The following is a 70,419-nucleotide window of genomic DNA, read 5'->3' as shown; positions in this document are numbered from 1 at the left end:
CATACTGGGGCAAATGTCTGAGTCAGAGGAGAAATATTTAAGGCTGAGAGTGAAGAGGAAAAGTTAAATTTTTACCTCCTTCTGTCTCTGTAACTCAGCTTGCTCCTTGCAAAGTCTAGATCACATAGGTCTCAGAAAGTGGGGACTCAACAATACTAGGAACTGGAGCTTATCTCACTCACCCTTGTCTTGCTCTTTGCAATCACCCTAGCCCCTGCAAACCCACAAACTCAGTTAATCATGCCTGTCCATGTATAAGAACCCTGTAACCCCTTTGTTTGGGTCTCAGAGCTTGGAGTGTTAACTCCTCTGGGCCCGCGGGCATAATAAACCTGAGTTCTCCAACTCTCCGAGTGTGGGGCTTTTTTTCTCGAGTACTGGTTTCTGCAACATTTCTGGAGGCCCCAGCGAGATTCCAACCATGCCGGCCCCTTGAGCCGCCTGACTGGTGGCTTGGCCGGGTTGGAGCAGGGGAGCCCTGAGACGAACGTGGAGGTGCGCCACCTGATGGTATTCCGGGTTCTCTTTCAGACTGCCATTCCACTCTGGACAGCCAAGCTCCGACCAGATTCACTGGAAGGATGGACCAACTCACCAGGAACGGCCACAGGATAAGGTAAGGCCCTGGGGCCAGTCCCCAGTCAGGAACTCCTACCCCAATAGGTAGAAGAGGAGGCTGATCACCTCATTGGAGCTCCCAGGAAGGGAGCATCAGATAGGGAGACCTGGGGACTTGGGAAAAGGGAGGTGCTGTGATGACCTCTGAGTGACTGTGTATGCATGATTGCTGATTGAAGGAAGTAAAAGTGAGCTCCACAGTCCTTGGACGATGGAGCCTGAGAGGGTCCAAAACCTGTGGTTCTGTGACGACCTCATAAGGTTGAAAGGTGGTGCCAGTCTCTGGGGGGTTTGATCCCTCCCTGCAAGGCTGGTCTGGGTCACGGGTTTATACTGACCTGCAATGCTAAGAGGTGTCTTAAATCTCTCTCGGGAGAGCAGCCAGGCGGACGAAAAATGAATGTGAATGAGTGTGCAGCCTGATTCACTTGCACTTCAGGCTCGATTGTGTGGCTTCACGGCCTTTGTGGCTACCGAATCTGAGTGGGCCCTACCTTGTGGTTCCGTGGTGACCTCATATGGCTCAAGGCAGTGTCTGCCTCTGGGGACCCAGTCCCTCCCTGCAAGACAGATCCAGGTCAGGGGTTTATACTGATCCGCCAATGCTAAGAGGCACCTAAGTTCCCCATGGGGACACAGACAAGCGGGCATCTGATTGGTCTCCTCTTTTGAGGGGGCACCCAACCTTGTTTGTTTTTGCACCATCGACTCAGGGCAGGATACACAGGGAGGGAGAAATTATCGGTTACCAGGTTTGTTTGTTTTTTTTGGTCGACTGACTTCTTGAGCCAACATCTAAGAGATTAGGTTTTCCTCAGAATCCTGCAAGGTAGATTACATTTGTCAACATGAGGGGAAGTTCCTCTAAGAAAACAGTTTCAGATTGCATGATAAAGAACTTTAAGTAGGGCTTTGTAGGAGATCACAGAGTCAAGGTGACCCCCAGGAACCTTTGTAAATTATGTGAGCTCGATTGGCCAGACTTTGACGTTAGATGGCCGCCAGAGGGCACTCTCGACCTGCGCACTGTCCAAGCAGCACACCAGGTCGTCACTGGGACTCCAGGACATCCAGATCAGTTTCCACGCGTAGACTCCTGGCTTCTAATAGCATAGACCCTGCCCCCATGGGCAGGATTTTGCATGAATGGACAGAGACAGAGTAGGGTATTTGTGGCCCAACCACTCAGGAAAAAAAATGTAACAGAGAGCAGCCCTGCTAGCAGTAGCATCGAGGAGCTCAGATCCAGTGAAAAAGACCATTCCCTTGTGGAAAGGGGAAACCAGGAAGAGACCACCACTCCGCTGCGACCAGTGTACCCATTGCAAATGACCGGACACTGGAGGAACAAGTGCACGTGCTGCAGAGGGACATCTAAAGGGTCGAAGAAGTTCAGTCAACCAACAGAGAGGCATCAGCCTGAGCCGCTTGTCCAAAACCTAATCGGTCTGGCGGGAGCGGAATCAGGTTAGGGAAGACTGGGCTCCCTGATCCTGGGCCCCCGGGGGTCCACGGTCACAGTGAAAGTAGGGGGCCAATTAATGACTTTTATGGTGGATACCAGAGCTGAACACTCCGTGGTAACCACACCTGTGGCTCCCCTTACAGGCTGAACAGCAACTATTGTTGGGGCCTCAGGGGATATGGCAGCCCACTCATTTTACAAGGCTCGTTCATGTCAGCTAGGGGGCCATCTGGTGACTCATGAGTTTCTGTATTTCCTGGAATGCCCCATTCCCCTGCTGGGTAGAGACTTACGACAAGAATGGGGGCACAAATCACCTTTGCCCCCAGAAAGCTGGGAGCCTCACCTTGGGGAGCCAATTGGCTTTGATGATGGCTGTGCCCATGCCCAGGGAAGATGAATGGCATCTCTGTTCCTCATGGAGGGAACAAATAAATCCCCCCAGACTGCTAAAAGAATTCCCTGATGTCTGGTCAGAGAAGGGGCCCCCAGGTTTAGCCAAAACCCATGCCCCCATTGTAGTGGGCCTGAGGCCAGAAGCCACTCCTGTTAGACAAAAGGAGTATCCAGTACCACAGGAGGCACACCTGGGAATTCGGGACCACATCCAGCGCCTACGGGATGCTGAGATCCTAATCGAATGTCAGTCTCCCTGGAACACTCTGCTCTTGTCAGTCAAAAAGTCTGGAGGGAATGACTATCGCCCTGTCCAGGACCTCTGCGCCGTCAACAGTGCACAGTGGTCACCGTCCATCAGTGGCCCCAAATCCCTACACTCTCCTGAGTGTCTTACCCACTCAGGCAAGTTGGTTCACCTGCCTCGATCTCAAGGACGCATTCTGCTGCCTCTGGCTGTTACCAGCCAGCCCTTGTTTGTCTTTGAATGGGAAGACCCACACACCGGGAGAAAGACACAGCTGACTTGGACTCGACTGCCACAAGACTTCAAAAACTCACCTATGCTGTTTGGTGAAGCCCTGGCTGTGGACCTTGCTGCCTTTCCCAGAGAAACTTTAAACTGCACCCTACTCCAGTACGTGGATGACCTGTTGCTAGTCAGTCCCACCCAAGGGAACTGCTGGAGAGGCACCAAGGCCCTCTTGGCTCTACTACCAACACAGGGTACAAAGTGTAATGGAAAAAGGCTCATATCTGCAGATAGGAGGTCAAGTACCTGGGGTCTGTCATCTCAAAAGGGACATCAGGCGCTCGGACACGAGAGAAAGCAAGCCATCTGTTCAATACCTTGGCTGAACACCGAAAAAGAAGTCCATGGGTTCCTCGGGGTTGCTGGATTCTGCCGAATCTGGATACCGGCTTTCTTTGAAATTGCCAAGCTTTGTTTAAAGCCACAGCAGGGTCTGATAAGGACCCCCTAGAGTGCAGACCTGAATAGGAAAAGGCCTTCGAGGAGATAAAGAGACTCTTGACCAGTGCTCCAGCATTAGGGCTGCCGGATGTGACAAGGGACTTTAACCTCTTTGTACATGAGAAAAATCCCGCTGCACTGGGGGTCCTCACACAAACAATTGGGCCATGGCAGTGCCCAGTTGCATACCTGTCCAAATGACTGGATCCAGCGATTGCGGGATTGCCACCATGCCTCCAGGCATTAGCTGCCACTGTGGTTTTGGTCAGAGAAGCAGATAAGCTTACTCTAGGACAAAATATAAATGTAAAGGTTCCCCATGCTATTACTGCTGTGATGAACAGCCGGGGCATAAGCGGCTGACCAAGTCCAGGATGACTCACCATCAAAGACTGCTTTGCGAAAACCCACGGGTCCAGCTCGAGACCGTGCAGACCCTGAACCCAGCCACCTTTTTACCTATGGAAGCGGAAAACCCTGATCATAACTAAGAGGAGGTCGTAGATGAAATTTACTCGAGCAGGCCAGTCCTGACAGACACTCCCCTCCAGGACCCAGAACTGGAACTGTTCACTGATGGAAGCAGTTTCACCCAAGATGGGCAGCACAAAGCAGGCTCTGCCATAACAACCACTGATGGGACAGTGAAGGCTGAGGCCTTGCCACAAGGGTGGTCGGCACAGTGGGCTGAGCTATGGGCACTCACCCAGGCGCTAAGGCATGCTGAAGGGAAACGAGTCAATATCTATACTGACCCAAGGTATACCTTTGCTACTTTACATGTACATGGAGCCATTTTCTTTATGAAAGAAAAGAAGGGCTGGGGGAAGCTCCCAGACCAAAGACACTTGGTCCGCAGCAATATAGCAATCCAGCTGGTAAAACAACATCATGAGACAACTCATTTAGGAAAAACTGTGCTGGAGGGTTTACTGAGCCACTACTATTTCATTCCTAAGCTCTCAGCCCTGTGTGCCCAGATCAGGGCTAGATGTATGCACAAAACAATGCCAGCCGAGGACCAAGACCCAACCCAGGGGTGCAGACAGTTGGGACACTGCCCTCTGAAGATCTAGAAGTGGACTTTACTGAAGTCAAGCCCTACAGGGGCTTTAGGTATTTACTTGTGGTAGTCTGCACCTACTTGGGATGGGCTGAAGCCTACCCCACACGCACTGAACAGGCACGAGAAGCGGCCAAGGCCTTACTAAGAGACATAATCCTGAGATATGGGCCGCCTCTCTCCACAGCATCTGACAGTGGGCCAGCTTTTGTGTCTGAGATAATCCAAACTTTATGCAGGACACTGGGAATCAAATGGAAGCTTCACACTGTTTACAGGCCACAGGGCTCAGGGAAAGTTACTACATTAGCTAAACTCTGCCAGGAGACCCAGTTATCTTGGGTCGATATGTTACCCCTAGCCTTACTCCGAGCCTGATGCACCCCGAGGTCCTCAGGCTATTCTCCCTTCGAGGTCTTATATGGGAGAAGGCACCTGGTGGTAGGAAAACTCAAGGGAAACCCCCAACAACTAGCTGAGCTGGAGATGTTCCAACACCTCCAGGCCCTGGGAAGAGTCTTCTACCATATTGCCTGAGAAACCTTAGAAAAGACACCCATTCCTTTGGGCAATTGGCTTCATCCCTATCAGCCAGGAGATGAGGTATTGTTTAAAGATGGGAGAAAAGAACCACTTCAGCCAGTTTGGACAGGCCCTCACATGGTCGTCCTGGCAACCCCTACCACTGTTAAAGTTGTAGGCATCATCCCTTAGATCTACCACACCAGAGTCAAGAAGGCAGCGGCATGGACTAGTCAGCTTCTGGAGTGACTGGAGCAGGGCTCAGCGTCTTTCATGGGTGAGGGCCATTGTTTTTGGAACCAGACCTTGAGGGGATTTTCGGGGGTCCCGAACTGTTTTCCAGGTGTCCTTATTACAGGAAGCCACTGCCTTCTTGTTTCAGTCACACCCCAGGACTGGGATTTGGGTCAGAAGCTGCGGTTAGCTGTCTGTTATCTCATCAGAGTGGGAAGCCTCATTCTTATTGGATGTCCTTTATGAGCGATTGTCCCTACTAACTAAACTGCTCACAGTATAGCTGACACTCCTTCACATTAGGCTCAGTTGCTGTAGCCATGACAACCCAAAGATGGGGGAACCTTTTGCTAGTGTTCAGTTATCTGTTATGTGCAGGCTGCTTTGCAGCCCTTTGCTGTCCCTTGCTGCGACATGGTGCCGTTCCGTATCCATCATGTACTTGTCAACATTACGGTCAACCCTTGGAAAATGGCTTACTCAACCAACAGCTAGAACAACGTATAGATAGCCAATCCTATAGGCCGATCACCCACTGCCTCCATGACCATGCACTGTATGTCCAGGGGCCTGGGTGCCGGAAATGTTTCCAGTCACGCCCCCCACTGCCACTGCCTTACCCCCATCAGAGGATCCAAAACCCGGGCGGCATCCCAACACCATGGCATCGCCACCATGCCCCTGTGCCTCCATCTACCCCCAAATGCCATGCAGATGTTACAACCCAGAACAGGTGTCTGTCTGCCAACTGGAAGAACCTCCTGGCAGGGACAATAATGCAGACAAACGAAATCACGGACCAACTTTGCCCTAAAGTCAGGCTCTGCTGCGGGCAGCAGGACCAGGTCACAGAGTTCACCCCCCAGACCCCTGTCTGTACTGGGTTCGCAACGCATCTCATCGGCTTGTTAATGACACCAGCCCCAGCTGGCTGGGGACTGCTGCTGGCTTTGCTCATCCTTAGGCACTCCACGGTACTTAGCTACACCAGTACCATTGAATAACGCAACAGCCATGGGGACTCCTGTAGATCCACCCTTACAAGGGCCAGTCTTAAGGGCAATTGTGTTAACTCAAAAGGCTCCAGAATGCTTTACGAATGATGGAGGAACTGAACCTGTAGGCCATTTAGCCAGGGACCAATGCAATCAAACTTTATTTATTTATTTTTAATTAATTAATTTTACTTGGAGGCTAATTACTTTACAATATTGTAATGGTTTTTGCCATACATCAACATGAATCAACCACAGGCACACATGTGTTCCCCATCCAGAACCCCCCTCCCACCTCCCTCGCCATCCCATCCCCCAGGATCATCCCAGTGCACCAGCCCTGAGCACCCTGTCTCATGCATCGAACCTGGTCCGGCGATCCGCTTCATATGTGATAACATACACTTTTCAACGCTACCCTCTCAAATCATCCTACCCTCGCCTTCTCCCACAGAGTCCAAAAGACTATTCTATATATCTGTGTCTCTTTTGCTGTCTCGTATATAGGGTCATCATTACCATCTTTCTAAATTCCATATATATGTGTTAGTATTGGCATTTTTCTTTTTAAAAAATTAATTTATTTTAATTGGAGGCTAATTATTTTACAATATTGTGGTGGTTTTGCCACACATTGACATGGATCAGCCATGGGTGTACATGTGGGTCGTCCACTGAGGTTTCCTCCCGGGGCTGCCCTGGAGGGCTTGGGTTTGCCCCTGTGAGGGCCAGGTGTGGAGGTGGTGCAGCTGCTTGGGGTGCAGGGGTTCTGGCAGCACCAGGTACTCAGGGGAGTTGGCTGCTAGGGCAGCAGGAAATACAGTGCTCTAGAAGGGTATGGCAACCAGTATTGGCCAGTATGCTCCAGGATTCTTGTCTGGAGAACCCCCAGCCCTGACAAACAAGTCTGGCAGGCTACAGTCTACAGGGTTGCAAAGAGTCAGACATGAACAAAGCGAACCTGCATGCATAGACACAAGACTTTTTTTCCTGTGGCAGCTCTGCCCCAGAGAGAGTTGAGCATGGAGTCGGCACAGCTGCTTGACTTGCAGGGATCCCAGAGGTGACAAATGTTCAGGGACATGGACTGCCTGCACTGCAGGAGTTAAGGCCCTCAATTCAGTCAGTTCAGTTGCTCAGATGTATCTGACTCTTTGAGACCCCATGGACTGCAGCATTCGAGGCTTCCCTGTCCATCACCAACTGCCAGAGTTTACTCAAACTCATGTCCATTGAGTCGGTGATGCGATCCAACCATCTCATCCTCTGTTGTCCCCTTCTCCTCCCGCCTTCAATCTTTCCCAGCATCAGAGTCTTTTCAAATGAGTCAGTTCTTCGCATCAGGTGGCCAGTGTATTGGAGTTTCAGCTTCAGCATCAGTCCTGGCAATGAATATTCAGGACTGATTTCCTTTAGGATTGCCTGGTTGGATCTTCTTGCAGTCTAAGTCCAAGGGACTCTCAAGAGTCTTCTCCAACACCACAGTTCAAAAGCATCAATTCTTTGGCACTCAGCTTTCTTTGTAGTCCAACTCTCACATCCATACACGACTACTGGAAAAACCATAGCTTTGACTAGATGGACCTTTGTTGGCAAAGTAATGTTTCTGCTTTTTAATATGCTATCTAGGTTGGTCATAACTTTTCTTCCAAGGAGCAAGTGTCTTTTAATTTTATGGCTGCAGTCACCATCTGCAGTGATTTTGGAGCCCAAGAAAATAAAGTCTGTCACTGTTTCCACTGTTTCCCCATCTATTTGCCATGAAGTGATGGGACCAGATGCCATGATCTTAGTTTTCTGAATGTTGAGTTTTAAGCCAGCCTTTCACTCTCCTGTTTTACTTTCATCAAGAGGCTCTTTAGTTCTTCTTCGCTTTCTGCCATAAGTGTGGTGTCATCTGCATATCTGAGGTTATTGATATTTCTCCCGGCAATCTTGATTCCAGCTTGTGTTTCTTCCAGTCCAGCGTTTCTCATGATGTACTCTGCATATAAGTTAAATAAAAAGGGTGACAATGTATAGCCTTGATGTACTCCTTTCCTGATTTGGAACCAGTCTGTAGTTCCATGTCCAGTTCTAACTGTTGCTTCCTGACCTGCATACAGATTTCTCAAGAGGCAGGTCAGGTGGTCTGGTACTCTGATCTCTTTAACAATTTTCCACAGTCTGCAGTGATCCACACAGTCAAAGGCTTTGGCATAGTCAATAAAGTAGAAGTTTTTCCGGAACTCTCTTGCTTTTTTGATAATCCAGTGGATGTAGGCAATTTGATCTCTGGTTCCTCTGGCTTTTCTAAATCCAGCTTGAACATCTGGAAGTTCACAGTTCATGTACTATTGAAGCCTGGCTTGGAGAATTTTGAGCATTACTTTACTAGCGTGTGAGATATGGCCCTATCAGAGTCTTTTTTCAAGCCTCTTGTAGCTGGCGATCAGAAGGCCTCTTTGGCTAGTCTTTTTCCATAGCTCTGCCTATTCAGGCGCTTAGAGGTCGCCCTTGCTTGGGGTCCTTCTCTGTTGTTCCAAGCATCAGGCACATAGAGGTGCCCCCCTGGTTGGGGTCCTTCCCTGTAGTTCTTTGTGTCTGGCATTTGATGGGCCAGCCTCTCTATTGTTCAGCTGCCGATTCTGGTGAGTGGGGAGAGGCTATGGTGATGGCTCCACCCATCCACATGACTCAGCAGTATTGCCTTCCTTCCATGGCTGCCTGGCTTTCCTCCACCAGCATTTCCCACCGATCTCCTCCCTCACATCCCCTCAATCCGTCTCTCTGCAGTCAACAGCAGCCCATGCCCTGGGATTGCTCCACAATCCCTAAACTCCAGCTCCCAGCCTCTGCGCCTTCCAGGGGACCAGCATTCCTGTCCCAGGTATGTACGGCTGTGGCAAGGACTGTCTGATTCTCATTCCATTTAGGCTGCCACAGATCAGCTGTTTCACTCTTATTGCAGAAACCAGGATTGGAGAAACCAAGCAGCATACTCAGAGAGTTGGAGAACTCAGTTTATTACACTGGCGAGCCCACAGGAGTTAACACTCCAAGCTCTGAGCCCTAAACAAAGGAGTTACAGAATTTTTATACATGGACAAGCATGATTAAGTGGGTTTGCACGTTTGCAGGGATCAGGACAAAGAGCAGGACAAAGGTGAGTGAGATAAGCTCCAGTTCCTAGTATTGTGAGCCCCCACTTTTTGAGATGCATGATCTAGACTTTGCAAGGAGCAAGCTGAGTTACAGAGGCAGAAGGAGAAAGAGGTAAAGTTTTAACTTTTCCTCTTCAGTCCCCCCTCTTGATGCTTCCATCACTCGTTTTGGTAGGACATTCAGAGTTCCCCATCGTTTAGTGGGCTATATTTAGCTATTACCATTTGTAACTTTATGGATTCAATCCAAGAGGTTATGATCTGGGTAACTGCAATACAAGGGTCAGAGAAGAGCGGCACAAAGAACATGAAGAGAGGGCCGGTTAAAGGGAGAAGCCACGATGGCCAGCTCCAGATATTGTTCCAGTTACCCCAGGAATTTGCTAGTTCCTCTCTCCTTTTTATGATTCATTCCCTTAGCTGTTGGGCCATGTTCCTGACTATTTCTGATTAGTTTATATAAAATCAACGTTCTTCATTTAAGAAGAGGCAGAGTCCTCCCTTTTCGGCTATCAGTAGGTCTGCTGCTGCTGCTGCTGCTAAGTCACTTCAGTCGTGTCCGACTCTATGTGACCCCATAGACGGCAGCCCACCAGGCTCCCCCATCCCTGGGATTCTCCAGGCAAGAACACCGGAGTGGGTTGCCTTTTCCTTCTCCAATGCATGAAAGTGAAAAGTGAAGGGAAATCGCTCAGTTGTGCCTGACTCTCTGCGACCCCATGGACTGCAACCCACCAGGCTCCTCAGTCCATGGGATTTGCCAGGCAAGAGTACTGGAGTGGGGTGCCATTGCCTTCTCCAGGCAGTAGGTCTAGCCCTCTCCTATTCTGTAAAACCACCTCAGCCAGGGAGTCTAGTTTGCCTGTAAGGCCACTAAAGATTTGGCCACTCTCTCAATGTCGTCTGTGAAGTCCTTGGATAGCATATGGTAGAAGGTGGTTGATGAAGCAATTCCTCCTATTCCCATACCTGTCCCAGCCGTGATTCCCAGACCAGCTAGTAGGGGTATAAACTGGATGGCTCTTTTTGATCATGTATGTGCTGCCAGAAGTACAGTGAGAATCTGGTTGTTAGGGACAATATTCATCTGGGGAGTGAGGAAAGCTGAGGTGCAGATACCCATCCAATTGACAGGTAGACATAAGTAAGCATCTGTCCCATGAAGAAAAGGGGAGGCGGCCCTAAGATGGTGGAGGAATGGGGAGACCACTTTCTCCCACACAAATTCATCTAAAGAAAACATTTGAACGCTGAGCAAATTCCCCAAAACAACTTCTGAACGCTGGCAGAGGACATCAGGCACCCAGAAAAGCAGCCCATTGCCTTCAAAAGGAGGTAGGACAAAAGATAAGACATAAAAAGAGAGACAAAAGAGTTAGGGATGGAGATCCATCCCAGGAAGGGAGTCTTAAAAGAGGAGAAGTTTCCAAACACCAGGAAACCTTCTCACCGGTGGGTCTGTGGGGAGTTTTGGAATCTCGGGGGGCAACATAACCAGGAGGAAAAATAAATAAATAAATAAAGCCCACAGATTACGTGCCTAATGGCAAGTCCCAGCAGAGAAGTACCCCAGATGCTCACATCCACCACCACCAAGTGGGGGCTGAACACGGAGGAGTGGGCTGCATTGCTTAGGGTAAGGACCGGGCCTGAATGCCTTGAGGGCAATCTGAGGGAGTTAACGTGATATGACCTAAACTGTTATAGCCAGAGAGAGAGAGGGAAAAAAGAGAGAGAGAACTTTCCTGCGAAAAGCCCTAATCTAAAGCACTGCCGGGTCCGCTCACAGAACCAAGGACTGAGCAAATACCAGAGGAGAGACAGCAGGCTGCTATCATATGGTTTTTATCTTTCAATTGGTTAATATGGTGCTTCACATTGATTGATTTCCATATATTGAAGAATCCTTGCATCCCTGGAATGAACCCAAACTGATCATGGTGTATAAGCTTTTTGATGTATTGCTGAATTCTATTTGTTAAAAATTTTTTGAGGATTTTTGCATCTGTGTTCATCGTTGATATTGGCCTGTAGTTTTCTTTTTTTGTGTTATCTTTGTCTGGTTTTGGTATCAGGGTGATGGTGGCCTTTAGAATGAGTTTGGAAGTGTTCCTCCCTCTGCAATTTTTTGAAAGAGTTTTAGAAGGATAGGCATTAACTCTTCTCTAAATGTTTGATAGAATTCTCCTGTGAGGCCATCTAGTCCTGGACTTTTGTTTTATGGGAGATTTTTTAAATCACAGCTTCAATTTCAGTGCTTGTAACTGGGATGTTCATAATTTCTACTTCTCCTGGTTCCGTCTTGAAAGATTGAACTTTTCTAAGAATTTGTCCATTTCTTCCAGGTTATCTATTTTGTTGCCATATAGTTGTTCATAACAGTCTCTTATAATCTTTTGCATTTCTCCATTGTCTGTTGTAACCTTTTCTTTTTCATTTCTAATTTTGTTGATTTGATTCTTATCTCTTTTTTTCTGGATGAGTCTGGCTAAGGGTTTGTCAATTTTGTTTATCTTCTCAAAGAACTAGCTTTTAGTTTTATTAATCTTTACTATTGTTTCTTTCATTTCTTTTTCATTTATTTCTGCTTGGATCTTTATGATTTCTTTCCTTCTACTAACTTTGGGTTTTTTTCTTCTTCTTTTCCCAGTTGCTTTAGGTGTAAAGTTAGATTGTCTATTCAATGTTTTTCTTGTTTCTTGAGGTAGGATTGTATTGCTCTAAGCCTCCCTCTTAGAACAGCTTTTGCTGCATCCCATAGGTTTTGAGTTGTCATGTTTCCATTGTCATTTGTTTCTAGAAATTTTTTGATTTCTCTTTTGATTTCTTCAGTAACCTGTTGGTTGTCTAGAAATGTGTTGTTTAATCTCCATGTGTTTGTTTTTCTTACAGTTTTTTTCTTGTAATTGGTATCTAGTCTCATAGCATTGTGATCAGAGAAGATGCTTAATACAATTTCAGTTTTCTTAAATTTACTGAGGTTTGATTTGTGACCCTAGCTGTGGTCTATCCTGGAGAATGTTCCATGTGCACTTGAAAAGAAAGTGTATTTGTCTGCATTTGGATGGAATGTCCTGAAGTTATCAATGAGGTCCATCTCATCTAATGTATCATTTAAGATTGTCTGTCTTGATGATCTGTCCATTGGTGTGAGTGGGGTGTTGAAGTCTCCTACTATTATTGTGTTACTGTCAATTTCTCCTTTTATGTCTGTTAGTGTTTGTCTTATGTATTGCAGTGCTTCTATGTTGGGTGCATAGATATTTACAACTGTTTGTCCTCCTCCTGGATTGATCCCTTGATCATTATGTGGTGTCCTTCCTTTTCTCTTGTAATCTTCTTTAAGTTTTATTTTGTCTGATATGAGGGTTGCTACTCCAGCTTTCTGTTGTTTCCCATTTGCATGGAATATATTTTTCTATCCTCTCACTTTAAGTCTATATGTGTCTTGAGGTCTGAAGTGAGTTTCTTGTAGACGGCATATATATGGGTCTTGCTTTTGTATCCATTCAGCCAGTCTGTGTCTTTTGGTTGGAGCATTTAATCTATTTACATTTAAAGTAATTATTGATATATATGTTCCTATTGTCATTTTCTAATTGTTTGGGGTTGATTTGTAGGTCTTTTTTCTTCTGTTGTATTTCTTGACTATATAAGTCTGTTTAACATTTGTTGTAAAGCTGGTTTGGTGGTACTGAATTCTCTTAACTTTTGCTTGTCTGAAAAGCTTTTTATTTCTCCATCAATTTTGAATGAGATCCTTTCTGGGTACAGTAATCTTGGTTGTAGATTTTTCCCTTTCAGTACTTTAAATATATCCTGCCATTCCCTCCTGGCCTGCAGAGTTTCTTTTGAAAGATCAGCTGTTAAGTATATGGGATTTCCCTTGTATGTTACTTGTTGCTTCTCCCTTGCTGCTTTTAATATTCTTTCTTTGCATTTAGTTTTTGTTAATTTGATTAGTATGTGTCCTAGCATGTTTCTCTTTGGGTTTATCCTGTATGGGACTCTTTGTGCCTCTTGGACTTGATTGACTATTTCCTTTTCCATGTTGGGGAAATTTTCAACTATAATCTCTTCAAAAATTTTCTCATACCCTTTCTTTTTCTCTTCTTCTTCTGGGACCCCTATAATTCGAATGTTGGTGCTTTTCATATGGTCCTAGAGGTCTCTGAGACAGTCCTCAACTCTTTTCATTCTTTTTACTTTACACTGCTCTTCAGAAGTTATTTCCACCACTTTATCTTCCAGCTTGCTGATTCGTTCTTCTGCTTCAGATATTCTGCCGTTGATTCCTTCCAGAGTATTTTTAATTTCAGTAATTGTGTTCAGTAATTTTTCTAGGTCTTTGTTAATTGATTCTTGCATTTTCTCCATTTTGTTTTCAAGGTTTTTTATCATCTTTACTATCATTATTCTGAATTCTTTTCCAGGTAATTTTCCTATTTCCTCTTCATTTATTTGGACTTCTCTGCTTCTAGTTTGTTCCTTCATTTGTGCAGTATTTTCCTGCCTTTTCATTAAAAAAATTTTTTTTTTTAAAGTTACTGTGTTTGAGGTCTCCTTTTCCAAGGCTTCAAGGAAAGTTGAATTCTTTCCTTGAAGACGGTTGAATTCTTTCTTCCTTTTGGTTTCTGCCCTTCTAAGGTTGGTCCAGTGGTTTGTGTGAGCTTTGTATAGGGTGATATTTGTGCTGAGTTTTTGTTTGTTTGTTTGTTTTTCCTCTGATGGGCAAGGCTGAGTGAGGTGGTACTCCTGTCTGCTGATGATTTTGTTTGTATTTTTTTTTGTTTGTTTTTAAGTTGAGGCATCCTGTACAGGGTGCTACTGGTGGTTGGGTGATGTCAGATCTTCTATTCAAGTGGATTCCTTTGTGTGAATTCTCATTTTAGATACTCCCTATGGTTAGTTCTTTTGTAGTACAGGGTCTTGGAGTCAGTGTTCCCACTCCACAGGCTCAGGGTTTGATCTCTGGTCAGGAACGAAAACTCCACAAGTGGTTTGTTATGGCATTAAAGGAGAGCAAAACAAATATCCAAAAATGAGAAACCAAAGATGAACCCCAGACAAATGGCAGTTACAAAGTCAGGAAAATAATAATTGAAATAATGGAATATACATATATATACATATACACCCATGAGCAAAGTGAAAACGGTTCAACAAAAATAAAGTACAGTATATTGATCCTGGGAACAAAGGAAATAAAAAATTATATTTACCAGTTAAGAACCAAACTAACCTAAGCACAAACTGGAAAAAAAAAAAAAAAAAAACAACTAAAGCAAGATGCTAAGTGGGGAATAAAGCAATGAAAACAAAACTAACAAATCTGTTGAGAGGAAAGGAAAGAAAGGAAAGAAAGAATAGATATGCAAAGTTAAATAGAGGTAGATGAAGAAGATTTATATACATTAAAGAGTAACTGCAAGGGGAAATAGAGAAGGCAATGGCACCCCACTCCAGTACTCTTGCCTGGAAAATCCCATGGACGGAGGAGCCTGGTAGGCTGCAGACCATGGGGTCGCAAAGAGTCAGACACGACTAAGCGACTTCACTTTCACTTTTCCCTTTCATGCATTGGAGAAGGAAATGGCAACCCACTCCAGTGTTCTTGCCTGGAGAATCCCAGGGACGGGGGAGCCTGATGGGCTGCTGTCTATGGGGTCGCACAGAGTCGGACATGACTGGAGCGACTTAGCAGCAGCAGCATAGGTACTTCTGCTCTCTTTTGGTTTCTACTTTCATAGAATATCTTTTTCCATCCCTTGACTTTAAAGATATGTAGCCTTAAACCTGGAGAAGGCAATGGCACCCCACTCCAGTACTCTTGCCTGGCAAACCCCATGGACGAAGGAGCCTGGTAGGCTGCAGTCCATGGGGTTGCTAAGAGTCGGACACGACTGAGCGACTTCACTTTCACTTTTCCCTTTCATGCATTGGAGAAGGAAATGGCAACCCACTCCAGTGTTCTTGCCTGGAGAATCCCAGGGACGGGGGAACCTGATGGGCTGCTGTCTATGGGGTCGCACAGAGTCGGACATGACTGGAGCGACTTAGCAGGAGCAGCAGCAGCAGCAAGGGGAAAAGAACAATAGGAAAGGCATACAAAGGAATAAATGTAGAAAAAATACAATAGGTTTAAAAAAATTAAAATTAAAAAAAGAGAAAAGAAAAAAAAGAGGAAAACTTCAAGGAACTGTAAAAGCCCAACATAGAGGCAGAGGTTTATGACAACAATAAAAAATGTGACTGAGGGAAAAGAGTGAAAAAAAATCTCAAAAGCTTAATTGGATTTCTCAGTGCCAATAAAGTTGACACCTACAACCGGAGCAGGGGGGAGTGGGGCGAGGGGAGGAAAAAAAGAAAAAATCCAAAAGAATCTACAGACAAAGTAAAAAAATAAGAATAATAAATGTTCTTCTTGAGTCACTGCTATCAGAGTCCTTTCCCATGCTGGGAATCACAGTCTACCTTACCTCCCTAGGATGCCCTCCAACAGTGTACTGATCTCTGGACCTGCTGTGGTGGCTGCTCGGATTCTAATCTGGTCCTAATCCTGTGTGTTCTTGTATAGTTGTGGCAGGAGGCTTCTGTTTAATTGCAATGTGTGGAAATGCTCCTCTCAAGTGGCAATGTTCAGGGGACTGCTCTCTAGTTGCCGTGTGGGTTCTACTCACTAATTGTGGTGAGGTTGCTCCTCTCTGATGGTGGTAGGGAGATCAACTCGACTTGCAGCAGGGGGCTCATCTCTATTTGCAGTGGAGGGGATCCTCTCTAAGTGTGATGTCCGGGGTCTCTTGTCTAGTTGTGGTGGGGGGACACTCTCCACTTTTGACAGATGGGCTCTTCTCTCATTGTGGCCATCGGCTTCTCTTGAGTTGTGGCATAGGCTTCCACTCAAGTTCAGGAGGGGATTTGGGGCTCCTCTCTAGTTGCAGTGGTGCCTCCTCTGGGGGTTCTCTGTGGGGAGGGTGTTCTCTCTACTTGTGGCTTTGGGGGCTCCTCACTAGTTTTTACAGGGTTGCTCCATTCTAGTTATGAGGAGCTCCTCTCGAGTTACTTCAGGGGCCTCATCTCTGTTTACAGCAGAGTGGCTGCTCCCTAGGCACAGTGTACTGTAGGGCTCCTCTGTAGTTTTGTCAGGGGAATCCTGTCCAGTTTTAGTGGGGGCTCCTCTGTCGATGGCATAGGGCTCCTGTCGAGTTGTGGTGGGGGACTTGGGGTTCTTCTCAAGTTTCGACAGGTGACTTGGTTTTCCTTTAGAGTTGTGGTGGGGCCTCCTCTCGAGCTGTGTGGGGCAGCTCCTCTCTGTTAGCAATTAGCAGGCTGGCTCCTGTCTAGTTGTGAATCATTAGGCTACCATATAGTTAGGGCATGGGGATAAACTCTAGTTGCAGTGGTGGTCAACTGAAGCTTTTGTTTCAGCTCCTTACTAGTTGTGGTTTGCAGACTCCTCTTTTGTTGTGGTTTGGGGGTTCCTCTCTAGTTGCGATAGAGCACTCCTCTCGAATTGTGGAGGTGGCTCCTCTCTGCTTGTGATGTGAAGGGGTGCTTTTCGAGTTGCAGTGGGAAGGAGGATACTCTTTGTGGAAGGGGGCGCCCTCTTGAGTTGTGGTATGTTGGGCTTCTCGCTACTCATGGCAGGGGGCTTATGTTTAATTGTGATGTGTGGCTGTGCTCCTCACTAGTGGCGATGTTCAGTGGGGCTCATGTCTAGTTGCAGCGTGGGTTCTCCCCTCTCGTTGCGGTGCGCGGCTCCTCTCTTATCACGATCTGAGTGTGAGCTCCTCTCTAGTTGTGCGGGCCTTTTTTTTAGTTGTGATGTGCAGGCTCCTCTCTTGTTGTGGACGGTGGCTTCTCCCGAGTTGCATTGGAGGATTCCTCTAGAGTTGCTGCAGGGTACTTGGGCCTCCTTTTGAGTTGTGGTTGTGCTTCCTTTTGCGTTTATCATGTGGGGGCTCCACGGTGAGGGGCCTTCTCTACTTTTAGCACTAGGGCTTCCCTACTAATTTTGGTGGGGTTGACCCTCTCTAATTGTGAGGGGTGGTCAACTCTCTAGCTGTGGTGGGGAGCTCCTCTCTAGTCGTGTAGGGAGGGGCTTTTCCTCAATACTTGTGGTGTATGGGGCTCTTCTCCACATGAGGAATGCAGGCTCCTCTGGAGTTGGGGCGGGAGGCTTGCCTTTTGTTGTTCCTGTGGGCTCCTCTCAGTCAATTTCCAGGGGCTCCTGTCTAGTTGTGGGGGGCTTTTCTCTAGTTGTGATGTGCGGACACCTCTCTAGTTATGTCAGGGTGCAATTTTCTTGTTGTGGCAGGGGACTCCAAGTTAGTTGTGTTCATGAGGCTCTCGAGTTGTGGGGGCATCTCTGAACTTGCAGTGGTGGGCTCCTCTCAATTTATCTCAGGAGGCACAGATGAATTTGCTTTGGGGGCTCGGGGATCCTCTAAAAGGAGGCAGTGGATCCTGTTGAGATGAAGCAGGGTGCTCCTCTTGAGTTTCTTTGGGGGGCTCCTCTCTAATTGTGGCTTGGGACCCCTATCTACCTGTGGCATGGGCGTTTGTTTCTAGTTGCAGTGTGCTGGTGAGCTCCTCTAGAGCATCAGTGGGGGCCCCTCTCTAATCGTAGGGGGATTATCTCTAGCTGTGTTGTGCCTGCTCCTTTCTAGTTGTGGGCTGGTGAGCTTCTCGTTGTGGTGTGCAGGCTCCTTTCTAGTTATGGTGAGGAGCTTTTAAGTCACAATATCTGAGGGGAGTTCTCTCTCATTGCAATGTGCAGGGTCCTCCTTTCTTGTTTTGGTGGGGGACTCATCTATATTTGCCGCAGAGTGACTCCTCTCTAGGTATGATGTCTGGGGGCATCCTCTCGCATCGTGGCTGGTCCTCCTCTTGAGTTGTGGCAGTGGACTCAGGGCTCCTCTCGAGTTTCAGCAGTCCCTGTTCTTATTTTGTGATGGGGGGCTCTGCAGGGGGCGGTCCTCTCTTCTTTTGGCACCAGGTGTTCCTCACAAATTTTAGCATGATTTCTCCTCTGTACTTCTGAGGGCCTCCTCTCGAGTTACTTCAGGGATCTCATCTCCATTTGCGGCAGACAGTCTCGTCTCTATGTGTGATGTCTTGGTGGACTCCTCTCTACTTGTGGCGGGGGAAACCTCTCCAGTTTTTGTGTGGGGCTCTCTGTCATTGTGGCCAGTGGCTCCCATTGTTTTTAAGCAAAGGACTCGGTGGTTCCTCTCTAGTGCTGGGCAGTGGAGATCCTTAATCATTGTGGTGTGCAGGGGACCCTTCTCCAGATGTGTGTGGCTTCCTCTCTAGTTGTGGTGAGCTGCACTTCTTTAATTGTGCCATGGGTTTTCCTCTCTTGTAGGGAGGTGTGCCTGGGCTCCTCTCTTATGGTGGCGTGGTACTCCTCTCTAGTTGTGCTGAGGTCTTAGCTTAATTTGCCATGGGAGCTCCTCTTGAATTGAGACAGGGACTGAGAGCTCCTCTCGAGTTCTGGTGGTTCCTCCTCTTGAGTTGCAACAGGGGGCTTGGGTTCTTTTCGATTTGCCACAGGGGACTCAGGGTACCTCTCGAGTTGAAGCAGTAGACTCGGGGCTCCTTTTGAGTTGCAGCGAGTACTCGGTGTTCCTCTCGAGTACAGTGCACAACGCAGAGTTCCTCTTGAGTCACTGTGGAAGGCTCCTCTCGAGTTGTGGGGATAGGGGGTTCCTCTCAGGTTGTGGCAGGGAACTCGGGATTCCCTTCGAGTTGCAACAGGGGACTTGGGGCTCCACTTGAGTGTGGGTGGGAACTCAGAGTTCCTCTCGAGTTGTGGTGGGAAACTCAGGGTTCCTTTCGAGTTTTAGGAGGGAATTCAGAGCTCCTCTCCAATTGCGGCGGGAACTCAGGCTTCCTCTCGAGTTGCAGCATGGGACTTAGGGTTCTAGTCCAGCTGCAGTGGGGAACTCAGGGCTCCTCTCGAGTTGGGGGGAACTCAGGGCTCCTCTTGAGTTGTGGTGGGGCCTCCTCTCGAGTTGTCTTAGGGTGACTTGTCCCTAGCATGGATGTGCAGGTTGGCCCCTGTCTTATTGCAATGTGCAGGTGGTTACTCACTAACTTTGCCGTGGGTCTTTTTTCTAGTTGTGGTCTGGGTCAACTCTTGGTTGTGGTGGACTCAATTCTCTCTAGTTTTGGTGTGCAAGCTCCTCTCTAGTTGTGGTGTGAGGTTCATCTCTGTTAGCAGCAGATGGGCTCCTCTCTATGTGTGATGTCCAGTGGGCTCCTCTCGAGTTGTGGTGGTGGGCTCCTCTTGTGTTGCGGGGCTGTGTCCTCTATGGCTGGGGTGTGGGTGTCTCCAAGGGGGAGGTCCTGTCTACTTTTAGTGCTAGGGGTTCCTCACTAATATTACTGGGGGGTTGTTTCCCTCTAGTTGTGAGGGACTCCACTCAACTTACTTTAGGGAGCTTGTCTCTTTTTGCAGCAGAGGGGCTTCTCTCTAGGGGTGATGTCCTGGGGGACTTCACTCTAGTTGTGCCAGGGGAATGCGCTTCAATTTTTTCAGGGGAGCTCCTCTGTCATTGTGTCCAGAGGCTCCTTTCTTGTTACAGCATAGGGCTCCTGTCAAATTACAGCAGGGAACTCGGGGTTCCTGTTGAGTTGCAGCAGGTAACTCGGGTTTCCTTTAGAGTTGTGGTGGAGCCTTCTGTCAAGCTGCAGTGGGGCAGATCCTCTCTAGTAGTGATGTGCAGGCTGGCTCCTGTCTAGTTGCAATATGTGGGAGGCTACTCTAGTTGCATTGGGCAGGGGTTGTCCTCAATAGTTTCAATGTGCGGTGGGGCTCTTTTCCAGTTGTGGTGTGTGGGTTCCTCTCTAGTTGTGGGGAATTTCACTTCTCTGATTGTGCTCTGGGTTCTCCTCTCATGTAGTGATGTGTGCCTGGGCTCCTTTCTTGTGGTTGCACCTCTCTAATTGTGCTGAGGTCATATCTTGATTTGCCATGAGAGCTCCTCTTGAGTTGAGACAGTGGACTCAGAGCTCCTTTTGAGTTCTGGTGGTGCCTCCTCTCGAGTTGAAGCAGCGGACTTGGGGCTCCTCTCGAGTTGTGACGGTTAGTCGGTGTTCCTCCCAAGTACAGCACGCAACTCGGAGTTCCTCTCAAGTTGTCATGGAAGAGTCCTCTTAAGTTGAGGCAGGGGACTCAGAACTCCTCTCAAGTTGTGGTAATGCCTCCTCTCAAGTTGTGGTGAGTTGTCTCCGAGGGGTGGTGAGTTCTCTCTAATTTTGGCACTGGAGTCTCCTGACTAGTTTTTTTGCAGGATTTCTCCTCTCTAAATTTGAAGATCTCTTGAGTTATTTCAGTGGGCTCATCTCTGTATGTGGCAGAATGACTCCTTTTTTGGTGCGATGTCCTGGGGTCTGCTATGTAGTTGTGGTGAGGGGTTCATTTCCAGCTCTGGTGAGGGAGTGCCTCTGTCTTTATTGCCAGGGGCTCCCTTGTGATGTGGAATAGGGATCCTCTTGAACTGAGGTAGATCTTCACAGTTCCTCTTGAGTTATGGTGGGGGTCTTGGTAATCCTCTCAGGTTGCATCAGGGGGCTTTGGGCTCATCTTGAGTTGCGATGGGGAACTTGGAGTTCCTCTCGAGTTGCAGCAGGACAATCGGGGCTTCTCTTGAGTTGAGGCAGGGAATTCGGGGTTCCTCTCGAGGTGCAGCAGGGAACTCGGGGTTCTTCTTGAGTTGAAACAGGGGACTTGGGGCTCCACTCGAGTTGTGGCTGGGAATGCAGGTTATCTCTCGAGTTGTGGAGGGAATCTTAGGGTTGCTCTTGATTTGCAGCAGGGAACTCGGCAGGGGGTGTTCCTCTCAAGTTGCAACAGGGGATTTGGGGCTCCACCCGAGTTGTGTCTGGGAACTCGGGGTTCCTCTCATGTTGCAGCAGTGAAGTCAGGGCTCCTCTCGAGTTGTGGTGAGTACTCGTGTTCCTCTCGAGTACAGTGCGCAACTCGGATTTCCTCTCATGTTGCCGAGGAAGGCTCCTCTTGAGTTGAGGCAGGATACTCAGAGCTTCTCTCGAGCTGCAGTGATGCCTCCTCTGGAGTTGTGGTGGGTGGTCTCCATGGGTTGGAGCTTCTTCTCTACTTTTGGCACTGGGATCTCCTCACTAGTTTTTCATGGGATCGCTCCTCTCTAATTTTGAGGGGCTCCTCTCGAGTTACTTCAGTGGGCTCATCTCTATTTGTGGCAGAGTGACTCCTTTTTAGGTGTGATGTCCTGAGGGCTCCTCTCTATCTGGTGAGGGGATCCTCTCCAGCTCTGGCGTGGGAGTGCCTGTCTTTGTTAATGGCATCTCTCCTCGTAATGTGGAATAGGGCTCCTCTTGAATGGAGGCAGGTTCTCACAGTTCCTGTGGAGTTGCAGTGGGGTCTTGGGAGTCCTCTTGAGTTGCATCAGGGGGCTTGAGGCTCGTCTCAAGTTGGAATGGGAACTCAGGGTTCCTTTTGAGTTTCAGCAGGAGAGTCAGGCCTCCTTTCGAGTTGAGGCAGGGAATTCAGACTTTCTCTTGAGTTTAAGTGGGTAACACGGGGTTCCTCTTGAGTTGCAACAGGACACTTGGGGCTCCACTTAATTTGCAGCTGGAAACTCAAGGTTCCTCTAGATTTACGTGTGGAACTCAGGGTTCCACTCGAGCCATGGTGGGAAACTTGGGGTCCCTCTTGAGTTGCAGTGGGATCCCCTCTCAAGTTTTCTTGGGGGGACTCGTCTCTAGCAGGGACGTGCAGGGTGGCGCCTGCCTTGTGGCAATGTGCGGGTTAGGCACATTAGTTAGGCATGGGTCTTTACTCTAGTTGTGGTTGGGTTCAACTCTGTAGTTGTGGTGGGTTTGATTCTCTCTAGTTGTGGTTGTTGGGTGTGAGGTTGTTGTGGTGTGAGGTTCATCTCTATTAGCAGCAGTGGGGCTCGTCTCTATGTGTGATGTCCAGCGGGCTTCTCTTGAGTAGTGGTGGAGGGCTCCTCTCGAGTTGTGGGGCTGTGTCCTCTCTGGTTGGGGTATGGGTGGCTCCACAGTGGAGGTCCTCTCTACCTTTGGTGCTAGGGGTCCCTCAGTAGTTTTGATGAGGTTGACCCTCCCTAGTTGGGACAGGTGGTCAGCTCTTTAGTTGTGGTGAGGGAGTTCCTCTCTAGTTGCGTTGGGTGGGGCTTTTCCTCAATACTTGATATGTGCATGGAGCTTTTCTTCAGATGAGGAATGCAGGCTCCTCTGGAGTTGTCTATTGTGTGCCGGCGGGCTCCTCTCTGTCGATTTCCAGGGACTCCTGTCTAGCTGTGGGGGGCTTTTCTCTAGTTATGATGTGCAGTCTCCTCTCTAGTTGTTGCAAGGTGCTACTTGCTTGTTGTGGCAGGGGACTCAAAACTTGTTGCAGTGTTCATGGGGCTCTCGAGTTGTGGTGGGGGCATCTCTGTGCTTGCAGTGGTGGACTCCTCTCTATTTGTCTCAGGAGGCACATTTCAATTTGCTGTGAGGGCTCGGATCTCCTCTAAAAGGAGGCAGCGGATCCCGTCAAGATGAAGCTGGGGGCTCCTCTCTAGTTTCGGTGGGGGTCTCCTCTCTAGTTGTGGTTGGGGACTCCTTTCTGCCTGTGGCATGGGAGTTTCTTCCTAGTTGTGATGTCCTGGTGAGCTTCTCTCGAGTATCAGTGGGGGCTCCTCTCTCGTTGTGGTGGGGGATCATCTCTAGCTGTGGTGTGGCCGCTCATTTCTAGTTGTGGTGTACTGGTGGACTACTCTCCAGTTGCGGTGTGCGGACTCTGTTCTAGTTATGGCGAGGGGTTCTTTAGTTGCAATATCTGAGGGATGTCCTCTCTCATTGCAAGGTGCAGGGCCCTCCTTTCTTGTGGTGGTGGGGAGGCTCATCTGTATTTACTGAAGAGTGACTACTCTTTAGGTATGATGTCTGGGAGGATGCTTGTGGCCGGTGGCTTCTCTCGAGTAGCGGAGTCCTCCTCTTGAGCTGTGGCAGTGGACTCGGGGCTCCTCTCGAGTTGTATGGTCCCTCCTCTTAGGTTGTGATGGGGGCTCTGCAGGGGGTCCTCTCTTCTTTCGGCACTAGGTGTTCCTCACAAATTTTAGCGTGGTTGCTCCTTTCTACTTGTGAGGGCCTCCTCTCGAGTTGCTTCAGAGGGCTCATCTCTATGTGTGATATCTTGGTGGACCTCTCTCTACCTGTGGTGGCAGTAACCACTCCTGTTTTTGTGGGGGCCTCTTCTATCATTGTGGCCAGTGGCTCCTCCTGTGTTGCAGCAAAGGACTTGGTGGTTCCTCTCTAGTTGTGTTGGGCAGTGGTGTTCCTTAATCATTGGGGTATGTGGGGGACTCGTATCCAGATATGGTGTGCAGGCTCCTCTCTCATTGTGGCCCATGGTCAACACAGTAGTTGTAGCCAAGGGCTCTGTCTAGTTGCACTATACTAGGGGTTTATCTCTAGTTGTGATGTGGTGGCTCCTTTGAGTTGTTGCAGTTGTTACTCTAGTTGCTATGAGTAAGGGGCTAATCTATAGTTGTGGTGAGGTTTCCGATACAGTTTTATCCAGAAGCCTCCTCTCTTGTTGCAGTGGGGGTATCTCTCTAGTTTTGGTGGATGCCCAAGTCTTTAGTTGTTGTGGGGGTCTCCTCTTGTTGCATTGGGCAGGGGTTTTCCCCAATAGTTGCAATGTGTGGTGGGGCTCTTCTCAAGATGTGGTGTGTGGGCTCATCTCTAGTGGCAATCTGCACTTCTCTAATTGTGTCGTGGGTGCTCCTCTCTTGTAGTGATGTGTGCCTGGGCTCCTCTGTTGTGGTGCTGTGGTGTTACTCTCTCTATGGTGTTGAGGTCTTATCTCAATTTGCCATGATAGCTCCTCTTGAGTTCAGGCAGGAGACTCAGAGCTCCATTTGAGTTCTGATTGTGCCTTCTCTTGAGCTGCAGCAGAGGGCTTGGGGTCCTCCCAAGTTATGGTGGCAAACTTGGGGTTCCTCTGGATTTGCAGCAGTTTACTCGGGGCTCCTCTCAAGTTGTGCTGGGTACTTGGTGTTCCTCTCAAGTACAGCGCTGAACTCGGGGTTCCTCCCTGGGTGCCACTGAGGCTCCACTTGTGTTGAGGCAGGGAATTCAGAGCTCCTCTCCAGTTGCGGTGTTGCCTCCCCTCGAGTTGTGCTGGGTTGTATCCATGGGGTGGGGAGTCCTCTCTACTTTTGGCACTGGGATCTCCTCACTAGTTTTTTGCAGGATTGCTTCTCTAATTTTGAGGGGCTCCTCTCGAGTTTCCTCAGTGGGCTCATCTCTATTTGCATCAAAATGACTCCTTTTTAAGTGTGATGTCCTGTGAGCTCTCTCTAGTTGTGGTGAGGGGATCCTCTCCAACTCTGCTGGAGGAGTGCCACTGTCTTGTTGCTGGGGTCTCCCCTTATGATGTGGAATAGGGTTTCTCTTGAATTGAGGTGGATTCTCACGGTTCCTCTTGAGTTGCAGTGGGGGTCTTGGGAATCCTTTCGATTTGCATTAGGGGGATTGGGGCTCATCTTGAGTAATGATGGGAACTCGGGGTTCCTTTGGAGTTGCAGCAGGAGTGTCTGTTCTCTCAATTTGAGGTGGGAACTTGGGGTTCCTCTCAAGTTGCAGTGGGAAACTCGGTGTTCCTCTCGAGTTAAAACAGGGGACTTGGGCCTCCTCTCAAGTTGAGGCGGGGAACTCAGGGTTCCTCTTGAGTTGCAACAGAGGACTTGGGGCTTCGCTCGAGTTGTGGCTGGGACTCAGGGTTCCTCTCAAGTAGCAGCATGGGACTTAGGGTTCCAATCGGGCCATGGCTGGGAACACGGGGTTCCTCTCAAGTTGGAGGGTACTCAGGGTTCCTTTCGAGTTGCAGCGGGACCTCCTCTTGAGTTGTCTTGGGGAGACTAGTCTCTAGGAGGGACATGCAGGGTGACTCCTTTCTTGTAATGTGCGGATGGCTACTCACTAGTTTTCTTAATGAAATATTAAGTGCTCAGTTAGCGGAGCTTGTGGCTCTGACCTGAGCTCTAGAGTTAAGCAAAGGGCAGTGGGTAAATATCTATACTGAATCTAAGTATGCTTATTTGACTTTATATGCTCATGCTGCAATATGGAAAGAAAAACAGTTTAAAACAGCAACAGGAGAACCTATTAAACATTTCAGACAGATTGAGAGACTTTTAACTGCTATATATTGTCCTAAAGAAGTAGCTGTCATGCATTGCAAAGGACACAACAGAGATGGGAGTAAAGTAGTCGAAGGTGATCAGCTGGCTGGCTGTCAAGCCAGAAAAGCGGCACTTTATGAAACCCCTCCGCTTCAGATGCCTTTGATCTGGACAGGTCCTGTGGAACAGGAAAAACCACAATATACTGAGGAAGAATTAGAAAGATATGAGAAAAGAGGAGCAAAGATTACTGATAGAGGATGGTTGCAGTCTGAGGATGGATGATTAATAATTCCTGAAAGTGCTCAATGGAAAATTCTTAAGGGTTTACACCAGACTTTTCATTTGGGTGCAGAGAGTACTTACCAGATGGCTTCTCGTTTGTTTAAAGGTAAACAAACAAACAAACAAAAAAACACTTTAAAGAATATTATCAAAAGATGTGAGGTTTGTCAGAAAAATAACCCAAAGACTGAAAAGCTAGAAAAATCTGGATTACAATGACGTGGAAGTTATCCTGGAGAGGACTGGGAAATTGGTTTTACTCATATGCCAAAAGCTAATGGGTATTCTTGCTTACAAGTTTGGGTGGATACTTTTACTGGATGGATTGAGGCTTTTCCTTGTCATAGTGAACAGGCTAAGGAGGTTATAAAGATTTTAATCCATGAAATTATCCCCAGGTTTGGGCTGCCACAGAGCCTTCAGAGTGACAATGGCTCTGCCTAAGCTGCTGTAACTCAAAGGGTATCTAAAACTCTAGGAATAGAATATCACTTACCCTGTTCCTGGAGACCCCAATCCTCAGGAAAGGTTGAAAAAGCTAATGACTGCCGGGGACCAGCCCCGGCTGATCCAGGGTATTCGAAGGAGAGATGGCCTAGGCGAAGATCAGGAGACAATTGCTTAATTAAATGTTAATTAAGGATATAAAGAGTAATAGAATGAGGATAGCTCAGTGAAGAAATTCAGTGGAGAAAAGAGGCTGAAATAAGGATAGCTCAGTGAGGAAATTCAGTGGAGAAAAGAGGCTGAATAATTCAGCCAGAAGGTAAGAGAAAGAACGACATGGGGAGACCAAGTTTCGGTGAACAAGGCCCGTACTTTATTTTCCAAAGTAGTTTTTATACCTTAAGTTATGCATAGAGGATAATGGGGGAAGGGGTAGAGTCAGGCAGCAAGCCAGGCTTTCTTCCTGCAAACTTAGCATATGCAAAAGTTAGGTGATTTGCATCATCTTCTGGCCCGGAGGCCTGTTAACAATTTAAGACCCTTTCTTCAGAAAACTTATTTTTCTCTAAAGGTGATTGGTCAGGAGCCACCCTCCAAAAGCATTAGATAAAGTTGCATTCCTACAGAGCAAAGGTGTGGTGGACTATAACAAGAAAAAGAATTAACTCAAGGGTCCCAGGTTACAAACATTAAAGCTACTACTTACACCAATTATATTAATCAATACACTGCCAGGGACACAGCAGGTAAGGGATATGGAAACTTAGCAGCAAACATTGGCTCAACAAGTGAAAATCCCTTCACCAATACAATTTCTAATCAATCTTTTAACTACTCAAAAGAATCTGTGTTTAGACAGTTTAGAACATCTCCTGCCTCTCACAGTTGGGAGGCTCTGAACAATCACATGTGGCCGGAAAAACCTATTCAGGCAGGCTAGAGGATTTCCAAAGGAGTTTGTAGGTTAAACACTGTCACACCCAGGAATTATTAACTGGAGCTGTAAGCTAACTCTTTTTTCAGAGAGAGGTAGTGGGGGACAGCCCCCCGTAAAGTCAGAGGTGTAGGTGAAAGCACAAAGCAGAAAGTAGGCAGACTCTGGTTTTGGGGGTAGATTGCTCGAGAATTTCCAGGGAGACTCCTGAGGCTTGATCCCGCCTTTGCGTATGCCAAGCCTCCTTCCTCATGACCTTTGCCAGAGGCGGAGCTCGCTCCCCGCAAATGATATTATCAAAAGACATCTGCGCACATTAACTCAAGAGACGCAGGAAAATTGGGTTAAAGTCCTACCCGTAGCTTTAATGAGGGCTCGAACTGCCCCCCAAAGGAAGGGACTGTCCCCCTTTGAATGTATTTATGGAAGGTCTTTCTTACTCACAGACATTGTTATAGACCCTGAAGCCTTGGAATTAACTAGTTATGTAACTCAGCTCTCAGCTTTTCAACAGGCATTAACAGAACTCTGGGAGATGACTCCTGACCCAGCCTCTGAGTCAAGCAAGCCTCTATTTGAGCCAGGAACTGAGGTCCTCATAGAAACATTAGGGTCTGGGAGCCCATCCGTTGAGCCCCTCTGTGAAGGCCCTTACCAGGTTATTCTTTCTTTTCCCACAGCTGTCAAAGTGCCAGGAATTGATTCGTAGGTACATCACACTCGAGTTAAGAGGTGGCACCCTGACCAGAACTAAGTGAATTCATTATATGTCTTTACTTTCTATGCTCTGACTTTGTACTTTTCAGATGGGCCTGATAACCTATGTGAGCCTACTTCTGCTGACTCCAAAAATCCTGAGTGTGCCATTTGATCCTCAAGACAATGCCTTCCTGTCCTGGGCTCACTCCTATGCTGCATTCCACAATCGGTCTAACTGCTGGGTCTTGCAGAGCACTCCCCTCTTCATCAGTGGAAGGCTTCCCATGGTGGACATCTCCATTTCAAGGAAAAGACTTTCTCCAAGTCTGTGAATACCTTTGATAACAATCACATGCAATGCCTCTTCATCTGATGACATCTAACAACCCTCAAATGGACTGGTGCTGTCAGGAAGCATTTAACAGGAGGCTTTCTGTGTGCTGTTTTGGATCTGTCAGGAATTCTCTGCTCCTTATTAATTCCTGAATATTCAGGAATTAAGAGGAGAGGCAAGCCTCTCCCAGTACTGAGGAATCCAGGCATTTCCTTCATTAGTTTTTTTTTTTTTCTAATTTTATTTTATTTTTAAACTTTACATAATTGTATTAGTTTTGCCAAATATCAAAATGAATCCGCCACAGGTATACATGTGTTCCCCATCCTGAACCCTCCTCCCTCCTGCCTCCCCATACCATCCCTCTGGGTCATCCCAGTGCACTAGCCCCAAGCATCCAGTATCGTGCATTGAACCTGGACTGGCAACTCGTTTCTTACATGATATTTTACATGTTTCAATGCCATTCTCCCAAATGTTCCCACCCTCTCCCTCTCCCACAGAGTCCATAAGACTGTTCTATACATCAGTGTCTCTTTTGCTGTCTCGTACACCAGGTTATTGTTACCATCTTTCTAAATTCCATATATATGCGTTAGTATACTGTATTTATGTTTTTCCTTCTGGCTTACTTCACTCTGTATAATAGGCTCCAGTTTCATCCACCTCATTAGAACTGATTCAAATGTATTCTTTTTAATGGCTGAGTAATACTCCATTGTGTATATGTACCACAGCTTTCTTATCCATTCATCTGCTGATGGGCATCTAGGTTGCTTCCATGTCCTGGCATTAGTTTTTCTATATGGTGATAAGTACCCTCTTTCTTTTTATGAACTATATGGTAAAAGTGGTTATTTACAACTCTCTCTTTCATATGGATGCTGCTGAAAGTAGCTATCTTGTAAGACAGTATGAATACCTACACAATGTTGAATAAAACACCTTTGCTCCATCAGAGCTCTGGTCCCCGTCTCTCTCTCTCTCTCTCTCTCTCTCTCTCTCGCTCCCTCTCTTTTTCAGGCTGATCCCCTGGAGTGCAGAGGCTCTCTGAGTTCACTTTCCCACCCGGGTTTCTAAGACCCTCTTGAGAAGGCACTCTGCGTCTTCACTCCATTGAGAGGGCGCCTGAGGCCTCCGTGAACAGAGCAAGGGCTATATTGGCTTTCTGTGTAAACCAAGGAATATCAGCCTCTTTCTCTGCTTTATTTTCTTATTGTCGACTCCGGACCACCAGGTTCCGGTCCATTAAAGGACCTCAACAAGTGGCGCCCAGAACAGGGATTTGGTTCACGTAGGCAGATTCTTGGACGGAGTGACCCCAGGGCCTATTGAGGCCGGTAAGTACTAAGACATGGGTAAAAGGGCTGGAAAGCCCCATCACTTTTCTACTTTACTTCATCACTTATTTAAAGTTCAAGGATCTAATGAAACATATGCTGATTTTTTAGCTAGATTAGAAACTGCTATTTCCCGTACTGTAATTGGAGAAGAAGCCAAAAGGCAACTAGAGAAATTACTTGCTTATGATAATGCAAATCAGGAATGTCAAAAAGCTATAGCTCCAATTCGTGAGAAAGGGACTATTGATTATTTGAAGGCTTGTCGCAATCTAGGATTAGAAACTCAAAAGATGCAAATGGTAGCTGAAACAATCGCTGCTGCCTTAAGAAAGGGAAATAAAGGATGCTTTACATGTGGAAATAAGAACCATTTAAAAAGGGATGGCCCTAAGAAAGCTAAAAAAAAAAAAAAGAAAAGAGAAAATATATAAAAATAAAAAACCTCCAAGAATCTGCCCTCGCTACCATAGAGGAATGCATTGGGCCAAAGATTGTAAGTCTAAATCTGACATTGAAAGAAAACCTATTCCGGAAAACTCCAAGCAGGGACCCCCCAGGTGCCCTTCAACAAAAACCTGGGGCAAATTCCATCTTTTACCTGAAACCCTCAACATCTGGCAGTGCTGCCATCGATATACCAGCTTTATTTTTATTTTTTTTTTTATTTTTTATTTTTTTTGCATTTCAGTAACTTTATTGAAAGGTATATCCCTTATTACCAAAACATAATGGGAGTTGGTTAGGTTACCTCTGGCAACTCAAAATTAACAATGATGTATTCAAAATATTGAAATGTATCAGTATTTTGGGAAAACTGTAAAGTTATCCATAAAACATGGTTTACCAAGTATGAGATACACTGTGGGTCTTTGGTTCATTTTCTAATGCCTCTATAGCCATAAAATGATGTCAAAACTGGGTGCAGCCATCCTGGATGGATTCAGGCTACACACTGCACTGAGTAACTCTCTGCAACACTTTAACCCTGTAGATCTCCAAACACTACACCTCAGCAACCTTATACTTATGAAGATGCCTACTTACCTTTCCTAATACTTGCTTTTGGCACACTGTAGGGGCAATTAATGTAAGTATATTCTCTTCCTTTTAAGCAAAATTCTAAGTTAGAACCAAGTTTTATAAAAACAGTCCTCAGTAAAAACTGATGGAGTGTTAAAAAGTTTTCAGAGTGACGCTAATTTGTTTTGAGTTACTAGTACAGTAAAAACTAATTTTCTTGATGGGACTAGACTGAGGCAGTAAATTTTATATAAAACTTTTAAAATCATGGATACAAACATCACCTGTTTTCTAGAAAAATATTAAAGATAACATGCCAAAATTAATGAGTTGGTAGTTTTGCTTTACATAAATGCCCTCAAATTTAAATGTGATTTCTATGTAGCAGTAAGGTCCACATCTCTGGGTTAATAATTACTTGCATTATAGGTGCCAAGAAACTAACTATTCTCACTGTCTAGAATAGTGACCCTTATTGTGCCTTAAAAAGTGCATTTGTGAAATGGTGGTTTTGATGTAAACCTCATAGTTTAAGTAGGTTACCCTTTTTAAACACCACCTAAATACAATATATTGACCCAATATAGAAACTTGGATCAATGTTAGAAACGAAGATTCACAGTTTACCTTTCCAGGCTTGTCATTTGCATTTCACATTTATACTGTTACTTTGATTTGTATGTTTCATAGGTGAATTCAAATTTGAGTAATTCCACTATAGGGTAATGTTAATTAGGCAGTTTTCCCAAATCTGAGAACACCGATGCTAATCTAGTTGTAATGTTTTGAGGCTTCACAGCTTAAATCCGTTATAATATTATGGAATCCACAGCTCAGGATTGTGGAGAAAGGCTTCAGAAGTTTTTTGTTGCTGTAATCATCCAATTAAGGGACCGTTTCGGGAATTGTTGGAAGGTGGGTTATCCTGTAGTAACTATGCCTCAGTTGCCGTGCAGTACGCCCAGAAACAATCCATTTCAACTTCTGAACGTTTGGTTTGGCACACTTGTTCGATGAATATTCAGCTAAACACTTGGATACAAGCTCCTGCCAGAAAGTCAAATCTCTGCCACTGATCTTGGAATGTTTCTGAAGACGTTCTACTCCTTCTGTTAACTCTATATACTTCTGTGCTTGGATCTCCAATGCGATGACAGACAATGCCAACACAGATGGCTTTGCTTTAGAAAATATGATCCTGCAGTAGCATGCCTTAAGTTGGGCTTCTAGCCTTTCAAAATTAAGGCTACTCTTCCTTTCATGTGGCACGTTCTCTTGAAGGAGTGAGTAATAGAGCTGTAGAAACTGAAAGGCAGTAGTAGCTTTGACTTTCCAACACACCTTCTCCAATACGATCTTCTCCATTCTCATCAAGTCTGAAACCGTGAACCTGTACTGGCTTATTCGGATCAAGTCAGTTGCCAATGGGACATTCCTTTCCTCTTCTGTTGATTTTACAGCCAGATAGAAGCAGCTTAGTCCAACACACCCAAGGTGCTTGGGCTGTACCTTGATTGCGACTGCAGCTCCTCAGCGGTAAGCACCCTCCCCGGGCCTGCTCTCACCTCACCCCACGATATAAGACCCGAGAGGCCTGCGAGGCGAGAGGACTCGCGGGCAAGAGGGGACAGGCCCGGGGAGGGGGAGCCGTCTTGGGTGGGGGTTTCTGCAGCGCCGCCGAGACGACACTGCCCTTCTCTGGGTCAGTTCGGAGCCCCCAGCTTTGTTTTTAGAATGAGCTCTATTTAAATTCAAATTCACGTGAACTGAAAAATTAAATATATATAATGTTTATTTAAATATAAATTAAATATAATTTAAATATAATTGTTTGCTAATCTAATTAAGACATGTCTTAAATCATCAACGTTATATAATACTTTTATTATGCCTAGGTTTAAGGTAAACTAAATTTGTCAACAAAAAGGTAACTCTTTATATATATATATAAATGAGATAAAAACTTTTAGATTCTATTTTTAATAGAATATTATTATAATATGTTATTATAATCTAAAATAATCTCTTAGGATTGGGATAACTTAAATTTCTAGAGTTGTACTAAACTAAATAATAAAAGTTTATTAAATAGCTAGGTCATTTCCAAATAAAATAAGATTTTAAAACATTAATTACTAAACATTAACTTCCTCTTAACAAAAAGTTTTCTTACATAAAAACTAAAGATATTTTAAACTATTAATAAATATATTATATAATGTATAATATATTGATATAAATATAAACATGTATTTATGTATATAATAAATATATATTATAATATGATATAATAAATATATTCACCAATCTATAAAATGCTAATATACAACACACTTCATAGTTGCTAAGGAAAAGTAAGATGTATGCTTTTTTTTTTTTAAGATATATGCTTTTAATAAAAAGATATAAGACAAACTCAGATATACATTCCACATTTTTCCTGGGGGCAACTGCTCATTTAACAAACAATACAATTATTAAAATAACTTGGAAATATGACAAGCCTATTTGGACAGAGCAGTGGCCCCTCACGAAAGAGAAATTACAGGCGGCTAAGGAACTTATAGATACACAACTAGAATTAAAGCATATTGAGGAATCTTGTTCTCTTTGAAACTCTCCTATTTTTGTCATAAAAAAGAAATCTAACAAATGGCATCTCCTAACAGACCTTAGAAAAGTTAATGCATCTATGAAACCTATGGGTACATTACAACCAGGAATCCCATCACCTACCACTATTCCTCAAAATTGGCATATTATTATTATTGATTTACAAGGTTGCTTTTTTAATATACCTTCACACCCTTTAGACTGAGAGGTTCGCTTTCTCTCTCCCTTGTCCTGATCATATTGGGCCTCGTAAACGGTACCAATGGACTGCACTGCCACAGGGGATGGTGAATCCTCCCACCAGGTGTCAGTACTACGTAGCCAAAGCCCTGGAGCCTGTGAGAAAGCAGTTTCCTAATTTTCTTGTTATTCACTATATGGATGATATATTGTTTTCGGCTCCATGTATCTTAGAAACTCAACATATGTTTGATATAGCTCAAATATGCTTAAAAAACTCTGGATTAATCATTGCCCCTGAAAAAATTCAAACCTCTACACCTTACCATTACTTGGGGTTCGTTGTTAATAGGCAACGCATTACTCCCCAACTAACTCAGATCCGTACTGATAAATTATCAACCTTAAATGATTTTCAAAAGCTCTTGCTGCTGCTGCTAAGTCGCTTCAGTCGTGTCCGACTCTGTGTGACCCCATAGACGGCAGCCCACCAGGCTCCCCTGTCCCTGGGATTCTCCAGGCAAGAACACTGGAGTGGGTTGCCATTTCCTTCTCCAATGCATGAAAGTGAAAAGTGAAAGTGAAGTCGCTCAGTCCTGTCCGACTCTTAGCGACCCCATGGACTGCAACCTACCAGGCTCCTCCATCCATGGGATTTTCCAGGCAAGAGTACTGGAGTGGGTTGCCATTGTCTTCTCCTCAAAAGCTCTTAGGTGATATTAATTGGATTAGACCTTCTTTAGGCATTGCTAATTATCAACTGACTAACCTATTTAATACTTTAAAAGGAGATCCTGATTTAAATAGCCCTCGTTGACTTTCTCAAGAGGCACAAGAGGAATTCTGGTGCAAAATAAATTACAAAACAATTTCTTACTCGCATCAAAATAGATTTACCTCTAGAATTGTTTATACTCCCACTCCTATATTTCTAGACACTTAAAACAATTTTTACAATCTTTTCCTATTATACATATTACAAGTATTCCTTATAATCCAGACACAAGACATAGTCAAACACATCACACACTAAAGTTACAAATAAAAAAATTAAAAAAGGGAGAATACACAGGTACACTACTGTCTTCCTTATCTAAAGAAGACTTTACTAGATTCTAACATATTTTCTAAACCTATAACTATTGTTAATACAGCTTTATTTGTTTTAAATTCTTTAACCTTTTCTTAAGATTCGACCCAAGGGGGCCCCCAGCATTCAAAACGGAGATGAAACAAGAACCCCAGGAAGAAGAAATTCCAATACGGGCCATGTCTGCTCCAAAGATCTCCAGAAAGCACCGCCTTCGGCGGCATCACCCCGATGATCTCCTCACTTGGAGACAAATAAAAGCCCTACTAATCAAGCTGAAAATTTGGTCTCTCAACAGGGGTTGCCTCCGAGTCCTGAGTACATTCTCCTGGCAATGCTCAGTCTTTTGGCCTGTACCTCCCCCTGCTCAAGCTCAGACTAACACCCAACCCCCCTCTATTGCAGGTGGTCGAATGGACGGAGAGAGGACCAATCATTTCAACTAATGACTCTATACATATGCTTTCTCCCTAGTACATGAAAGGGCCTTCACACCCTGGGCAGGAAAGAAAACTAATTAATATTTCTTTAGGCTATGAAGTCCTTCCCTTGTGCACGGGCCCAGCAAAATTGTGCATAAACGTCAGCCGACAAATTTGGGCTGACAAATTTGGGCTTTCATCCTACCTCCAAAAGAAGACTTTCAGACACTGCTTGGATTATTTACTGCCCTTTCGTTGTCTGTAAACCATGTTTATACTACTGAAACTTTCGGGAAAGAGTTAGGGAAAGAACAAAGAACTTTATGCAAAGGGTTTACTTATAAAAACTTTACTTATACTCCCATTCCTTGGGACAAATGTCAAACCAATCAAGAAAATCAATGTTTGTGGCTAATCATACAATTGTTGCTTGGGGACCCCATGGTATGTGGTTATCTGACTGCTCAGATGATATTAACAACACTGTGTGTGATATGGAAGGTCACTGACACTATGATGGAACATTACTATGACAAACGACTTCTTGAGTGACTTGACCATGGATTAGCCCCACCTCCTCCTAAGATCGTCCTCCATAAACAGAGTGGGCCTGAACAATGGGCCATTTGGAAACTTGCTGCGAGCATCAGAGCACAGAAGAACTTGGAACTTGGACCGGACATTTCATAGGGACCAGTCGTCATAGTAACTATTTCTTTCGCTACAGTCAGTCATATTTTATACAGGCCTGTGTCCCACTTCCTTTTGTTATAGCCATAGAAAATTTACAATTTAATAAGACTTTTACGTTCTGTAACTTGTATTAATTGCAAACTATATACTTGTATTAACACCTCTATTTCTTTAAGCTTTTTGTGTTATTCCTGTTCACGTCAATCACAGTGCCTACAACTGGGAACAAATCAAATTTCATTTAATAAATATACGTGATAATGCCTCTCTGAATGTACAATTACTATAAAAGAAAATCTTTAAAACTTTTTTCTAAAAATCTGCCCTCTTCCCCTAATTTGGAAACTTTAGCTGAACAAATTACCTGGGCTAGACCCACGAGGATGGTTTCAAAGTATTACCCACAGTATCGGGTCTGGAACTGTAGCTTTGGTGATTGTCTTGATAATTATATTTGTTGTTTACCGTCGCCTTTCTATAAGGTTGGTTAATACTAACCAAATTCATTTGGTCAAGACCTTTTTTTTTACAAATATAATAAAATAGGGGGAATTGTCAGGAAGCATTTAACAGGAGGCTTCCTGTGTGCTGTTTTGGATCCATCAGGAATTCTCTGCTTCTTATTAATTACTGAATACTCAGGAATTAAGAGGAGAGGCAAGCCTCTCCTGGGGGCTGAAGAATACAGGCATTTCCTTCATTAGTTTTTCTATACAGTGATAAGTACCCTCTTCCTTCTTGTGAACCATACGGTAAAAGTGATTGTTTACAACTCTCTCTCTCTTTAATATGGATCACCTATGTTTTCTAAGTCTGGAATTTTAATCTTTATCTTTGCTGAGAATAACTACCTTGTAAGACAGTATATATGCCCACACCATGTTGATTAAAACACCTTTGCTCCATCAGAGCTCTGGTCCCCGTCTCTCTCTCTCTCTCTCTCTCTCTCTTTCAGGCTGATCCCTTGGAGCTCTGCAGAGGCTCTCTGAGTTCACTTTCCTGCCTGGGCTTCTAAGACCCTCTCGAGAAGGCACTTTGCATGTTCACTCCATTGAGAGGGCACCTGAGGCCTCTGTGAACAGAGCAAGCCCTGTGTCGGGGGCTTTATTGGCTTTCTGCATAAATCAAGGAATATCAGCCTCTTTCTCTCCTTTACCTTCTCATCATCGACTCTAGACCACCAGGTTCCAGTCCATTAAAGGACTTCAACAAGGTGAGAGCAGCCAGGGACTACGCCCGTCGGATTGGCCCTCACCCAGTGAAGCGTTGGGGTTGTGTTTCATTTTGTTAGCATAGTTGTGGGCCCTGCTGGCCAGGGCATTTTGGCCTTAGTGGGCAGGATCGACCCCAGCAGTTTACCTTGTAAGAGGTTGTGCAGGTGCTGCATAGAGGATGGGCGGGGGCCCCACAAGAAGGGAAACACTGGCTGGAGGAGTCACGGGGGCATGTGGACTGAGCTATCAAGTCAGTCCTTGAAGCAGAAAGGCTAAGCCCCTTAACGTCTCCCTTCTTCCAAGGAAAGAATACACTGGCTGGAAGAGTCTCTGGGGCATGAGGATCGAGCTAGAGAGTCAGTCCTTGAAGCAGAAAGGCTAAGCCCGTTAATGTCTCCCATCTTACAAACCACGGACCAATGTGTCCAGTATTTTAATGACGGGTACCTACTGCTTACGTGTATGACATACACCCTCATAGCTTCACATGTCTACTACATGCCTCTTACAAGTGCTGGGCACTGTTCTGGGTGCTGGACACTCAGTATGTAGTAGGGGATATGTAGTCCAGGATCTTTCTATTTCTGCAAAGAAAAATAGAAGAACAAAAGACTCCGTGTGGTTCAGCTTGAGCAAGTTCACCACGTGGACGGCCCTGCATGCATGTAAATTGTGGTAAAATACATATAACATAAATTTAACATTTTAACCAGTTGACTGAATGACTGGGTGGCTTCAGTGGAGTCAGGCTAACAGATGGCCTTGGGGTGCCATCCACCTTTGTCCCAGAGGAACACTCCAAATCTTGGTGGCCTTGTAGACCTTCCCTTTATTCTTCACTCTCCCCAGTGGCTCTAGGTCATTGGTCTGTGTGTCATTTAAGAATCTCTTTATCCACTTTGTTGTTAGGTTTATGTTTTGGAAAGCTTCTCAGACGTCCCTGGGACTTGAGAAGGCAGGCTTGGATTCCGGGTTCTCCCCTGCCACGTGCCTGCCAGGTCGAGGTGGAGGCCAAAGGCCAGTCTGAGTTGTGGTGGTCTATGTGGTCTTGGGGTCAGTGGACCCCCTCTTCTCTGGAAGGGCAAGGAGATCCTTTGTGTGAAGCCTGGAGAGACTTGACAGGGTCAGTCTTCACAGTCTCTCTCTCTTTTTAATTTATGTTTGCATTTAGTTTCTCATTTAACTGTTTTCTAGGAGTTTCCAACTCCTAGTGTAGAACTCAAAATATGCAGGGAGCAGCTTCTTAAAAGAGAAGAAGAAATTGCTGAACTGAAAGCAGAAAGAAGCAACACCAGGGTCAGTAGGGGGATTCTCATGTGTTGACATTTGCCCCACGTGGGTCACTGCTAGCCTCCGTGTTGCTATCTTTAAACTCTGTCTGATTTTCAAGTCATTTTTCACATCTTCCCACTGAGCAGACCAGGATGGATCAGTTTGGGGTTTCATACCTTGCTTCAAATTTATGATGGGAGCTAATGTAATTTTAGTACATTTGAGAGGGGAGTTCTCAATTTATATTTTTGTCCATGCTACACTTTATGTGGGATCTTAGTTCCCTGATAAGAGATTAAAACCCATGACCCCTGCAGAAGTGTGGAGCCTTAACTACTGGGCCCCTGGGGAAGTCTGCTCTTAACTTGAGACTGAACTGATGGGATTCCAACATGCCTTAGCGTGTTTCTGGCTATAGTGTGAAGCTGAAAGGAGTTATCGGCCCTGAAGTCAAGCATGAGGTTGAAGGTGCTCCTTTGGCCCTGCCCTGCAGCTGCTGCTGGAGCACGTGGAGTGCCTGGTTTCCTGGTATGTGCCGTCCCTCCAGATGACGGCGGGCAAGCGGCAGGCACAGTCCCCAGCCAGCATGACCAGCGAGGTGGAGGTGCTCAGGGTGCTGAAATTGCTGTTTGAGCACCACAAGGCCCTGGACAGGAAGGTACCAGTCACCCAGCCGTCCTGGATTTGTACACTAGTGCTTTGTTTTGACCTCACAGATTGCCCGGAAGTGCTGTGTTCCTTCCCTCTCAAAACAAGGCTGTCTAAGGCTTCCTTTGCCCTTTAGAGACCCTCCGACAGCTCTCTAAGCCACGAGGAGGACCTGGCTCAGATGATCGCGCTCCGGAAGTCATAGACAAGCAGTCACAGGAGCAGAGCCAGATGAAGGAGCGCCTGGCAGCCCTCTCTGCCCACGTGACAGAGCTGGAGGAGGACCTGGACACAGCCAGGAAGGACCTCCTCAAGTTTGAGGACGTGAACACGAAACTGCAGTGGGACATCCACGAAGTGAGTGACAGTGGCTGTGTCTGTTGTCCTGAGGTGGACTGTGGGTCCCTTCTTCTCCCGGTGATCTCAGCCTTGGGATGGCTGCGTGAGTAAGAGCAGAGCACTGGAGAGACCACAACTGGCTGCCTCCCCACCTCTGCGTTGAGGTCTCTGGGGTAGAAGAGGCCTGGTCCAGGCAGTCCGTTGGCAGTGGACCGACATGAGGGCAGCCCTGGCGCTGTGCTGCACCCTGGGTGTGGACTCCTCCTTTCCACAAGTTCTAGGGGGCCCATTGTGCTCCTTTTGTAAAAATTCATTCATCCATTCATTCATTAATTGGTGTATAGTGGCTTTACACTGCTATGTCAATTTCTGCTGTACAGCAAAGTGAATCAATCATCTATCTATCTATCTGTCTATCTATCTGCCTCTCTTTTAGATTTCCTGCCCATTTACTTCACCACAGAGCACTGAGTAGACTTCCCTGTGCTGTACACTAGGTCCTTACTCATTGACTTTATGTGTAGTATCAGTACTGTATATATGTCAACCCCAGTCTCCCAGTTCATCCCCGCCCCCGCAACTCCCTGTCGAATGTGTTCCTGATGATGCTGAAATTTGCTTCTGATTCACTCAGGCGAGTCTGGTGACGTCTGTGGAGCCCGTTCTCTCGGACAGATGGGAGCATGCTGTGTGGGCTCTGCTGAGGCAGCTTGCCTGGCCATCTTCTCGAGTTTTCTGAGGTTCCGCTCCTTGAAGGGATGTGTGACAGTGATACCGGCGGTCAGACAAGTCGAGTGGCGTTTGCTCACCCTCAGATCCTCAGGCCCAAGCTGTGTGACCATGTGGAATCATGATGTTTCCGGCGGTGGTGTCTGCGGCGGTCATGGATTTATGAGAAACATCCCAGGGATGTGGCACTGCTGGGGGAATCGTCCCCACTGCCAGCCAGCCAGCCAGCCAGCCACCATGTCCTTCTCGTGGGAAAGTGTTGCCCCGCGCTGCCGGTGGGCACTGGCTGGGGATGGAGAGTCGGGCGGGGTTGTGCTGGCCCTGCTGTTGGGAGCGTTGCGCGGAGCTCAGAGAGCAGCTGAGGGGCCGTCCGTTGGCTGGCCGCTCGCAGACCCCCCCAGAGCAGGGTCACTAACAGCCGCCAGGGGGCGCCCTTCTGCCTGTGATCTTCTCCAGGCTTGGTTTCTCCTCTCCCCGGGCATCTCTGCTGTCCGTCCCCGGTTGGCCTTGTAGTCCGACCTTTTGTCTTCCAGAAGCTCTGCCACTAAGGAGGCTAAACGGTTCAAACTTCCTTCCCAGCTTAGGAAGGTAGAATGTGTGCCTCGCGCGTCCCGCACTTGGCGCTGCCTGCTGCCTGCGCTGGCTTGCCACATGCAGTCCGAGGAGGGGGTGCAGTGGCCGTGGGTGCGGGGCCCGGGGCAGGGGGGAGCACGTCTCCTCTCACGAGCTGGTCACCAGCACCCTCCGTGAGCCATGTGTCACACACGAAGCTGCACAGGCTGCGTGAGCAGGTGTGCGGGCATGCCCCCCACGAACCCGGGGCCCGTGGTTCGCACAGAGCATGGTCTGCTTGCCGCCCCTGCGGTCACAGCCCGCGTGCCGTCAGGACAGGGTCGTTGAGAGCGGAGCTGATGCTGTTCTTGGCGGACAGGCGGGAGAGAGTCATGGCAGCATGGAGAATAGGCTGTGCCAGATGGAGGCCCAACTGGAGGAGAACAAGGAGCTGCAGCGGGTGCCTGTGCTGACGGGGAGGCGGCGTCTGGGCAGGAGACACGGCTTGGGCAGGGGCCAGCGCTGCCTTTCTCCGCCGCTCCCTTCTCTGCCGCCGAGTGTGTGCATGTGTGGCCCCATCTGCTGATCCGGGCACCCACCTCCTCGGGAGCAGGGCCAGAGGTGGTTGCCCATAGGCGGTGGGCAGGAGCCAGGGCGTCCCCACGTTCAAAGAGGCTGCTTGTTGCTCTGACCAGCCAGTCTGGGAGCTGCTTGGGATACAGGTGGACCTCCCAACTGCCCCTCAGACAAACCTGAGGGTGCCAGCCCAGGGCCCATGAAACTGAAGGCATGGTGCCCAGGTGTGGAGCCTGCTTGCCTCGGACGTGGCGCTGGAGTCCCACATGCCAAACTGCTGGTCCAGACACGGTGTATGTGTAGGATGGCTGCTCCTAGGCAGGAGGAGAACCGTAGTTGCGCTGCGACAGAAGGTGCGTCAGGAAAGGGTGATGGTGGAGGCTCACATCACCGAGTCCTGAGAGAGGTTTCCTGGAAAGGTTGGCCACACGGCGATACAGACCATTCAGGAAATGGAGTGGGGATCCCAGGTCCAGCCTCACATGTTAGTACTGTCCCCACTATGCCTGTGTTCTTGGGCCTGGACTGCAGAGCCTCAAAGACGGGCTCCCAGGGGGCAGTGGTTCTGACTCCCATTGTGAGACCTGTGGTGAGGCGCCTTCCCGGCTTAGGCAGAGAGCTCAGTGGCTCCCGATCAGGGGTGCTCTTCCTTACTTTCAGAACTGCTGTTCAGAGGCTGTTGAGATCAGGATGCTGTTTATGACTAAGCCAATTCAAAGTCAACTTTTGTTTTGCTTTAAAAATCTTTGAATGCCGATGCCTTATTGTGGAAGCTGTGACAGGTTTTATTTCCTTGGGCTCAAAAATCACTGCAGACGGTGACTGCAGCCATGAGATTAAAAACTGCTTGCTCCTTGGAAAGCTATGACAAACATAGACAGCATATTGAAAAGTAGAGACATCACTTTGCTGACAAAGATCCATATAGTCAAAGCTATGGTTTTTCCAGTAGTCACGGATGGGTGTGAGAATTGGACCATAAAGAAGGCTGAGCCCTGAAGAACTGATGCTTTCGAATTGTGTTGCTGGAGAAGACTCTGTTCTAACAGAAAATAAACTGTTTTTAAATGTATTACAATGGAAAATTTCAAACATGCACAAAAGTGGATGGAGTAGTATAATAAATACCCATGACCCATCAATTAATCTCAGCAATTTTTAACACAAAGCCAATCTCAACTAGATCATTCTTCTCTCCATTTCTTTATACAGTAGATTCTAAAACAGCTTTTTAAACCTTGAAATTGAATTGATGCTCATTTTATAAAACACAGCCTTGCCAACTTTGTTATTACATTTAAAAAATGCTTGAGGTAATTATTTCCAGTTTTTTAATATGAATTTTCATATTGGAAAAGACCCTGATGCTGGGAAAGATTGAAGGCAGGAAGAGAGTGGATGACAGAGGATGAGATGGTTGGATGGCATCACCAACTCAATGGACATGAGTTTGAGCAGATGCTTAGCAGAAGTCAAGTTACATTTTCCTTATGCTAATCCACTGCTGTAACACGTATAGCATTTCTGGTTTTGAACACTGAATGTGTTTGCATTATAGTTGAATTTAGAGTGTGTGGCTGTTATGTGTGGTTCAGAATTCTGAGTAGTCCTTTCTGGGATCACCTGAAAGCTGAGACAAAGCGTGAGCCCTTCACGTGGACTGTGCTGTGCGTCAGAAAGATAATACGAGCCACCTACACAATCAAAAATTTCCTAAAACCCAATGGGCTCCTTGACATCCTTCTTTCACTGTGAGTCTTGAAATCTTCTGTGTGATTTCCACATCTAGTGTTGCACCAGCCTGTCTCACGTGCTCAGGGGCTGCACGAGGCGAGTGACTGCCATGGCCGACAGCACAGAGCTTCCAGGTTGAGTCGAGTGACTCGGAAACTTGGCCCGTTTGACTTGTTTTACCCCATAAGGAAGTGAAGTGGGCTGTAGAGGAATGAATGTGAGGAATGCCCAGGAATGCAGGTGAGCTCCATGGAGACCGTTTAAAGCAACGAGAGGAGTGAGGGCAATAGAGTGAGTTGTGTCCCCCTGACCCGAACCCCCGCCTGAAGTCGAGCTTCTCTCTACAGACTTCATCGTTGTTAATGGCTTGCCATGTTTCCTCCAGAGAAACCTTTTCTGCGCCTGAGATGGAACTTCCTCCTCATTGTGGTTTATGGGTGAATATTGTTCTGAGTGTTTATATTTTCTAGGGACTCCTAGAGAACATTTTCTCAGAATTAAAATGTTCGGAGTGGATACCTACTCACATAACCTGTTCTGCACATTTTGGTGCAAGTCATTTTACATCAGGAAAGCAAGCGGTGCAGGCTGTGTCATTTGCTGTTTCGTAGGACCAGCTGATTCTAAACCTGGAAACCCTGAGAGCTGAACTGGACCAGATGAGAGTGCGAGGGGCTCCCTTCCACTATGGGTAGGCTGCTCCCCCGGGCAGCTCCCCTCAGCGCTGTCGAGTGTGACAAGGGCCTGTCTGGTGTGTGGACAGTATGACTGGGTGTTGCTCATGGTCGCACCTCAAGGAGCCTGTAGCTTCGTGACCAGCGAGAGGGAAGAGACAAGCATCGTTCCTTAGGGTCAAACTTGGTACCATGGAGTGGTAGTCACAGTATTGACAACACTCAAAACCACAGGCAGAGATTTGGAAGTGTGGGGGCGACCAGTTGATATTTGGGTGTATTCATTTGAGGGGCCTGACAGACTGTGACACTGATGTTTCTGAAGAGTCGCAGAAGGTTAATGACCTGTAGTCTTCTGACTGCGGTGGGAGGAATCACCTGGCTTGTGAATGAGGAGAGCAGATTACTGAGCAACTTGATGATGATGATGATCGTGTGTGAACAGGGTGGCCAGCGAGGTGACACCAGGAGGGTGACCTTGAACCAGAGACCCGGAGGCAGGAAGAGAAGTAGCCACTCGGAGATAGAAAAAGGGTCGTGTCAACCAGCGGGGACAAGGGAGAGAGCGGGCCACATCAGGGAGGAGCCCGGGCTCAGGCCTCAGCAGCTCGAGGCCAGAGCCTGTTTCCTGAGGTGAGGAGGGCTGCTGGGGCAGGGAGCTAAGAGCTGGGCCTCAGCCCTGTTGAGGTGGACGAGCCCATGGGGTGTCCCGGGGACGTGTCAGGAGAACAGCTGAGTGTTCCGGCCTGCATCCGGGAGAGGACTCTTTCAGCTCAGGGTGGACTTGGGGTCGTGGGCATATAGATGGCATTTAAATCCACAAGCACAGTAAAGTCACCAGGCGGGTGCTGGTGGAGAGAGATGGGGTGCAAGGGTAGAGCTGTGGGGCACCCCACATTCCAAGGTTGAGAAGGGGCTCAAGGGACTGAGGAATAACCCCAGGGAGGGCAGGGCCTGGAGCCCAGAGAGAGACATGCTGGGGGGGGGATGTGGGGGAGGGCAAGCAGGGGAGGGAGCTTGGTAACATAGGTTCCTTGAACCCCCAGGGAGCTGCCCTGCAGAGTGGGGCACACCCACCGCCTGCTGGCAGAGAGCTGGAGACCGGGCGGGGAGGGGGACCGTAGAGGCCACTCCCAGGGAGCTTTCAGAGACCCGCAGTGGGTGCTGCAGGGAACCCTAGAGGAGGAATCTGCTGGTTCCCCTTGTGCGATTGGAAGGTGAGAGAAGGGAGAGGACATGCTGACCGGGCTGATGGGGGTGAACCCATAGGCAGCTGGTTCGCTGGAGCAGAGGAGGAATGATGGCAGGTGGTCCTGGAGCCAGCAAAGCGGGTAGCCCAGCCCTGGGGCAAGGTCGTGACGAAGACAGGAGGTGAGGGCACTGGCCACAGGGGACAGGGAGCCAGCAAACCAGCACCTCGAGGCTGCCCCTCAGTTCCTTTGAGGTCATGTCTGGGAAAGAAGGCAGGACCTGGGTGACAGTGTGGCAGGGGGGGACATTTGCAGAGAGAAGGGTGTGAGGTGTGAGAGCCGGAGGGCAGTACGGGGCCCTGCAGGCACTCTTCTGCGTGTCTCTGATGACAGTACTGCCCTTGTGGTGTGAGGGGCCATCCCCCAGAACAGCCCAAGGGCCTGTGCCCCGAGAGGAGAGCCACGGAGGGGGGCTGGCCCTTCTGTCTCCTGGCTGCCCCTACTCGCTCCTGTCTGTGGGTGTTCAGACCAGCCTGGGAAACGGAGGACTGGGAGCCTGCGAGGACGGCACACTCTTCGGTGAACTGTACCAGAGATGACTGCTGATAGGGACCGAGCGGCTGCCGAGCTGAAGGGTTCTTTTTTCTTATTTTCCTCCAGCCTGGCTGATGGAGGCATGGATGTATTTTTGTAATTTTCGGTTTCTGTCTCTGACTCCATCAGCCCACCCTTGTGAATAACCTTACAGGATTGCCTGCCATCCACGCTGAGACCTGAGTGTCACCAGGCCATCTAGGAACTGGATTGTCCCCCTGCCCATTTCTTCAGTCCTGCTCGCTTAAGAGATGGCAGTGTCTCATGAGCATGGCCCATTTATCCAGAGTCAGGGCTTCCATGTAAAATTGGGTTCAGTTCCTGATAGACTTGAGCTGCCCTGAATGTCGCTGACGAGACGTGGTCCTCTCGTGCAAGGTGCAGACCCCGAAGGAGCAGGACTGGGAGCGCGTGCAGCAAGCCAGCGTGCTGGCCCACATGGCCCAGGCATTCGAGAGTGACGAGGGTGTGTCTGACGGCGAGGGCGACAGGGTCAACCTTTTCAGTTCGGCCACTCAGCTGTCGCCCAGCGGGCAGGCCGATGCCAAGACTCTGACTATGATGCTGCAGGAGCAGCTGGACGCCATCAAGGAAGAGATCCGGTGGGTGATCGTGAACTCAGCTCCCCAGAAACTCGGTTTCTCTGAGGAGCTGTCTTCTCCTAGGGACATCTGAGTGTTCTATAGTAAGAAACCTGACCTCAGGTCTGCTTCAAGAATTTTCAGTTTTGAGATTGCCCTTGATTACAGAGCTCGGTCAGCCAGGGCGTTCTGTCCACGGTGTGGTGTCAGCACTCTGTGGGGGGGCGTTGTGGGGTGTTCCCTGTCAGCTCTGAGCCCCAAGGTGGGTGAGGTGCCGAGGCGGTGTCCCCTATGGCCCGTGCACCCTCCTGTGTCCCTCGGAGCCCCCCACGTTCTGGTGAAAAGCCACCTGGTGAAAGCTGGGGTTTTGGGGTTGGCAAATTCCCACTCAGATCTGCATTTTCCTTTTTAACTTAATGCAGTGTGAAGATTGGCTTGTTGTAAGACAGTGGTCCAAGGACATGTGTTTGAGTTTTTCTCATCTCATCAGTATATTTAAGATGTTTTCTTTAGACACCATCTTGGCAGTTATAACAATTTTCAAAACGGGATAGAATCCAAAGGCCCACCTCGTGGTGAGCGGGGGGCCTTGGGTCTGGGTGCGGCCGGGTGGCTGGGGGCCCCGAGGCCTGCCTGGTGCCACACCCGCACAGCTATGCCCGTGTCCCAAGTCCACGTTCAGAGTGGCCTCAGGCTGGTGACCCTGCACAGGACCAGGCAGAGCTGCTGCTCAGACTGTTCTCATCACGTCAGCCCAGGCTGAGGTGCCCGTTCCTGTCGGCCAAGCACGGGGGCCGGGGGAAAGGCAGGGGGTGAACAGGACAACCAGCAAACACAGGTCGTATCACCTGCCCATTTGACGCCGAGACAGACAGCTTTGTGGGCCGTGTTTGAGCACAGACGAGCTCAGAAAGATGGTCCTTCTGAGTCCCTGCAGGAAGTATGGTACGGTTATATATTAATATTTTTATTTTACAGCAAGTTGTCAGGTAAAAGTGATTTTTCCTTATGCGACAAGTTGACTTGATGTAAATGGTAAATTCTGTCCATCAACTTGTTATCAACAGTGAAAAACTTTCAAGATGTATAAGTGGAAGTGAAGCTGGAGAGTTTACTTCCTGTAAGAATCTTGTATTTTACTTTGAAAATCATTTTATTTGCATAATCGTGTATTTAAACTGCTATATGGGCGCTCGCCTCAGGCTTGCGGCGTGGCCTGGACTGCGTTCTCTGCCGGTCAAGGCTGGAGTCCTCCGTGTGGAGCATTCACCCTCCCGGGGCACGGCTGGCTGCTTTCCTGAAAGCAGATATTTCCATCTAAATTCACCTGTGTCAGCATGTTATGATGCCGTCTCGTACCAACCTGGCTACTGGAATTCCCAGTAGCAAAGTGAAATACTCCAGACTCGCTAGTACGGATGATGGCTACACTGACCTTCAGTTTAAGAAAAGCCCTCCTAAGATCCCATATAAGGCCATTGTGCTCCCTACAGTGCTGTTTTTGACTGGCGCCTTTCTCATTATCATAGGCTCCCCCCTGCTGGCAGGCTATATCAGCAAAGTGGGGGCAGACTGGGCCGTTCCTGTCCTGATCATTGGCATCCTGGTGTTCCTGCCAGGATTTTACCACCTGCGCATCGCCTACTATACATCCAAAGGCTACCGGGGTTACTCCTATGATGACATTCCAGACTTTGATGACTAGCACCCACCCCAGCCCTGAAGAAAAGAGTCACAGATGGAACTGAGCCCAGCTTTAAGACATTGAGCAGAAACTATGACTAAGGGCTAAGGAGTTCTGCAGTTTGCAGATGTTTAACAAAACAGTGGCCAGATTTTATGGGTCCATCCTGAAAGATGTTAACTAAGCTCACAAGTAACTGTCATTTGGGCATTCTCTTATTTTTCATTTTCTGGCCCTGGCAAAAAGCTCCTGACAAAGTTTTTCCAAATGAATATGCATCATGGGAGAGTAGCAATTAATTGTATGGGAAAGTGGGAGGTTATTCTGTAGTGGAAAGTGTTCTGCCACCACCCTTTTTAGAGTTGAGCATTCTTTTAAATAGTCCTCATGGTCAGAATGTTCTTATGGAAATGGAAGAATGCGATATGTCAGATTTCTTATTACTAAGTAATTTATTTTGAAAATAAGTGTCTTGTCCCCATACTCTTTAACTTTGTGTTCCAGTGGAAGACCTTGACACAATCAAATATCAGTGTGGTGCATCTATAATATTTTTTACTTGCTTTCTTATTAACAACAACTAGGAATTTTTTAAACCTCAAAGCAAATTTTCAAAATGTAAATGCTCTTCTCTGTACACCAATCCTTGGCCAGCTCTGATCTGGCCTACTGATAGGTTGGCCAGCAAATAATTTGGATCATTCTGTCCTGTGTAGATCAAAATGTTCTTATATCATAGCTTTATGGACTAGACTTTTGGCTGCTTCCTAAGGAAAAAATGTAGACAAATGGTTATTATTTAGAGTTTATAATCCCGTTGTTGGCACCTTGTATTAATGTCATTCTGCTGAAGATTTTAAGAATTGGCCTGGATCTCTAGAGGACTGGACTGGCTTAGCTTGATCTGCCTCCTAGCTTGCAAAAAGTGACTTGTATTCAAAAGAAATTAAAATGTCAAAATCTAAAAAAAAAAAACACCACTAAACTGCTATATAAAATCATCCACCACACATTAGGGGAGAAGAGCAGAAACTGTGAATTCTAGGTTAATGCAGCACATTGACATGAATCCAGAAACTCACACAAAGCTGGTGGAGAACTTCATCAAGTGATGCGTTTGTATATATACAACCTTAAAAAAAAAAAAAAGATCAACTCAGCACTTCATCTGGTCTGGAGACTTGTGTTTAGAAACTGCAGCTTGTTTGTGAATTGCTGTTTTGATTATACAGAGTTCCTGATTCCCAGTGGAAAAGACTTGAGGCACTGACGTGCATCTCTGCCCTGAGAGCAGGGGAGGTAAGGGTTGTCAACTTGAGGTATCTCCTCACAGGAAAGAGAGTGGCCACCAGGGCCCCTTCAGAATGTTAGAGTAAATAAGTGAAATCAAGCGTGAATGATCAGGGCCAGTTTGTAAGACTCAACGCTAAGTTATTCTAAGTTTGAGAATATTCAAAAGAGGAAACGTAGAACCTTTTGGCTGAGATGTTCATTGAGCAACTGTTTCTGGAATTTGCTAATCATGACACAGAATGCCAGCCCAAATTTATTGTCCAGACAGGTTCCTCTGCTGACAAAGGCAGGTGATGGGGTTTATTCTATTTTAGGTTGATCGAAGAAGAGAAGGAGAACACGGAGCAGCGGGCCGAGGAGACTGAGAGCAGGGAGGGCAGGGGGAGCTTAGGCAGCCTCCGTCGTTTTAAATCAGTGAGCTCCCTCAACCTGCTTCCCACCTCCTCGCATACCAGCTCCTGCCTACCCCTGCCCAAGCCCAGAAGGAGGCGGCACAGCCTGGCACAGGAGGGAGACCAGCTGGGCATCATGACTCTGGTATGTGTCTGCCTCCTCCCTGCCGCATCCCTCCCCCAGCACGCTGTTTTTTGTTTGTTTTTTGTTTTTTCTCTTTATACCCAGAAGAAAATCAGGTACATTTGCTACGCTCAGAGGTCTAAAAGTTTTTAAACCGCCTAGTCTTTAATCATTCCACAATGGCACAGTGACAAATTAGTCTTGATATTTGGACCACCAACTTAGCACGTCATCATGAACTCAGCCAGAGCCTGCCTCTGTAACGTTGGGCCTGGCCTGTGCTGGGCACAGCAGCTGCAGGGAAGTTTCTGTTCTCAGGGAGCAGACAGCTTTGTGAAAGTAACTATAGGCAGCTGTCATGGCATGGGAAAGCCGTGCAGCACATTTTCCATTGGGGATGCCTGGCTACAGGGTGCAGGGCATGCGGTGGGAACAAAACCAAGAATCTACACTGGTCTGCTTGCTGATGGACCTGGCCACGCGCTCAGTCCAGCTCTGCGTGTGAAACCAGGTTAAAAGCCCAGGGCCCCAGGGCCCCAGGGAAGACGTCGGGCTGCCTCACTTTTCCAAGTCTAAAACTGGGATGACGACCTAGGGCTTTTGGTGACAGAGTGTGCGGCTCTAAAGCACATGTTCCAGCTTTCTTGCGTGTTTAGCTTAGGTGTTGTGAGTGTATTGCTGTTTACCCCATGAAATCACGTGTACAACATTCTGCTTTGTAACTGGACTTGTATTGTCTCTTTTTTCTGTTACCACCCATTTCATGTTAGCTGCATTGTTAGTCAGCTTATAATTAAATTAACCGTGAATCATTTTAGAGGCCTGTGAAGTGGTAACTAGTCCATTTTGTGGTCTTTTGACACTGTTTTTATAATTTGCATCATTGGCTAATTAGTTGATATTTAAAATTCTTTGACGATTTCTCTGTGGTTTCATGCTTGATTTCTTTCCGAATATTTATGAAAAGAACAGTTCTGTATGTTTTCCTTGCTGTTGGAGTTCTCTGACAGTGTGTCTGCTTTCATCATTGGTTTTGATTTCCTGTCTCATCCTGTTGTCTGCTTAGTCGTCCTCAATCCAGATCCCCCCCCAGCCCCCGAGGCTGTAGTTTACCCATCCATCTCCCCTCCCCCGTCCCCCACTTCCTCTGGTCATAGCAGTGCTGTGGTCCACAGCGTGAGTCCCCTTAGTCGGGTTTGTGCTTTGTCTTCCTGTCTCGTTAAATGGTGTTTTTCCCCCATAGCAGTAATTTGAATTGGTGTATCACTATGCAGTTACAGGAGAAGGCAATGGCAACCCACTCCAGTACTCTTGCCTGGAAAATCCCATGGATGGAGGAGCCTGGTAGGCTGCAGTCCATGGGGTCACACAGAGTTGGACAGGACTGAAGGGACTTAGCAGCAGCAGCACGCAGGTATAAGCATAATGTAGATGGATCCTAAACTACATATCATGTGTAATTCATAAATGAGATTGTGCTTACATAAAGAAATGATCCTCTTAAGTGTAGAATTAATGGACTTTTAGATATGCAGATGACACCACCCTTATGGCAGAAAGTGAGAGGAACTAGAAAGCCTCTTGATGAAAGTGAAAAAGGAGAGTGAAACAGTTGGCTTAAAGCTCACCATTCAGAAAACTAAGATCATGGCATCTGGTCCCATCACTTTATGGGAAATAGATGGGGAAACAGTGTCAGGCTTTATTTTTTTGGGCTCCAAAATCACGGCAGATGGTGATTGCAGCCATGAAATTAAAAAGACGCTTACTCCTTGGAAGGAAAGTTAATGACCAACCTAGATAGGATATTAAAAAGCAGAGACATTACTTTGCCAACAAAGGTCCATCTAGTCAAGGCTATGGTTTTTCCAGTGGTCATGTTTGGATATGAAAGTTGGGATGTGAAGAAAGCCGAGCACTGAAGAATTGATGCTTTTGAGCTGTGGTGTTGGAGAAGACTCTTGAGAGTGAGTCCCTTGGACTGCAGGGAGATGCAACCAGTCCATTCTAAAGGAGATCAGTCCTGGGTGTTCATTGGAAGGACTGATGCTAAAGCTGAAACTCCAGTACTTTGGCCACCTCAAGTGAAGAGTTGACTCACTGGAAAAGACTCTGATGCTGGGAGGGATTGGGGGCAGGAGGAGAAGGGGACGACAGAGGATGAGATGGCTGGATGGCATCACCGACTCGATGGACATGAGTTTGGTTGAACTCCGAGAGTTGGTGATGGACAGGGGGGCCTGGCATGCTGCGATTCATGGGTCACAAAGAGTCGGACACGACTGAGCGACTGAACTGAACTGAACTGACACAATATCCTTTCTGTGTTGGTGCTTGTATTTAAGACTGTAAATCTCATCAGCTTTTGCACAGTTAATGTCTCTATTAGACTCGTTAAAAAAGTATCTTCTATGGTTAATAAAATGTAAAGACTGCACCTGCTATTATGCTAGCTTTCATTCTTACATATTTTCACAGGGAACTTGCTTTAATGAATTTATTTGAGAAGTTTTAAATCAAATTCTATGTCAGGATTTTACATTAATGTCCAAGAGCTGGTTAGATTTGTTCAATGTTAAAATAGATATTATGGTAACTTCCTCATCAGTTAAATTACTAATTTAAAGTATAACATGTTTTTGATTAAGAGAAACTAACTTATAGAGAAATTTGGCTGAGAATAGACACCTGTTAAGGCCCTTTGTTGTACAGAATGCTGTGCTTTAATAAATCATGATGTTGTAATAGAATGGTATCTTCCTGAGTAATAATTTATAGTGTTTCTCTAGTAAATCTTGAATAGCTTATTTAACTTCTGTGGTCAAAAAAAATGTTCTGCTTCCAGTCACATGTTCTGTAAATCTTCATGTCACTTACATGTTTGCCATCATTTTTGCTTTACTGTATTTGCCTCTACGGATTTTGAATTTTAGCTTCAGAGTCACAATGAATCTGGTTTCTCTTCATTTCTTTGCATGCATCTATCAGCCTAGTGATTTAAGGAAGCAGCGTCGAAAGGTAAACTATTTAGTAATGTAGCACGCCTTTGTTTCTCTGTGAAGTATTAAAGAGTCCTTATCGTTTAACGTGAATGAACACTGTGTGATTATGTCCTGGTGAATAATTGACGTTTTAATGGAAGTGATGAAACTCACCCACCACTTAAAATGTGCTGATGGTTCTGTTGGAAATAGGTCATTCGTTGGGACAGTTGTAACAGTGTGCCTTTCTCCCACTTGTTTGCCTTCTGATCATCTCATGCTTGTTTATAATAGACATAGTATTATTTATTATTTTTAAAATGTTCTTACTTATGTTTTTGGCCATGCTGCACAGCTTATGGGATCTTAGTTCCCCAAGCAGGGATCAGACCAGTGTCCCGGCAGTGAAAGTGCCAAGTCTTAACCTCTGGACCACCATGGAATTTCCGCTTAGTGTTTTCATGTAAGAAATGACTGAATCAGAGCCATAGATGTTAGATTTGCGGGAAGCCAATTTAATGATGGTGGGTAGCAGTGTGCAGGAGACTCTGTGTGCCGGGCACGTGCTTTCCGAGTCTGTCATCTCAGCCCCAGGTGAGATCCAGATTGCTGCTATCCCCATTCAGCAGACATAGACACTGAGGCTTAGCGAGGCCGGGCACCCTGCCCAGGCTCTCACACCCAGCAGCGTGGTGCAGACTGGTCTGATCAGAGCCTGGACACTTAAACGTGGTGCTGTCCAGCCACCTTTCCTCCAGAGGCTCTCGTGTCCATCACGGCATCCCTGATGGAGGGAGCATCAGGAGGGAGCTCGCTGCCTCTCCCCTCGGGTCACTTGGATGAGCCCCTGTTGTTGGAGTCCAGTGCCCCAAGGGCTGGCCTTCCTTGTCCCTCTCCTGCTCCCAGCCCGCTGACCGAGCACTCCTGGGCCTTCCCGCAGGACTGGGGTGGCTGTGCTCCAGTTCAGGCAGCTCAGTGCCCAGGAGCCCTTCTCCTGGGCACAGCAGACCAGCGCTGTCCCCCTGGGGTTGGTGACCTGGGTGTGCCACTCGCCTGCTCTGTGGCCTGCTTTGCCCTCCTGTTAAGTGGACACGGTGCTGCCCATCCTGGCCATGTGGGCACCAGTGGTGTGGCTCCCATCCTGGGTAGGGCAGCCAGGCTGTGGACCCAGAGGCCTTCCTCAGGAGAAGGCCCAGGCGAAGGGGCTGGCCACAGTCCCTGACTTTGAGGCAGGTGTTTGTCTCCACTGAGTCCATAGTCAACCCAGGTGTGTCACTTCCCTGCTCTGTTCGTTGCTGTTTTCTGATTTTTATAAATGCTTATTTTAACTTGAATTTGAGATCGATCCCTGTTCAGTTCCATGTGGATAATTTCTAGCCTTTGTAGCCTTCTGTTGTCTGAGGGTTCTTGTTAGAGCTCAGGAGAGGGTGCCCAGTTTATCCAGCTGCTGTTAAACGAGTTCAGCTGTATTTTGCACTGTCACTTTGTTGTCACCAAGCTCCCGTGGGACTGCACGGGATCAGTATTCTTTACAGAATCCCACTAAAAAGGCACAGGTTAGTTGGTTAAAACAACACACTCATTGTTTATAAAAATACATGCCATGCATGTCTCCTAAAACCTCCCCTGGCTTAACCACACACCCAGATGTGTCAGTGAGACCTGTCTGGACCCTGAGGGGTTAATCTGTTCCCCACACTGTTGCCACCACTGTCTTTCCTGTCCTCACACCCAGGACCAGCAGAAACGCTGGGAGTCCAGGAGAGATCATCTCTCTCTTTTTTTTTAAATTTGTTTATTTTTTAGTTGAAAGATAATTGCTTTACAGAATTTTCTTTTCTATCCAACCTCAACATGAATCAGCCATAGGTACCCATATATCTCCTCCCTTTTGAACCTCCCACCCCACTAGGGTGATACAAGATCATCTCTTAGTGAAGACCAGGGGGTGCTTTACGGAAACCACTGTGAGCGAATGACACTCGAACTGCGTGTAAGTACTTCAGTGAGTAGCCCCGAGTCTGTATGTTACCGAGAAATACGATCCAGGCACATGGTGTTCGCGTGGAGGGGTTAGGTACCTTTTCTGTGTTTCTCTTGTTGTCATGGGTTCCAGTAACCTGCATCATCATTACAAATGATCTTGGGTGGTGGCACAAGCTGTGTCTTTTTCTCCTTCAAACAGAAAGGTCTGGACGGCTTTGCTGAGAGGTTTCGTACTCTAGCTGTGGTGCTTCTGAGCAGCATCTGGCAATGAGCACAGTCCTTTCATCAGGGCAGTTCATGCCATGCAGGGTCCACGGTGCTGGCGTCGCTCTGCTGTCCTGCCCGGCAGGGCCATCTGGTCGCTGGATTCCAGAGAGGGCAGAGCCCAGCTGCAGGAAGGCTCCCATCCAGGGTCTCTGCACTCAATCGGATGCTCTCACTGCCCCATAGCCCTGCTTCTCTTGAACAAGACAGTCCTTTAAGATGGCATTAAGCTAGAACAAGGGGGTTTTTTTGTACTTGGGGGAAAGCATAGCTAATAGATTTTCAAATAAGTTTCTGGTTATAATGTAACGCCTATGTGATTGCCATTTTCAAAACAGTCTATTGTTAGCCAATTGGACACTTACCTCACTCCCTCAGCTGCCAGCTATACGGGAAGAGGTAGGAGATGACAAGACCACCATCAAATGTGAAACCTCGACCCCCGCCTTACCGCTGTCCCTTCGGCTGGGCCGCCTGCACACGGGGGCGCTGCGCACAGCCACCCATGAGGACCTCAGGGACGCCCACAAGTAAGCGGCCTGTGTGCCCGTCATCAGTTTCAGGAGCCCTGCGCCTCTTGTCTTGAAGGAGTTGCAAGGATGATTTTAAAGGAATACCATTGGGTTCAGTGCCTGTGTTTAGTGGTGAACTTCAGGTGCTGGGGAAGAAGAGCTCAGTGACCTCAGTGATTTTAGAAAACGTCCTTCTCTACAGATTGACTCCTGTGGGAGCTTTCTTCCTGATCTTGGTAGAGGTCTGCCCGGCCCGGGGCATGTTCCTGACAGTGATGGCCCTGTGCCTCTCAGGTTCGCTCTTGAGGGTCCCTCCCTTTTCCTCAGGGGTCTCCTCTCAGGAGACTCTGTCCCCTCCTGTGACTGACACTGTCCTCATTGAGACCACCACCTAAGCTCCCGTCCTGAGCCAGGCAGCACTCGATGGAGGACACATGTGGTCACTTGGCCAGCAGACCTGCATGGTGACCGTCGCTCTCCTGCCATGGCCGGGGACAGTCACCCTGCAGGAGGTGGGGGGAACTGCCCAGAGCAGGGGAGCTTGCCTTCTGCTTGAGCGTTTTCACCTGCTGAGCAGCGACCCTGATGGAGGGTCGGAGTGCCCTCTGCACCAGCTGGCCTGGAGTCCAGCCCTCCTCGGGGGAGAGCTCGAGGCAGAGAATCTCAACTTCCTGGGGTGGTTCTCTGTGTCTCGGAGCCTGCATTGCTCGTGTGGAGTGTGTTTGGTGAAGGAGACTCCACTGTCTGCTTCGAGGTTGAGGTGCGGGTGTTGCTGGGTGCCCATTTCTATCAGTAGCTCTTGTGGAGGGGTGTGTGTTTGCACGAGGGTGCCAGTTAAAGGTCCTTTTCTCTCCCTAAAGCTCGACAGGCTCTCAGGACAGCCCCGGGAACAACCCCAGCAGCGGCACCAGCAGGCAGGACTCGCTGCACAAAGCCCCAAAGAAAAAGGGCATCAATTAAGTCCTCCATCAGCCTGCTTGTTTCGCAAGAAGGAAAAGGGCCGGCCTGAACACCCCAACAAGGAGGCATTAGGACCAGGTGGGTGCTTCACCTTTCAGAGGGAGGAGGGCCTGCAGGCATCTCCCTTCTGTGTCTCCCCTGTTGTCCCCACAAGGCTCCAGTCACTCACGCTGGGGGTCCTCCTGGGAGCAGGAGCGGAAGAGGGGTCTGTCTTCTCAATGGGTCTGAGATGATCAGATGAGTTAATGAGTGGATGGATGGATTGATTAGTGAGTGGATGGTTGGATGAACAGATGGCTGGCTGGATGGGTGGATGGACGGAGCATGGAATGAATAAAGCAGATGATTGTACTCCAATGCTAGAAACATATTGTACGAAATCAATTGAGTAGGAGCTAGGCAATGATTGTTTCCTCCTAACAGTGACACGTGTTTGGAAACTGCCTAAGTGCTCATCAGTGAGGGGTGAAGTACAATCTGTGGACACCCCACAAGGAACAGCCCGCCCTCCTTCCTGCCACCTCCCCATCCCAGGAGCTCATCTGCCCATGCCCCCACCCCACCCCACAGCCATGCAGGTCCTCCTGGGGTCCCCTCATCACACAGGGTTATCATTAGGCCCTCATCTCGCTTGGCTTCATCTCCTTGAAGACAGGGTATGTTCCTGCCTCTTCAGCCACAAATTTGTTGAGTCTTGTTTGTGCTGGGTGTGGGATTTACAGGGGTAAGTAAAGCAGATGTGATCTGGAGCACAGTTAAGTGACAAGAGAGAAAAAGGAGCAGGTTATTAAATGTGATCCCTGTTATTAATATATACAATGCTGCGATGGATGGTGCATTGATTATATACCAGATGCTGTGTGTGCCCCTTCCCAAGCAGGTGTTGCCCCCTCCCAATTTACAGAGGAGGACACGGTGACGGTCACACGGTCAGGGAGTGGTGAGGGCAGGTTCACACCCACGCAGCAGGACCAGGCACTTTGCCAAACCCCAGCCACCTCTCTGGTGGATGCCACCGGAATGAGATGGTTCTATGGCATGATGATTCAATGGACATGAGTTGGAGCAAATTCCAGGAGATACTGAAGGACAGGAAAGCCTGGAGTGCTGCAGTCCACGGAGTGGCAAAGAGTCGGACACACCTGAGTGGCTGAACTAAAACCTGAGTGTGTGCTAACCTGCTTCAGTCGTGTCTGACTCTGCGACCCCAGGGACTGTAGCCCACTAGCTCCTCTGTCCATGGGATTCTCCAGGCGAGAATACTGGAGTGGGTGGCCACGCCCTCCTCCAGGGCATCTTCTCGACCCACGGATCGAACCCACATCGCTTGTTATCTGATGCACGGGCAGGCAGGATCTTTATCCCAAGCACCACATGGAAAGCCCCAGTGAACGGTGACAACTAGAAATGCAGAAAATAAGGGCTGCTTCTAAGTTAAACTGGAAGAGCAGCAAGCACAGGTTGTAAAGAGGAAAACACATGCCACCCCGCGGAAACTGCGACAGCCAGACAGAGGCGGTTGCTGTGGGGCGCCCTAAGAGCCTTGCTCGTCGCCACCCTTTCACTCTGATCTGCAGGTCAGGCCAACAGGCCGCACCTCTCCTTGGGGGGCGTGCTGTACTTGAGGTGCACGACCTGCGAAAGGACACCAGCCTGCTGACGCCAGCCCGCCACCAAACACCGCCAAAACCAGACCAGGAATCGCCAGGCCAGGCCCGGGGGCCCGAAGGGCTTCCAGGACATCCCAGTGACGGGGAGGGTGGGCGTGTTTGCGCGTGGGGCCTGGGGGTAGGCTGAGGGGTGCGGAGGTCTTGGCGCATTCCCACCCCCAGCCACTCCAAGCCCGGCTGCGTTCGCTGAGCAGGGCCTGCCCCCGATCCGTTTCTCTGATCAGGGCCACGCCGCCCTAGAGGTGTCGATCTTCGGGACCTGCCGTGACCTGACTCCCGCGGCCCGCTGGACTCTAAACCTCCTTCGGGAGTAGGCGCAATGAATCTTGAGCGCCCATCTTGCCGGGCACCTGCCTGGTGCTCAAACACACCTGGAGCCATGGAGGCGCAGTCCACTGGAGCGCGTCAGCCCCGCCCCTTCGCACTACCGAGGCCCCCCTTTGCCCCCACGCCGCCCGCCAAGCACTCGACCTTCCTGAGAGAGCAGATGAGCCACAGGCAGGCACACAGACAGACACACAGACACTCGCACGCACCCATGCCAAGGGAGACAGCTGGCCTGCGCAAGCTCCTCAGCCAGAGCCAGAGCACCTGGCAGAGGCCGGGGCCAGACGAACGGGCCGGCGGCCGGCTGTCAGGAGATACAGAGGCAGAAATACATGAAGATTCCGAGACAGACTCCAAGACGGCGAGAGGAGATACACACACACACACACACACACACACACACACACACTTGAGTGTGGTCTTTGGAAATACTTCTGTTCGTAGTTGCTGGGTTGAGCCCAACTTTGATACGACCCATGGACTGCGGCCCATCAGGCTCCTCTGTCCGTGGCATTTCCCAGGCGAGAATACTGGAGTGGGTTGGCATTTCCTTCTCCGGGGGATCTTCCCGACCCAGGGATCAAACCCGAGTCTCCTGCGGGTGGATGCCTTGCCATCTGAACCAGGACATTGCTAATTCCCTAGGCAAAATACAAAGAATAGAGCTCGTGTTCTACTAAATGGAAAGATGATTTCAGAAACAGAAGCTGTCCTTTGTTGGTATCTGTCAATCTTTATGTGGTTTTTGTTGATTTTTACTATTAAGGCTACTGGAACAAGGCAAGAGAGAAACCCCAGAATTGAAAAGCAACTGGCATTTTTGAAAGAAACATGTGCAGGCGAAGCTCTCTTCCTTTTTGAGAGATGGTTAAATGCAAAATCTTGATTCAACACATATGACTTTTGTGAACTTTATTTCAAATCTCCATGATGAACCCCTAAGGCGTCCAGGAAGAAAGGACTAGAGGGGCAGACAGAAAGAGCAACCTTTCCCCTTGGTGCCATCTCAACCAGCTGCTTAGTTCCTTCATCTCAAGGACTACCATCTGGGCTTCTCTGGTTTGTCTGATTCTTGTTTCGGGACCGTTTCTAGTCACAAGGCTGTCAACAGAGGGGGTGGGTGTGTGTGTGGGGGAAACCCTTCTCTCCATTCCACATGAGACCCAGTGGACAATCCAGGCCCTGCCCACTGCATTGAGTGTGCAGCAACAGTATCAACGGTGATGCTGGTTAACAACGCATATTCCTGGAATCCACTCCGTTGGCTAATGACTGTGTGTGGTGGTGGTCTGGAACCTACACCTGGAAGCTGTCTTGATGATTGCAAATGACACCAAAGTCTGAGGACGATGGAAGACCTTCACATTTCTGCAAGAGCCACACACCTCCAGAAGGAACCACAAGACTTGCCTGAAATGGTCAAGGTATAAGTATTGGACTAAACGTTGGAAGGTCTCCACCTTTGCTATGGAAGTCAAACGATCTTTCTTTGAAATGAAAATGGAGCATACTGAACGTTCACATTCTTCTAGAGCATTTGAAAAGCCCTAACTTGTAGAAATCTGCTGTACGAGTTCCTTGAAAGCAAGAACCTATATGTATGGATGTGTCTTCATGCCGTAGATTGTGCCTCGAATATAGTGTACACATCAACCCAGGAAAGGAAAGAATTGAATCGACAAATATACAAAGAGATCAAAAGTGACACCTTGAGGCTTCCCAGAGCTTTTCTGTCTTTCACACACTAAGTAAATACTGAGCACCTACGATGAGCTAGGAGGCAAGTAATAAGTTTCTGGAAATAGAATGTGGAGAGAAGAAGACACAGAGTTCCTGCTTTCACTGAGACGACTCTAATGATACATCACAGGCAGATCCTGTGAGAACTTATAGAGGGGCCTCTTCCCTCACCAAAACCTGGGTGTCAGGGAAGGCTTTTCAGAGGAACCATTGCATTGAGGTCCATAGGGTGAACCTAGGTAAACCAGGGTTGAGATGCAGGAAGAATTTCAGGCAGGGAAAATAGCATCTTGGAAGGCTATGTGACCAGGGAAACTTAGGACATTCAAGAAACGAAAAATGCCCTATGGGATGGAAGCCAAAGAGTGCAGAGGGCATTCCAGGCAAAAGACATCAGAGAAGAACGTGAGGAGCAAGCCTGAAGGGAAGTGGTCGTATCTTCAATATGATGGGAAAATACGAGAGCCGTTGGAGCAGGGAGGTGACAGAATTGCATCTGCATTTCCAAAAGGTCATCTTGCTCCACATCACTAATGATTGGAGAGACTCAACTCCAAACTCCAAGGAGGGACCACTTCACATGAGTCCGATTGGGCCTCACTGCAATGTCTGTCAATAACAAATGCTGGAGAAGATGTGGAGCAAAGGGAACTCTCCTCCACGGTGAGTAGGAATGGGAGTTGGTAGAGCCGGTATGGACAAGAGTATGGAGGTTCCCGAAGGAACTAAAAGTGGAAGTAGCCTATGGTTCAGCAGTCCGACTCCCAGGCATAGATCCACCCACAGTATAAGTGAACAAGATAGATGCCCCGTTTGGGCACATCTGTGCATGCGCGCGCGATCGCCTGCGAGGCAGGGGGTGGGGCGGGGGCTGGGGCTATGGCTGGAGTCGGTGCAAGCCCCGGGATTGCCTGAGGCAAGCCAAAGGAGCCCCAGATGGAGAAGGGACTGCCTGTCGTCTGGTGTCCTGGAAGCCGAATGCGAATGCGGAGGGGCTCGCGGGCCGCGCGGAGGCAACCCAGGTCTGCAGCGGGAGTCGGGGCCCCGGCCACCCACTCCCCCCGCCCTGGGAGGGGCTGGGGCTGCGGGGGGGATCCAAGAATTGGGACGCGAGGGGGGGGGCTAAAGGACCTCTTCTGGTAGGCAAAAAGCCTCGAGCACCCGGGATTCCCAGGTGGTCTCCCATCCAAGATACTAACCAGGCCCGACCCTGCTTAACTTCTGAGAGCAGACAAGATCCGGCGCCTTCAGGCTGATATGTCCGGAGACTGAAGCGGTTGGCGCGGGGCGCCCTAAGAGCCTTGCACTTCGCCTCCCTTTCGCTCCGACCTGCAGGTCGGGCCAACGGGCCGCACCTCTCGTCGGGGGGCGTGCTGTATTTGAGCCGCATGACCCCCGACCGGACTCCAGCCTGCTGACGCCGGCCCGCCCCCCGAACACCGCCAACACCAGACCAGCAAGCGTCTGGCCGGGCCCGGGGGCCCGAAGGGCTTCCAGGACCACCCAGTGACCGGGAGGGCATGCGTGCGTGCGCGCGGGCCTGGGGTGTGGGCTGAGGGGTGCGGAGGTCTCGGCGCCCTCCCACCCCCGGCCACTCCAGACCCGGCCGCGCTCGCTGAGCGGGGCCTCCCCCCGATCCCATTCGCTGCTCAGGCCCGCAGGGCCCTGGAGGTGTCGGTCTTCGGGGCCCCCCGCCTCCCAACCCCCGCGGCCCAGGGACCTTTGAACATCCTGCGGGCCTAGGCGCAGCGAAACTTGAGTGCCCAACTTGCCCGGCACCTGCCTGGTGCCCAAACCCACCGGAAGCCACGGAGGCACGGTCGACCAGAGCGCCTCAGCCCCGCCCCTTCGCACTACCGAGGCCCCCTTTTGCCCCCACGCCGCCCGCCAAGCACTCGACCTTCCTGAGAGAGTAGACGAGCCACAGGCAGGCACACAGACAGACACACAGACACTCGCACGCACCCACGCCAAGGGAGACAGCTGGCCTGCGCAAGCTCCTCAGCCAGAGCCAGAGCACCTGGCAGAGGCCAGGGCCAGACGAACGGGCCGGCGGCCGGCTGTCAGGAGATACAGAGGCAGAAATACATGAAGATTCCGAGACAGACTCCAAGATGGCGAGAGGAGATACACACACACACACACACACACACACACACACACACACACACACTTGAGTGTGGTCTTTGGAAATACTTCTGTTCGTAGTTGCTGGGTTGAGCCCAACTTTGATACGACCCATGGACTGCGGCCCATCAGGCTCCTCTGTCCGTGGCATTTCCCAGGCGAGAATACTGGAGTGGGTTGCCATTTCCTTCTCCGGCGGGGGGGGGGATCTTCCCGACCCAGGGACCAAACCCCAATCTCCTGCGGGCGGATGCCTTGCCATCTGAACAAGGACATTGCTAATTCCCTAGGCCAAATACAAAGAATAGAGCTCGTGTTCTACTAAATGGAAAGATGATTTCAGAAACAGAAGCTGTCCTTTGTTGGTATCTTTGAATCTTTATGTAGTTTTCGTTGATTTTTACTCTTAAGGCTACTTGAACAAGGCAAGAGAGAAACCCCAGAATTGAAAAGCAGTTGACGTTTTTGAAAGAAACATGTGCAGGTGAAGCTCTCTTCCTTTTTGAGAGATGGTTAAATGCAAAATCTTGATTCAACACATATGACTTTTGTGAACTTTATTTCAAATCTCCATGACGAACCCCTAAGGCGTCCAGGAAGAAAGGAGTAGAGTGGCAGACAAAAAGAGCAACCTTTCCCCTTGGTGCCATCTCAACCAGCTGCTTAGTTCCTTCATCTCAAGGACTATCATCTGGGCTTCTCTGGTTTGTCTGATTCTTGTTTTGGGGACCGTTTCTAGTCACAAGGCTGTGAACAGCGGGTGGGGGTGTTGGGCTCTGTGGGGGTGGGGGAAGCCCTTCTTTCCTTTCCACATGAGACCCAGTGGACAATCCTGGCCCTGCCCACTGCATTGAGTGTGCAGCAACAGTATCAACGGTGATGCTGGTTAACAACGCATATTCCTGGAATCCACTCCGTTGGCTACTGACTGTGTGTGGTGGGAGACCTGGAAGCTTTCTTGATGATTGCAAATGACACCAAAGTCTGAGGACGTTGGAAAATCTTCACATTTCTGCAAGTGCCACACACCTCCAGAAGGAACCACAAGACTTGCCTGAAATGGTCAAGGTATAAGTATTGGACTAAACGTTGGAAGGTCTCCACCTTTGCTATGGAAGTCCAACGATTTTTCTTTGAAGTGAAAATGAATCATACTGAACGTTCACATACTTCTAGAGCATTTGAAAAGCCCTAACTTGTAGAAATCTGCTGTACGAGTTCCTTGAAAGCAAGAAACTATATTTATGGATATGTATTAATGCCTTATATTTTGCCTTGATTATAGTGTACACATCAACCCAGGAAAGAAAGAATTCAATCGCCAAATATACAAGGAGATCAAAAGTGCCGAGCCAAGTGACACCTTGAGGCCTCCAAGATCTTTTCTGTCTTTCACACACTAAGTAAATACTGAGCACCTACGATGAGCTAGGAGGCGTGTAATAAATTTCTGGAAATAGAATGTGGAGAGAAGAAGACACAGAGTTCCTGCTTTCACTGAGAGGAATTTAATGATACATCACAGCCAGATCCTTTGAAAACTTATAGTGGGACCTCTTCCCTCACCAAAACCTGGGTGTCAGCAAAGGCTTTTCAGAGTAACAATTGGTTTGAGATCCGTAGGTTGAACCTACGTAAACCAGGGTTAAGATGCAGGAAGAATTTCACGCAGGGAAAATAGCATCTTGGAAGGCTATGTGACCAGGGAAACTTAGGACATTCTAGAAATGAAAAATGCCCTATGGGATGGAAGCCAAAGAGTGCAGAGGGCATTCCAGTGAAAAGACATCAGAGACAAACTTCGGGAACAAGCAATGAAGGGATGTGATCATATATTCAATATGATGGGAAAATCCAAGAGCAGTTGTGGCAGGGAGGTGATAGAATTGCATCTGCATTTCCAAAAGTTCATCTTGCTCCATAACACTAATGATTGGAGCGACTCAACTGCAAATTACAAGGAGGGACCACTTCCTCGAATCCGAATGGTCCTCATTGCAAAGTCTATCAATAACAAATGCTAGAGAAGATGTGGACCAAAGGGAACTCTACTCCACATGCAGACTGTGTGGGTGAATTCTCTAAGAAATTACGGGAAGAAGTGCTCCATCTTGTTTATTGCATTGTGTTTAGGGGAACTAATTTGGAATTAGTGGAGCCCATTTCTCAGTATATTATTTCCAAACTAGGCAACTATAATTACAGTCTGATAAGATGGAACTCAAATAACTTCTGAATGTTAATATATTTTGAAAGAGGAAATAATCTTGCAAGAGAAATATAGACAAACAGGAAAAGCATAGTTGTCAATATATTAACCTAGAGATGCTTCAAATATTGTTTAAGAAATATGAAAGTTTCATGGAGTATTTCACATGAAGGAATTATTTCCTCTTAAAAGTCAAAAGGGCTTCCCTGGTGGCTCAGAGGTTAAAGCATCTGCCTGCAATGCAGAAGACCTGGGTTTGATCCCTGAGTCAGAAAGATCCCCTGGAGAAGGAAATGGCAACCCACTCCAGTATTCTTGCCCGGAGAATCCCATGGATGGAGGAGCCTGGTGGTCTACAGTCCACGGGGTCGCAAAGAATCAGATACTACTGAGCAACTTAACTAACTTAAAAGTCAAAAAGGATTATGAGTCCACTCATAAAAATGATTTGTTCTTCAGTTTTATCATGAATTACCTGACTAAAGGATGATTATTTATTGTATTATTCCTTCAAAATTATAGCACATTGTTCACTTTCCAGATTTTTATTTAATTGATATTTATTTAACATTGACTCTGTGCCAGCACTGCAAAACCCACCCACACACCCTACACCAATTTTGTGATTTCATTAGAAACCACTTAATCAAGCAAATTCTATAGTTACCTCTATTTTACATCCTAAATTGGCACATTATATGTCACCCTACTTAACACTATTAAGATTATCTCTTTTTTTAAAATTCTTGATAAATATAATTCCTTGCTTCCTCACAAAATAATTTAAATTATATAAAAACTGGAACTTTGTCTAATTTATCACTGTATTCTTAGCTCATAGAAGAATATTAGTACTAGATAGTCAAAGACTCGTATTAAATGAAAATGATTTCAGTGGGTCTCAAAATAACTTGTCTTTAAAAGGCATTGGTGCCATTTAAAGTAGATATTAGGTTTCCATTTTCTCATCAATGATTCGTTTCATTGGTTTTGTCATTTCAGATCACTTTCTTGAACATCAGATCATGGAAGATAGAAATAATGTTACTGAATTTATCCTCTTAGAACTTTCTATGGACAAGAAAGTCCAGATCCTCTGCTTTTTATTTTTCTTATTCTGTTACCTGGCTATTTGGTTGGGGAATTTGATCATTGTGATTTCTATTACATGCAGTCAGCTAATCACCCAGCCCATGTACTTCTTCCTTAACTGCCTTGCACTCTCAGACCTCTTCTACACCTCCACTGTGACACCCAAACTCATGACTGACTTACTGATGGAGAAAAAGGCCATTTCCTATAAAAACTGCATGACACAGCTTTTCACCACCCACTTCTTTGAGGGGGGATTGAGGTCTTCACCCTCACAGGGATGGCCTGTGACTGCTATGTGGCCGTCAGCAAACCTCTCCACGACGCCATCACCATGAACAGGCAAAAACGTCACTCAATTCTCATAGCGTCGTGTGCAGGGGGACTTCTTCATTCTCTTGGTCTCTTTCTTCTTGCGATTGTTTGACCTTTCTGTGGCCCCAGTGAAATAGATCACTATTTCCGTGATGCATATCTTTTGTTGAAACTAGCCTGCACTGATACTCACAAAATTGGCTTTTTTGTCATTGCCAATTCTGGCTTGATGGGACTGGTGCTCTTTGTGGTTTTGATGGCCTCCTACACTTTGATTCTGTATAATGTGTGCACATATTCTGCAGAAAGCCACCATAAAGCACTTTCCACCTGTAGTTCCCACATCACAGTCCGTGATCCTCTTTTTCACACCTGTCATCTTTGTTTACATTAGACCTGCCACAACATTACCAGAAGATAAAGTGTTTACGCTCTTCTACACAATTATTGTCCCCATGCTCAACCCGCTTATCTACACACTTAGAAACATGGAGATGAAAAATTCCATAAGAAGAGTTTGGTGCAATAAAAGGTTCTGGGAAGGGAACTTAATGATCTGAAGGTCATTCGTCTGACGCCAGTGACTGTCTTCTCATCACTCCCTCTGTTGCTGATTCTCTCCTGCTAATGGGAAAATCAGTCAGAATGTGTAAAAGCCAAGCCTCCAACAACAGCTTGCCTTCAGTGGTTCCTTCTTTATTTTCCTCTCAATGTGTTTTCCTTGATTTCACTTTTCACTAATAATCCCCTTTGTTTAAAAAAAAAAAGAAAAGAAAAGAAAACTTTTTACAGAGTAAAAACACACTGAAAAATCTGGAGGGAGAGTGATCCTGCCTGTATTGAAGGCTAAACCTGGGGGAGACTTCGCTCTCAAAATACTTGGCCTCAAGGTATAAAAGGTAATAATATGTTAAAAGGTAAAAGACAGTTGAAGAATCCACCTGCTAATGCAGGAGACACAGGTTCAATCCTTGGGCCAGGAAGATCCTCTGGAGAAGGAAATGGCTACCCACTCCAGTGTTTTTGCCTGGGAAATCCCATGGAGAGAGGAATCTGGTGGGCTACAGCCCATGGGGATGCAAAACAGCTGGACATGATTCAGCGACTAAACAAAAACAAAAAGGCAGTTATAGGAAAATAAGAACAATCACATACTGCAAACTCCTTTCAGAACTATATACCTAGCCTCGTATCCTACAACTCTAGATTTCTTTTAATCAAGTACCTAGAGATCTTTTTGTGTGTATTTGTGAACTGCGATTATTTTACTTAAGTGAAAAGAATATATAGATCTAAATACAACATAGTGTAAAGTCCAGCCTTATAGTCTACATGGCAAGTCTTACAGTCTGAAAAGCAAGTCACTGTGTGATCTGTTTGTGAAGTAACATTGTAAGTATTGGGGAAAATATATGTGTTATATATATATATATATATATATATATATATATATATATACACACAAACTCTTGCTATTTTAACTGGGTTTGACATTAAGTATACATGATCAAGGAATAAATAAACTACAACTGACTTTGCTACAAAAAAGAAGAAAATATAAATCCTTTAGTTCCTCAAAATAGATGATTTATTTCAAAGTAAAAGACTTTCACTTCGTATCTAATTTCAAGTGTAGAATAATCCTAAAATAATATTTGACAAAATATAGATCAGACTCAGTGATGGGAATATATATATATTCTGCTGCTGTGCTTAGGTGTTTCTGACTCTGTGGCCACATGGACTGTAGCCCACCAGGCTTCTCTGTCCATGGGGATTCTCCAGGCACAAATATCAGAGTGGGTTGCCATGTTCTCCTCCAGGGGATCTTCCCAAGCCAGGGACTGAACCCAGGTCTCCCATACTGCAGGCAGACTCTTTACCAACTGAGCCATCAGGGAAGCCCAAGTATACTGGAGTGGGTAGCCTATCTCTTCTCCAGGGGATTTTCCTGACCCAGGAATCAACCAGAGGTCTCCTGCATTGCAGATGGATTCTTTACCAGGTGAGCTACCAGGGAAGTCTAATGTGTATACATCCATACCTATAGGATTTTCATGATTTTCTAGTGCAAAGTATACATTTTGTTTGAAATACATTTTTAAGATTGCTGCATTTTCTTATGAAAATGTGCATAGTTTTGGATATAAAATGTAACTATTGATAGTATAGATTTGTATTCTATATAATGAGTTAAACTATATTTAATACTATAGATTTATTTTAGGTAATAGGATATTTTCTAATGTTTCTCTCTCAAATAATGTAATATTTTTTAGAATTAATAGGAAAGATTATGAATTTTAAAGAATCATATTATTAATATGTCATAAAAATGTTGTTAACTGTTCTCCACACAAAGATAGGCCATATTAATATTTGGCTATATTATGTGTGTGTCTCCTTCAGAATTTTCCACAGTTTATTGTGATCCACACAGTCAAAGGCTATGGCATAGTCAAGAAAGCAGAAATAGAAGTTTTTCTGGAACTCTCTTGCTTTTTCGATGATCCAGCAGATGTTGGCAATTTGATTTCTGGTTCCTCTGCCTTTTCTAAAACCAGCTTGAACATCTGGAAGTTCATGGTGCACGTATTGCTGAAGCCTGGCTTGGAGAATTTTGAGCATTACTTTACTAGCAACAAAGATCTGTCTAGTCAAAGCTATAGTTTTTCCAGCAGTCATGTATGGATGTGAGAGTTGGACTCTAAAGAAAGCTGAGGGCCGAAGAATTGATGCATTTGAACTGTGGTGTTGGAGAAGACTCTTGAATGTCCCTTGGACTACAAGGAGATCCAACCAGTCCATCCCAAAGGAGATCAGTCCTGGGTGTTCATTGGAAGGACTGATGTTGAAGCTAAAACTCCAACACTTTGGCCACCTGATGAGAAGAGCTGACGCATTTGAAAAGACCCTGATGCTTGGAAAGGTTGAGGGGAGGAGGAGAAGGGGACAACAGAGGATGAGATGGCTGGATGGCATCACTGACTCAATGGACATGGGTTTGGGTGGACTCCGGGAGTTGGTGATGGACAGGGAGGCCTGGTTTGCTGCAGTACATGGGGTCTCAAAGAGTCAGACACGACTGAGGGACTGAACTGAACTGAATATGTATGTGTCTTATTTTTGTACTTGCAAGATACTTTGCAAATATTATTTTCATATTTTGCTTCATATTTAAATGTCAAAAAAGAATGGTGTTTCAGAATTGTAAATAATAATCTTAAGGAGGCAAAAGTTATCAAAGTAACTGAATGAATATGTAGTAAATAATGTAAATTAACCAAATCTTACTTATTTTCCCAATTGAATTATCTCCTCAAGTGGATCAGTTGTTTGGAGTTACATTTTCATAAAGATCATCCATTCATCTTCCCAGATAGTTGCGAATATCTGGTAATAACTGATATTTTTCAATATCCCCATCTCTGTGTTTGCTTATAGTGTTTAATAGCCTTCCATAGAGACCTCAGTTCTGCCTTCATGTGTAAATTAAGCATAAACCATAATCCATGACCTTCAGCCACGAACTACAGAGTTTAATACCAGATATTTTGGGTGAGGAATTTTTAAAAAGATGCTTACAATATATGCCATTCTTATCTCTCTTGTTAATAAGTACAAGTACTAGGAAATAAAGAGGCCAGAATATATTGCTTCATTTCACAGAGACATCATTCATACAAATCTCTCTCTCTCGGAATGAGGCTTAAAATAAGACATTATTCTGCCTGCCTCATTCAGTCTGGATTCATGAGCAGTTCAGGTTGTGGGGTGGTGGTTGCTTTTCGCTAGTAAATCACACTGTATGAGAAAACTCATATACTGATTTTAATTCCTATTACGTGGGGATTTCTTATGTTATGTCGGTTCAGTTCAGTTCAGTCGCTCAGTCCTGTCCGACTCTTCGTGACCCCATGAATCGCAGCACGCCAGGCCTCCCTGTCCATCACCAACTCCTGGACTTCACTTAGACTCATGTCCATCGAGTCAGTCATGCCATCCAGCCATCTCATCCTCTGTCGTCCCCTTCTCCTCTTGCCCCCAGTCCCTCCCAGCATCGGAGTCTTTTCCAAAGAGTCAACTCTTTGCATGAGGTGGCCAAAGTACTGGAGTTTCAGCTTTAGCATCATTCCTTCCAAAGAAATCCCAGGGCTGATCTCCTTCAGAATGGACTGGTTGGATCTCCTTGCAGTCCAAGGGACTCTCAGGAGTCTTCTCCAACACCACAGTTCAAAAGCATCAATTCTTCGGTGCTCAGCCTTCTTCATGGTCCAACTCTCACATCCATACATGACTACAGGAAAAACCATAGCCTTGACTAGACGGACCTTTGTTGGCAAAGTAATGTCTCTGCTTTTGAATATGCTATCTAGGTTGTTCATAACTTTTCTTCCAAGGAGTAAGCGTCTTTTAATTTCATGGCTGCAGTCACCATCTGCAGTGATTTTGGAGCCCCCAAAATAAAGTCTGATACTGTTTCCACTATTTCCCCATCTATTTCCCATGAAGTGATGGGAGCAGATGCCGTGATCTTCGTTTTCTGCATGTCGAGCTTTAAGCCAACTTTTTCACTCTCCACTTTCACTTTCATCAAGAGGCTTTTGAGTTCCTCTTCACTTTCTGCCATAAGGGTGGTGTCATCTGCATATCTGAGGTTACTGATATTATCCCGGCAATCTTGATTCCAGCTTGTGTTTCTTCCAGTCCAGCATTTCTCATGATGTACTCTGCATAGAAATTAAATAAGCAGGGTGACAATATACAGCCTTGATGTACTCCTTTTCCTATTTGGAACCAGTCTGTTTTTCCATGTCCAGTTCTAACTGTTGCTTCCTGACCTGCATACAGATTTCTCAAGAGGCAGGTCAGGGGTTCTGGTATTCCCATCTCTTTCAGAATTTTATACAGTTTATTGTGATCCATGCAGTCAAAGGCTTTGGCATAGTCAATAAAGCAGAAATAGATGTTTTTCTGGAACTCTCTTGCTGAA

The 70,419-nt window shown here is 47.1% G+C and overlaps 2 protein-coding genes, 1 long non-coding RNA gene and 2 pseudogenes across 6 annotated transcripts; 4 read left to right on the top strand and 1 right to left on the bottom strand.

Moving 5' to 3' along the window:
• The first annotated feature begins 29,515 nt into the window (after window positions 1–29,515).
• LOC132343830 (uncharacterized) lies at window positions 29,516–36,174 on the top strand. The gene is made up of 2 exons (XR_009492800.1): window positions 29,516–29,626; window positions 34,633–36,174. It is a non-coding gene; the product is annotated as an uncharacterized lncRNA (long non-coding RNA).
• On the bottom strand, window positions 31,287–32,367 carry LOC789192 (cyclin-G1). Its single transcript, XM_010800793.3, has one exon. It carries the CDS (start codon window positions 32,018–32,020, stop codon window positions 31,535–31,537), a length of 486 nt encoding a protein of 161 aa, XP_010799095.3. The 5' UTR covers window positions 32,021–32,367; the 3' UTR covers window positions 31,287–31,534.
• Window positions 36,175–40,838: 4,664 nt separating the features above from the next.
• On the top strand, window positions 40,839–66,950 carry LOC101906502 (liprin-alpha-1-like). Of its 4 annotated transcripts, XM_059881467.1 has the most exons (8): window positions 40,839–42,951; window positions 43,323–45,771; window positions 49,042–49,264; window positions 54,137–54,217; window positions 54,853–55,004; window positions 55,189–55,280; window positions 55,847–56,024; window positions 65,022–66,950. In XM_059881467.1, exons 2-7 carry the CDS (start codon window positions 45,608–45,610, stop codon window positions 55,993–55,995), a joined length of 861 nt encoding a protein of 286 aa, XP_059737450.1. In that variant the 5' UTR covers window positions 40,839–42,951; window positions 43,323–45,607; the 3' UTR covers window positions 55,996–56,024; window positions 65,022–66,950. The 4 variants fall into 4 exon arrangements, with proteins under 4 accessions (XP_059737450.1, XP_059737449.1, XP_059737451.1 ...); XM_059881466.1 differs by having other exon boundaries at window positions 40,839–45,771; XM_059881468.1 differs by lacking the exon at window positions 65,022–66,950 and adding an exon at window positions 57,524–57,723 and having other exon boundaries at window positions 40,839–45,771.
• Window positions 47,072–47,455, top strand: LOC785480 (chromosome 13 open reading frame, human C20orf30 pseudogene; annotated as a pseudogene).
• OR4P56P (olfactory receptor family 4 subfamily P member 56, pseudogene) lies at window positions 65,045–65,974 on the top strand (annotated as a pseudogene).
• Window positions 66,951–70,419: the final 3,469 nt, after the last annotated feature.

Source organism: Bos taurus, chromosome 25 (genome assembly GCF_002263795.3).
Source record: "Bos taurus isolate L1 Dominette 01449 registration number 42190680 breed Hereford chromosome 25, ARS-UCD2.0, whole genome shotgun sequence".
NCBI classification, from domain to species: Eukaryota; Metazoa; Chordata; class Mammalia; order Artiodactyla; family Bovidae; genus Bos; species Bos taurus.
This window is presented reverse-complemented; position numbering and strand designations above follow the sequence as displayed.

Bases quoted from the DNA above. Each gene is read 5' to 3' on its own strand.
- LOC101906502 (XM_059881467.1), top strand. From the start codon at position 45,608: ATGGCCCAGGCATTCGAGAGTGACGAGGGTGTGTCTGACGGCGAGGGC. The intron at 55,005-55,188 runs GTAAGCGGCCTG...CCTTCTCTACAG, and splicing joins GACCTCAGGGACGCCCACAA to ATTGACTCCTGTGGGAGCTT. The intron at 55,281-55,846 runs GTTCGCTCTTGA...CTCTCCCTAAAG, and splicing joins GATGGCCCTGTGCCTCTCAG to CTCGACAGGCTCTCAGGACA.
- LOC789192 (XM_010800793.3), bottom strand. From the start codon at position 32,020: ATGAGAATGGAGAAGATCGTATTGGAGAAGGTGTGTTGGAAAGTCAAA.